General features: G+C 37.0%; 1 long non-coding RNA gene across 1 annotated transcript; it reads left to right on the top strand.

Moving 5' to 3' along the window:
• The first annotated feature begins 40,264 nt into the window (after positions 1 to 40,264).
• On the top strand, positions 40,265 to 41,620 carry LOC103096558 (uncharacterized). Its single transcript, XR_461878.3, has 2 exons — positions 40,265 to 40,668; positions 41,372 to 41,620. It is a non-coding gene; the product is annotated as an uncharacterized LOC103096558 (long non-coding RNA).
• The last annotated feature ends 30,469 nt before the right edge of the window (positions 41,621 to 72,089 follow it).

The following is a 72,089-nucleotide window of genomic DNA, read 5'->3' as shown; positions in this document are numbered from 1 at the left end:
ATGAAGTCCAATCTTCATTTTATAAGAAGAAACTAAAGTTAAGTGACTTCCCCAAGGTCACACTGGTAGTAAGCATCAGAGGTGTACTTGGAATTCAGGTCCTCTGACTTCAGAGCTTGGTCTTTCAGTGCTCATCCCAGATTCTTCCATCTTTTTTCAAAGTTTTCCCCTTTTCTGTCTCCAAGTTCCATTCCATTGCCTTTCCTTTGTAGATAACAAGGGCAGCCCCCCACTCTTCCTTATACCTAAACATTTACTCTTTTTATTCTGCCTCGTCAGAAAACTCTTAGTTCTACATTTTAGTTGTTTTAAAATGGACCCCCATTTCTCTTCCCACACCTCCCTATTTATAGTTTTCAAATGTTAACAGGTTTGCTGCAGTGCTCTCAAAAACTAAAGAGAGAAATATCTAGCCACAGAAACAGAAGTTCATACAGTAACCATGACTGCAATCACATCAGCTGTCCCTTGAAAACTATGATATGGAAGTTGTGGAATCTTAAATCAGCATGTAAATAGCTACTTCCTGTGTTATTATATGATGGAAGGTCTTAATTTTAAAATGAATTGCATGCTGATGGGGAAAGATAAAAGTACAAATTAGGAAAGAGGTAAAGTGAGGTATAAGGACTGATTATTGTAGTCTCAAGTATAACTAGGAAAGTCCTTTAAAAAAAGAAAAGGGGCCATTTGCAAGTTATTTTTTTTTTGCAAGTCCTTAGTATTTCAATATTTACATATATAGGAAGACAACCTGATGAAAAAGTATCCATTCATAACCTTGATTTACCTATCAAGTTATTGCATGAATATTAACAAAACTCAAATATTTTACTATGCATAGTTCAAAAAAACCTCAGATTTTCAAAGTTTTTCTGAGATCCATAAGACTTTCTTGAGACAGACTAGTTATGATAGATATCTCCCTCTCCCCCACCATATACCTTCTTAATATCTGGCATCACTCTAATCACCATATTTCCATTCTCTGACACTTTCTATGCTAAAAACTTCCATTTTGGATGCTGGGGTTGGGTGGGAGACCATTAATCAATCTCTGATATTCACTGGTTGTGACAAGAGAGGTGAGAAATCAACAAGCTGTGTCTGAGCAAGAATACCCTAACCCTAAAACACTGTAGAGGTTCCTAGTAGTAATCCTATGGGTAATGTCTTCTAATCACTGATATCTTATCACTATTTCTGTACTTCCCCTTAATGACCAGCTAGTATTAGCTTTTTAGAAAATGTACTTACATGAATGATATAGCAAAAATTATTTGTTGTTAATCCTTTGAATTTTAATGATACCAATGACATCATGGGATGATGTCTTAAATTGCACATGAATTAGATTTAAGTGAGGTGGAATTGCATAAAATAATCAGCCTTACTCTCTTCCACAGTAATCAAAGTCCAGTGGCAAGATAAAAGTTAGGATGACTGCTGAAGGTCTGAGATGCCATGGATGACCCTGGTTTCTTCAAAGCCAGATCAAGCTCTAAACACTTCACGGTCTCTGCTTTAGTCACCTTCTTGGCCCAATGAAACAAATTGCTCTCATCTGCCCATTCCTTGGTGAGAGGAGGGGACAATCTTTACATGTCTTAGGTAGACATCCCCCTAAATCTACAGGTTTGAGATCTGTTGGTTACCCTCAGTCTAGTTTAGCTTTTCTGCTGAGATCATACCAAGATATATAGGGTATTTCTGGTTGGACTAGGATCTCTGGTGTTTGAAAGAGAATTCTTTATTCTCTTTGTCTATTTTGCATTAATCAATCAAGAAACTCCTACTCATCTTTGTTAGCCATCAAGTAAGAGATTTCACAAGTCACTTACTTAAAGAGCTCCACCCTTTTAACTCAGTCAGAAACTTGTGAATTCAAGTTTCTCTAATAAGTTTCAGATCCAAGGAACTGATTCAAATTTATAAGAGCTGTTCCCCAATGGATAAACCGTTAAAGAATATTTATAGGCAAGTTTTCAAAGGAAGAAATCCAAGTTAACAATAACTATGTGAAAAAATGTAACAAATCTCTAGTAATTAGAGAAATGTAAATAAAAGGCAACTTTAAGGTTCCATCTTACACCCATCAAATTGAATTAGTTTACATTTTTCTAATCCCCCCTGAGGAGGAGAGTGTTGACCAACATCCAGATCAACTCAGGATACCTGGTTGAGTTATGGGGTGTATGAGTCAATTGCCAAAAGAAAAACCAAAAACAACAATAACAACAACAAAATCAAAATCTATGTATATAAAATTCTGAGAAAGTCAGAATAAGCCCATAACAGAGCCCAATTAAAGTGATATATACCCTATGAGTCTGCAGGACAATTGCAATAATATTGCACTTATTCATTGGCAGCCAGGCCTACAGAAAATTACTATACTATAAGAGAGAAAAGGTGACTAGATTTTGATATATTAATTTTTCCCAAAAAATTTAATTTTTTCTCTTTTATTTGGGTTTTTTGTTGTTGTTGTTGTTGTTGTTGTTGCATTCACAGTTTCTGACTGATTTAAAAGGGTAGAACTCTCTAAGTAAGTGACTTGTGAATTCTCTTACTTGATGACTAACAAAGGGTTAAGTAGGGGTTTCTTAATTGACTAACTCAAAATAGACAAAGAGAATAAAGAATTCCCTTTCACAGGTCTGAGGGCTTTCTGATCCCTTTTCTGGACTGCTCATCTATCTTTGGTATCCACCTTCCATGCAGCTCTTGCCTATGGCTCCAAGAAAGTGTAGCATGAATGAATGAAAGAAGCATTTATTAAGTGATTACTATGTGCAAAGCATTGTACTACATGTTGGGAATATCAATAGAAAAGCAATGCAATCCTTGCTCTCAAGGAGCTCCCATTCTAATGTGTGAGAAAACATGCATGGAAGATTTTGGATGCAAATCAGAGGGAAAAGTTCCCCAGAAACCAGATATTAATGTTTCTTCTTTAATGTCATTCCCACTAACAAAATCATATCACTTTCTGAGGTTAAACTGTTTGGTAGTGTCAAGGAGTTTGGTGGTAAGAATTTTCTTTTTCTGGGTCTTCAATAGTTGTGGCTAAGGTACCTGGAGGAGTAGTTGCAAAGCTGTTTCTCCACTGGGATTGGTGACTTCCAAGGATGATGGCCAAGGGCAGTGGGATGGAAGCAATGCTATTCTCAAGGCTTTTTGGTTCAGGGTTCTAGGCTGTCTCAATTAAGATCTATGGGGAGATGGTGCTCAGGGTGGTATTGGTAGTAGTAGTTTGACTTGACTGGCACATGTTGCCCTATCTCTCCCTTAGGGTCCCTTGATTCTTCAGGTGGATTGACTTGTCTGCCCTGTGTATATTGGGCTGGAGATCTAGAGGATGCTGCCAATACTAGGGCTCTTGTATTTGTTGGTGGCAGTTTAACAGTCATTATTAGCAATGATGAGGAAGGTAGATTCTCTATCCACAATAATTTTCTCCCCTCAAAGACTGTAAGAGCTGAGCTAGAAGCATGTCTGGTGATTTTATGTATATGTTTTTCTTTCCAGTTAGATTAATAATCAGATGGATCAATAATAATAGCTAGCATTATTATGGTATCTACTATGTGCCAAGAACTTTACAAACAGAATCTCTTTTGATCTTTATACCAACCCTGAATAGTAGGTGCTATTATTATCTCTATTTTACAGATAAGGAAACCAAGGCAAACAAAGTTTAGGTGATTTGCCCAAGATCTAATAGCTAGTATGGGTCTGAGGCTAGATTTGAATTCAGGTCCTTCCTGACTTCAGACCCAGTGTACTATGTACTATGTCACCTAACCAACAGGACAAGGATTTTTCACCTTAGTTTTTATGCTTCCCTGTACCCAACATAAAAAAAAAATTGTTCTCATATCCCCTGACTTGTATAAATGATGTATAGTAGGTTTCAATATATATGTGTTGATTGAGTAAAGTAGGTGATTAATAAGTATTTGTTTAATTTAATTGAACCAGTGTATCACCATGTGAGAAACTATCATGGTTTAACAAAAATTTAACAGGCTAGTAACTTTCACTTTGTTTATTTTTTGTTTGTTATTATGGAAGCTACCCTGTTTAACATCTCTTGTCAAAAGCCAACTGATTGTCACTGTTAGAGTCTATAATAGAATAATATTTCATGTTCCTATAGTCATTTACAGTTTATAAACAGAACTCACATCCTTTATCTCATTTAGTAGCTCCTTCAAAGCAAGAAGATGAGACCATCACCAGAGTTGTTCAAGGCTACCTAAGGTACCTACAAATTGCAAAGAATCAATCATTCTGCATTCAGAGATTCTCTAAGGAGGTCTGGATACAGAATGACCTTTGCTCACTCATTTTGGGCCATGTCTCTTGTGGGAGATAGCCAGCACCTAGGCAAGAGAGTTTTGGCTAAATTTATCACTTGTTAAATTCCATATATCATTTAAATCACCAATATGAACTCAGTGCTGGAGGGTGTCTGCATAATTTTTTTCATTCATTTGTTAAATGCAATTGTTTTTTTCCCCACCCTCTCTTTTCATCTTCTTGTTCTGCAGCTGGACTCCCAGCTGATGCAATTAGTGTTCCCTGTGGCCTGGCTTAGGAAGGAGCCCCTGTATCATTAAGCTTAAGATGTGTCACAATTTTACATGAAGCTTCTTGATGAACATTCCATTTGAGAACCAGGCTGTAGTTAAAAGGATCTTTCTTTTAGAGTTTTAGCCTGTCTCATTCTGCCTGTCATCATGCTGAAACAGCCAGAGAATAGAGAGGATCATGTTGCTCACAGAACCAAGGGTGGCACTTTTTACTAAATTGCCAGCACTCCCAAAGAAATTCATTCCAACTGTTTAAAGACAGTTCTATCACCAGCTAGAAAAAAGATAAGTCTTTTAGAAATAAAATTGTGATGGATTCTTTGAAAGTATAGCTGTCATACTGATCTCTTATGATTCTTGGACACCATTTTTTTTCAGTGACATCAAAGTTTTTCTTTTTTCTTTTTCTTTTCTTTCTTTTTGAGACTGGTTCTCCCTATATTCCCCTGGGAGTAAGTATAGCAGCCACTCACAAGCTGATCCCATCGTCCATCTGCATAGGAGTTTTGACCTGCCCCTTTTCTTATCTGAATCAGTTCACTTCTCTTTAGGCTTCCAAATGTCACCGAATTCCTGGGGCCTCACCATATTGATGTCAGACAGTGTAGACTTCCAATCAACTTAGCTCAGTGAAGCTCAGAACTCTTGAGCTCAAGCTATCCCTAAACTTCAACTTCTCCATTACCAGTACCAGGGATTATGGGCTTGAGTCATCACACCCTTCTCAAAGTGCCTTTTTGACAAAATCTCATAAATTCTCTCCATAATTTCTGATAATACTTATTCCAGAAACCAAAAGAAAACTGAGTTAATTCAAAATTGTGTGTTCTTTTACCTTTCAAGTGGACTAGTGATAAAATGTGCATATAATTAAAGATCCCTTCAGTTCTTTCTTAAAAATTTATAGCACATCACAGCTGGTATATGCTAGGAATTGTGTTCTTTTACAATGATTCTACACAGTAGCATCAAACAGGGGCACAGGAATGAACAACTTTCTTTCCTTCACCAAAAAGCACATAAAACTGTTCCATGGGTTTACTTGAGTCTGATTTTGCTATTGTATCATACTTCCATCATTTATTTAGTCTTTCTAGAGTTGTGGATGAATGCAGTAGATCATCAAAAGCCAAAATAGTATGTCTGATTTGGATGCTGCCACATGGAGTAGCACCATAGGCTAAAAGCATCATCAACACTTAAGGCCTATAGGTCAAGAGTATTTCAGTGTAATTTTACTATGCCCATCATAGGACAGAGTGGCTCCAGGAAGATTCTATTTCATTTGGACAAAGTTATATCTAGCAATTTTGGTGTCTGTGATCAAGAGACCTGTCTCTAGGCTCTTAAAATGACTTTCGAATTGATTATGTAAAAATACAGTTGTGTCCTTGTATCCATTGATTCAGTTACCTATGATTAACTATGGGGAAAAATGGAAAAATTGGAAAATTTGGAAAATTCAAGAAATTAAAAACAAACGGTTCATAAATTTCAAGTTGCCCACCAAGCAAGTAAAGGCTATATTATGGTGATAGTCCCTTTGTCCCCCTTCCTAAGCTCACATATAACACTTTCTTCTGATTTGCCTCCAGCTGTTTGCTTTCATTATAATTATTTCAGAGACTTTGTTTAAGAAAACTCTTATATACTGTAATGATGGTCCCAAAGCCCAAGAATAGTGGTACTGGTTATGCAGGTGATTTGACTTTGAAGTGTAAATGACTTTGAAGATTCAGTGACCTGCTAAGTATTTCCTTATCTCCTCAATTTTGGCCATCCATAGTAATTTTCTATTATACCACAAGTAGTACCTGAGATAAATTCAAGAGAGTGAGAGGTAGGGCCAATTATTATAGTTGTTCACAAATGGGTGTTGTTAATGATAGTCAGCTACATGCTAAATTCAATTGTTTCTAGACCACTAAAAAAGTATATGTATTAAATATTTGAATCCATTAAATTTCACTGACCTTGGTCACCTACCCTAGTTATTCAAGTAGCCCTGTAATATCTGTCAAAGTTTGAATTCAAGCTCAGCACTCATAGGCCTTTTAATTGGGGCAAATCAAGAACCAAGTTAGATCAAATGATTTCTGTATTGAGGGTTCCCCTCCTATTCTGAATCCATACCTTAGAGCCAGTGCTAGCTTCCTATAATTGACAGCCTTTCAATTCAGAATGCCCCATCACTGAATATGTACCAGACAGATGTGTACAGCAGAAAGTTTTTGTATTCCATGACTTGAATATCCTGGCATGATCCAGAAAGAATCCTCTTAGAATATTCTGCTGAAACCTGATACCTTCTAAGGTCTGTTAGCTTCAAAGCTATGACCTATTAACATAATATTATCAGTCTTTTGTATTTGTAGGGCCAGCCTGTAGAGATAGTTTGTGGCTATTTAGTTGAGGGACACAGAAAACTCCTTTCCAGATATCTTCCTAAAGTCCCTCCCCTGGCATCCAAAAAATCTACATTATTCCCTCCTGATAAAAGTAAATGTCAGTATAATCTGTGGTTCAAAGCCCATTTGTATGACTTTCTTCATTGGTGGAGACTGATTATGTAATGCTCTGGGATTGTATGAAGGATGGAGTTGACAAAAACTTGAGAGAAAAGATTCATGGGTTTTCATCCAGTTTCATATTCACTTCAGGTCCTTGAAAAGAAAGACTCTAGGAAACACTTAACATGTAGAACAGCTGGTACTTTGATTTGGTATTGTACTATTCCCACTTTACTGCACTGAAAATTTTGGGGATTTCCCCCCAGGTGAGATGTGTATTCCCTTTCTTACAATCATACTTTTTCTGATTTCTGTTTGCTATCAGTTTGGATAAGAGCATTTATTTGCTATTCACTACTTATGTACTTTGTGGAGTTGGCATTTGGTGGGAAAGGAATCAAGTATTGGATTAAGCTTAAGATACTCCTTTCTGGTAAGAGATAGTGGTTAGGAGTTCAACTTAAACCTAAAAATGATCTCTGTACACAAAATATTTATGTTGGTCAGATAGATATCATTCTATTTTGATACCCCCTCTAGTCAAGGAAAATGGAGCAACTAGACTTTGGCCCCAACCTCCTGGTTCTCCTCCTGGCAGGAACCAATGTCTCTCTTTCATAAGTATGGGCAGAAAAGACTCTATAAACAATTATCTATTCACTAACTAACTATTCATTCCTTTCAAACCATTATCTAGACACACCCATGTGGACACACATAACCTATGTGGGCAACACATACTATCCATTATATCAAATGGAAGAGTTAATACATTAAGGAAATTACCTAACTACAATTCTAGATTTAAATAAGGTTTTAGGTCACACTCAGGAAAACATCTCTAGTTATAATTTATTATTATTAAGAAAAAGAGAAGATAGGTGGTACTATGGATAGAGTGTTGATGAAGTCAGGAAACTATCTCCCTTAGTACAAAACCATCCTAGGCACATACTAATTGCTTGGCCCTGGGTAAGTCACTTAATCATATTTGCCTCTGTTTTCTCATCTGTAAAATGAGCTGGAGAAGGAGATGGTCAGCCACTCTAGTACCTTTGCCATCAAAACCCCAAATGTCAGACAGAATTAAAATAATTGAGCAACAAAAATAAGAAAAAAAAAAACGAAATAAGAACATATCTGTAACATAGTCAGTTCTCACTTCTTCCTAATTCAGAACATGCTTTAATAGAAGTGATTTGACTCTGTCAGAACTTCAGATTGACTTAAGTGTCTCCTGAATATTGAGGTTACACTTTTTTTTATACTCAAAGGAGCTAAGAGCCTTGCAAGTATAAATCTTGAGTAAGCAGACCTCAAGAGCCTTTAAATATACCCATTCTGAGTAAGGGAGATTAAAAACACATACAAAAGTAGGAAAATTCTTTTGATATACTATAGGTATATCTGGATTCATCAGCCACTCTAGCTGTTTTTGTGTATTTTCCAGCTCTACTCTTTGGAAAAAGGACCTAGCCTAACATGATTACCTTATATTATAATTTAATATCATTATTAGTGTTTCAGACTAGTTTTAGTCACCGAGCAGAACTTGGGGTGGAGTCATTTAGTCCTTTTCACTTGGGGAAGGAGTCACTTAGTTTTTCATCACTTGACAGAACTTGGGATAAGGACTAGAAACAGTACTGATAAATTTGTATGAGAGAAAGAAAGACCTTGAGCATGAAGTGTTGGGGTATTGCTGGAGTGGGGAAGAAAGAGAAACATATTGGTATCCCCTAGGTAAGCAGAGAGCAGAATAATGGCACCATGGACTTGATATAGAGATTGTAAAATATAGAGATGAAAGGAACTTTAAAGCTCATAAGTTTAGGCATCTCATTTTACAAATCACAAGATCATTGATTTATGATAGGAAGGGATGTAGAAGTCATCTAGAAGATGGAATAAAACCATATACTTGCCTGAGTTCTCCCAAATTCCCCTCCAATTTATTTTAAATTTTAAAATAATATCTCAAAATGAAGTATGGTGTGGTAAACCAACAAAAGGTATGAGATGACACATTTTTCCCTTCAAGGAACTTAGAATGGCACCAGGAAAGGTCAGAGTAGGGTTAGAGTGGTCCAGTGCAGGTTTCAGTAGCAGCTGATTTGGCAGCAATGGCTTCTAGAGTTCTGAGTCCATAGATAGTATGGAGTAAGACAACTGGTCAGACAGAGACCACTTAGGTCTTATTTCTGGCTCTGGGTGCAGGACTCTGTTGACAATCTTAGGGTGATGAGCATAACACATTAGGATGTGTTGCTAAAGGGAAGCAGGAACCCTAGTCATAATTCTTGGACAGAAAGGAGTGATTGTAGTTACAGACTAGATCAAAGGCCAGAAAAGCAGTGACCACACCTCTCCTTAGATCATGTCACCTTGGAAGAACCAAAAACCTATATGACACATCAGAACTACCTCCAAAAGCAGCCTCAAGAAAGGTCTGAAGCTTAGGACATTTCCCCCTCTATCTCAGGAACAGAGCTGAACTTTAACATGAAATTAAAAGTAAAGAAATAGGCAGGGAAAATAAGCAAACAACAAAAAAGAACCTGATCATATAAAATTACTATAGTATCTGGAAAAATCAAAACACAAATTGAGAAGAAAAGAAAGTCAAAACTTTTATATTCAAAACCCCTAAAGAAATATGTGCATTGGTCTGAAGTCCAAAAAGAATACCTGCAAGAGCTAAAAGAAAAAAAAAAGATTTTAAAAAATCAAATAAAAGAGGTAGAGTAATAATTGGGAAAAGAAATGAGAGTGATATAACAAAATTATGAAAAAAGAGTCAATAGCTTAATAAAGGAGATACCAAAAAAAAATTAAGAAAATAATATCTTAAAAAGTAGAATTGACCAAATGGGGGGGAAATATACAAAAATTCACTGAAGAGAATTCCTTAAAAAATCAAATTGACCAAATGGAAAAGGAGATAAAAAAGCCCGTTGAAGAAATTAACTTCTTAAAACTTAGAATTGGGCAAGCAGAAGGCAATAACTCCATGAGACATCAAGAAACAAACAAAAAAACCCCAAAAGAATGAAAAAAATAGAAGAAAATATGAAATATTTCATTGGAAAAAACTGACCTGGAAAAAAGATCCAGGAGAGATAATTTTAAAAATTTATGTCCTCCTCTTTCACCCTCATTAAGAGGTTTCTTAATTCCTCTTCATTTTCTGTCATCAGAGTAATAATTTTGCATGTTAGACTTCAGCAATATGCTAACTGAGAATTAACAGGTGAACAGGCTGTTTTTTTAAGAGGCAGGGGAAATTAGAAACTAAATCATCAACATTTGCTAGATTATAAAGAAAGGGCATTCCAAAAAAATATATATCTTTTTGCTTCATTGATTACACTAAAGCCTTTGACTATTGTAAAAATGGAGATTTTTGAACCCTAGCCTTCAATCCCCAGAAGTCCTTGATATTTCCCAGAATTTCCTATAATCTCACCTGAGTCCCCAAGTTGGCAAGATCACAATTGGTATTTAACTGGCAGTAATGCCTCCCAAGCTCTCTTCTCTGCCATTGCAATGATGTAGCAAGTAAGCTAAGCAAAGCTAAGTGTGGGTATTTTGAATGGGCTAATCATCCATGGGCACCTGGTTTTTATTTTGTATCCTTAATCCTTAATAAACCTCTAAAAATATAATATTTTATTAGTAGAAATATAATTTAATTTTTACAGTTTATGGCAACCACAAGATTGGATGAGAACTTCTCAATTTTTTTAAAGATAGCCTAGATAATTTTTTTAAGCCATGTTTCTCCTGCCAAGGCTTTTCAGCCCCCCTCGCAAAGGTGTTTCTGATTCAGTTTGCTCCTCCTGACCTTCTTGATCCAAATTGCTCACCTGGTCCTAGCCTGGCCCCAGCCTCATCCTCAGCTTCAGCCTCAGCCTCAGGCCAACAACTCTACTCCTGATCTCTAGCCTCTGACCCAGATTGCTCACCTGGTTCCAGTCCCAGGCCCAGCCCCAGGACCCAGGCTGCTGGTAGCTGCCCCTGTGTCTTCAGAATCACAAACCAACTGGTAAAACTGTGGGAGTAAAAACACTAAAGAAAAGCTACTACTTAATGACATGGGTCTAAGGGGATATGAATGGAGAAATAGACTCTGAATGAACATCCTATTGCAAATACCAACAACATGGAAAGAGGTTCGGATCAAGAACATATGAGATACCCAGGCAAACTGCTCCTTGGCTATGGGCTGGGTGGGGGATGTAAGGATAATTTTAGTGTTTTGACTTAAAAACTAAGTAAGTGGTCGCCATGGGAAATTCCCAAATATAAAAATACCCAAGTCAGGTGGGATTTATGGAGATTTTAATTAATATAGAGAGAAGGAATTAAGAATTAAGGGAAGGGGAGAGAGAGAGAGAGAGAGAGAGAGAGAGAGAGAGAGAGAGAGAGAGAGAGAGAGAGAGAGAGAGAGAGAGAGAGAGAGAGAGAGAGAGAGAGAATTAACTTAAACTGCTCTGGCTCAGGCTGAGCCAAGCAGTAGAAAAAGGCCTAGGCCATTTTGGCCTAGGCCTGAGCCTAAGGAAGCGGGAGTCAGTCTTTATCACTTACCACAAGACCATCTCCAAGCTAGGTTCTTCCACTCCGAACTGAAATTCCTCTCCAAACTGAATTCAATTGTCTCCTGACTTTTTAGCCCTTCCTTTTAAAGAAATTTTCTCCTATGTCACCTCCCCTAAATTTTCATGTCTACCAATCACAGTAGACACTTTTTTCCAGGACTGCCCATTCTTAGTTTTCACCTTCTCTGGTTAGATTAAATCTTCTGAGTACTTCACACCTCTTTGTTAAGCTTGCCTTTTGTAAGTTACTTGACCTTTTTAGGTCCTAATTTAACCTTTACAGGTACTTAACACCTTTTTGTATTAGATCTAAAAACAGACCTATCTTAAGGTTCTAGCTTCACTATAAGGTATGAGTTAAGTACCCCCATTGTTCAAACAGGAATTTACAACTTTATCTTCCTCTAAGGCACTTACTGAGTATGGTGGAGTAATTTTAAAAGTTCCCAATACATTCTTGATTCTTCTTAGACCAAGTATCTCCATTGTTACAATAAGGTAATAGTTTAAATAAAATCTTCTAAGGTACAGTCTGAGTAGTTTTTAAGATTCAGAGGGAAGGGGAGGGAGGAAAAGAAAATGATTTTTGTAACCAAGGAACAATGTTTGAAATTAAAAATAAAAATTTAAAAAAAGAGAGAGAGGAGGATGAAAGTAGAATGAGAGAGGATGAACTGACTCCCTCCACATCCTCCCTAAAAATAAACAAAAACAAAAACAAAAACAAACAAACAAACAAACCAAAAGGGAAAAACTGGGGTGTTCTTTCCTTAGGCAACAGTTAGCCTCCACGTGGCAGGGGACCTGGGGAGGGGGATGAGGAGAAGGAAGAGACTTTTCGAAACAGAAAGTTACAAGTATGGTGTATTCTATGAGAGAGCAGTGCATTTCCTATTTCAAAGGATGTTTTTTTAGTGCACTTATCCTTTTACTTACCTTATCTGAGATTCAGGGGAGAAATTCATCTCCCTGCAACTCTTTGCCATTTGGACCTGCCCAATTTGAGATCCCTAAAATCCATGTTCTCCACTTCGGAGAATTCCACAGTACTGACAAAAGGCATCTCAATGGATAAACAAAACAAAACAAAAAAATGAACTTTAAAGAGACTGGAGGTTATATTTTTAAGACTTTTCAGACTCCAATGTTTTATAAAAATCTCTATTTTATTGCATTTTGCTGATTGTTTTGTTTAAGCTTTAATTTTGTTGGTTTTAAGTTCATATATCAATGTATTCAATACTATTCTGTTACCCTGAATCATTTTAATGTACTGGGTTTTAACTACTGTTATATTCTGTTGCTTTCCCCCTATAACTACACTGAACAAATATTGTTGAATAAGTTCATATTTTTAAAAAAAACAACCTTTTTTCTATTTTGAATTTGTAAATTGTCACATAGAGGATAGATATACTTCATCAAAACTGGTTACAATTGTGTAACAACCTTTGGAAAATTTAATGAGCTAAATATCTCAAATTGATTTTAAGGTGTCTTTAGACATGATTTTTAGATTTTATCTTCAACAACTGATCATTTTTCCTGCCTCAAACAGGAGATAAGGTCCATTTTAGTAGCTTAAGTGAAATACAATTATAAACCCCACCTCCCACATTTATAAAAATGTGAATGGATGGGACATCGCAGTCTCATACCAAAGGATCTGGGAAGTTAATCCCAGGCCATGGTACCTCTGGATGGCTCCCAAAAAGGGAGCATCTCTCATTTATAACTCTTCAGCTCACTTTACTTCCACCAGAACAATCTAGATTTCTTGATGATGTTCTAGACCCAAATAAGATTTATTTTGTTTTTAAATATCTCAGCCAAGGTTGAAACATTGCTACACCTGAAAAACTTGTGACAAGTATCCATTTTCTTTAAATGTCATATAGCAGACTCATGTAAAATATGATAGTGGGTTTGTTTGCTATTGCTATTGTAATTAACTGGGCTATTGTAAACTTTGGGGATTTTGATAAGTTTTGAATGTGCGTTACCTGCTGTACTACTGTTTTTTATAAAAAAAAAAAAACAACTGTTACTTTGTGAAAATCATTTGCTTTGCACTCATGGTGGATCATGGCCAGGTATGAAGAGGAAATGGATCTCATTTTTTGGTGAGAAACCTTGTATTTTACATTTCCTTAACTGACACAGTGTGTCAATGATTTTAAGCTATATATTTTTTAATTTTTAAAACTCTTTTATTATATTTTTTGCATGTGCAATATACTATTTCAGTTTTTTATTATTTTCTCCTTTTATAATTGAAGCACATGTCACCAGTATTAAGATTTTCTTTAACTTTTTTATTTTGCAGTAATATAAGTTTAAAATATATTTTCTATAATGTCAATGTATACCTAAAAAGCTTGAGACTATAAAAATGATGCCATTAATTGTTTTAAAAAATTATGGGACTTTGCTTAATGATTCTGTCTGATTCCAGGACAAGAGAATACAAAAAAAATACATTGCACAGTGCCAAAGAAGCACAAAACTAAACTGCATAGTGCCTATCAAGCACAAGGTCATAGAGACCAAACAATACTGATGGGGTTGATGAAAATTTTGAGCCATGACAAGAGGACTTTGAACTCGCTTGGGGTTCGAGGTTGCGGCTATTTAACATGTGTTAAAGGCAGGTCTTCCTTGTTCCACATTCTACCAAGTATCTCAAATTTGACTCCTACCTGGCTCCTTTTCTTATCTCATCTAGTCCCTTTTCTGCCTTTCATAGTGTGGCAAACTTTCTGTAGTCCTGGCTACTGACTGGGTAAATGCTTAATTGCTTATATCATTTTAATTGGGCCCTGATTCAAGGACCTGTTATGGTTTTATTTTTCCTATACTTAGAATTTTTACACATAAGATTTTGATAGTCTATATTTTATCCAGAAATCATCTTTATTTAATTTGGATTTTTTTTGTTTTTGATTTCTCTTATCAATTGACTCATATACCTCATAACTCAGCCATGCATCCCTAAGTGATCCCTGTGTTTTTCTATCACCCTCTTCAGGGAGGGTATGTATAAAATATTATTATTTTAAATTGCAAAGTTTAAATTCCTTTTGAGAATAATTTTAGGTTAAGAAACATGTTACTTCTCCAAACCAGAAAGCAAACTGTTTGGAGAAGACACCATGAAGATGCCTCCACAGACCACACGCTGTACCAGAAGATCCAGAGAGAACTTTGGGATGTGGTGATTTGAACTGTGTGAGGTTTGAATGCATTTGTTTTGTATGTATACTCTTATGCCAAAGGGGACTGCCCCCTAATTGGCTTTTTGTCAATGCAACTAGTAATCATTGGTTTTGTTCTCTTTTCCTTTTATCCACAAATTATTGCAATCTTTAAGTTGATTATGTTTCCATGATCCTTTTGGGGAAACTGGTTTCCCAATAGGATCAGAGGGGGTATGTAAAAATGGAGATTTTGAACCCTAGACTTCAATCCCCAGAAGTCCTTGGTATTTCCCAGAATTCCCTATAATCTCACCTGAGTCCCCAAGTTGGCAAGATCACAATTGATATTTAACTGGCAGTAATGCCTCCAAAGCTCTCTTCTCTGCCATTGCAATGATGTAGCAAGTAAGCTAAGCAAAGCTAAGTGTGGGGATTTTGAATGGGTTAATCAGCCATGGGCACCTGGTTTTTATTTTGTATCCTTAATCCTTAATAAACCTCTAAAAATATAATATTTTATTATTTGATATAAATTAAATTTTACACTATGTGGATCACAACAAAATATGTGAAGTCCTCAAAGATGTGGGAGTACCATATTATCTTACTTGTCTCCTGAGGAAATTGTATATGGACCAAAAAGCAATAGTTAGAATCAAACATGAAACCACTGATTTAAGAAAATGCTGTATAGGATTATCTTATTTATTTAATTTATATGCAAGCACATCATGTGAAATACCAGACTGGACAAATCAAAAGCCAGAAGTAAAGTTGGTAGAGGAAATGTAAATAATTTTAGATATGCAGATGATACCAGGCTGATGGCAAAAATGAAAAATTTAAAAATGTATAGGGGTCAACTAGGAAGTACAGTACTCCAGACCTGGAGTTGGGAGGACTTGGGTTAAACTATGGCAACAGACACCTCCTAGCTATGCAACCCTGGGCAAGCCACTTAACTCTGATTGCCTAGCCCTTGCCACATTTCTATCTTGGAATTAACACTAAGACAAAAGATAAAGGGTATTTTTCATTTTACTTTATTTTTTTATGATTTGTGCTTGTTTCTTATTTTCTTTAAAAATTTTTTTTTCTTTTAAAATATTTTCCTATGGTTACATGATCCATTTTCTCTCCCTCCCCTCTTCCACTCCCTTCCAACCTCCACCCCCACCCCCACTCCAGAGCTGAAAACAATTGCACTAGGTTATACATGTGTTATCACTTGATATCTATTTCCATATTATTCATTTTTATAATGGAGTTATCTTTAAAATCAAACCCCCAAATCACATACCCATATAAACAAGTGATAGATCACATGTTTTTTTCAGCATGTGTACTCCCACCGTTCCTTCTCGCAATATGGATAGCATTCTTTCTCATAAGTCCATTGGGATTGACTAAAAGTTATTTTTAAAATGGGGGGACAAGTGTATGACTCAATGGATTGATACCAAGGCCCAGAGATGGCAGGTCCTAGGTTCGAATATGATGTCAGATACCTTCCTAGCTAGTATGACCCTGGGCAGATCACAACCTCCATTGCTTAGCCTTTACCATTCTTCTGCCTTGGGACTAATACACAGTATTCATTCTAAGATGGAAAGTAAAAGTTTTTTTTTTAAGAAAGAAACATATCTATCTAAATATCTATCTATCTATCTATCTATCTATCTATCTATCTATCTCTCAAGCAACCATACCACTAACAATATATCTTATTTAATCAGATCTTAGAAGCAAATTGTGCCAGATTAGTTGCAATATATAGGATAAGAGTCCTAGGAAGATTATATATAATCCAACAGGGCCAGAACTAGCAATTTTGGGGCCAGGAACAAGATTAAGTAGCTTGGCCTGGGTCATGTCCAGTTATCATGGGAAATTAGGTGCTCTAGGTCCTTGCTTTCTATTTTATAAGATCATTGTAAGGAAAGAATCATATAAATATGGGTTATTATTCAAATTGTACAAATGTCCAGTTAGTTGAAAAGCTTTTAATTCATTGCTCATATTACTTTAGCTTGTTCCTAAGACTTTAGCATAGGAGAAAACCATTTTCAGAGGCAGCATGTTGAGAGTTGGGGGGAGAGCTCGGATTAGAAGACAGGAGTTGTTTTAGCTATGTGGCCTTGGACAAGTCTTTGCATCAGTCTGAATTGTAAGGTTTGCATCTGTAAAAGGAGGAGGTTAAGCTAGATGATCCATAACACTCTATGATTGTGACAGGATATATATATATTTTTTTTTGACATGGAAGCTTTTTAGATTTATTTCAGTTTGCCAGAAAATCTGGGCTTAAGTTCCACTTCTTTTTTTTTTTTAATTTTGGTTGTTGTTAATAAAAAAAAGTGTTTTTTCATTTTCTACAGAACATGTATAGTATAACCCTGAACAAGTCACTTAACCTCTCAGTGCTCTAGACTCTGAGATGAAGATTCTTAAATTGGATAGAAGATGCTGACCTACACCAGTAAAGGGAATCATCTCACCTGGGAGTTTCCTAAGCAAATGAAATTCTAAGTCCAGTGCTTATGCCTATTTCTTAATTAGACTACGCACAAATAGTCATTCTATTTTGCTTCAAAACTTAGGTCAATGTTTAGCATCCTTATACTTTTGAATCAGTCAAGGCTATTTTTCAAAGCCACTTCCAGGCTGTAGATATTTCTTCTCGACTCCAGTGCAACACAAAGGAACCTTCTTTCTTTAACTTAAGCACATTTATCTTTCTGGACAGTTACTGCTGATAACCAAACAGAACTTTTCTCCTGCTGCTTCCTGGGTGAATTGAAAAGTGCCTGACCCAGGGATACTGATTTTATTCTAAAAAGGGGAGAGGGTCAGATATAAAGACATTTTTAGTATTTTTCCCCAAAAGATTGAAATCCACTTGTTTCAAAAGGGCCAAAAAGAGCAACCACAAGCAGATGAGCTACTTAGTCAAGAGCCTCATTAAACAATGACCTTTCATTCCCAATCTTGTCTTCAGGTGAAAGACAAAAGGAAACTTTTTTTGTCTGCTGAAGTAGGTCAGACACTTTTTCTTCACACTCTGTAGTTGCAGAGAAGCACATGCCACCTTCCCTTCAAAGGGACAGGGAAATATGTAAAGGCCATCGAGAACAATCCTGCCTGCTTTTGAAGTGGTCAGTCTGCCACAGGTAGAAGCACTTGCAGGGCCTTTGAATGCCTGACTTCTGACATTTCAACATTAGATTTGGGGGTATCATAGAAATCGTCCATTTCCAATGGTGCTGAGCCTGTTAATCAGGTTACTTGAGCAATTTTACCACCATTAACACAGATGTGGAAGGGATAAGTTCTTTATAAAGATTCTGATTTCCAATTCATTAAGTAAGCACCATTATTTATGGGGCCTTAGTCATTTGGATTGGATCTGTGATTTCACTGGAACAGAAACTAAGTCAAGCAGCAAGCATTTATGAAGTGATTATTTCATTAGCTTACTTCACAATATTTCATGAAGGGGCCAGGCACTGTGCTAAGTGCAGGGGATACAAAGAAAGGACAAAAACAAGGTCCCTTGTTTTGTGTACAAGGAGCTCATGTTCAAATAAAGGAATCAATATGCAAGAGCTAGGTAATATAAATAGAAGCTCTCCTCAGTCTCCCTTTCCTAATGTAGATCTGCAGTTCTGTAATATTTAGACTTAGAGGATTACATGGGGGCTCTGATAAATTAAATAACTTTCTTGAAATTTTATAGTCAGTGTACTTCAGAAGCAGGTCTTGAACTCAGGACTTCCTGATGCTGAGGCAAAATCTTGCTATCTAGTATACCAGTGTTAGCAAAGTATTGGCATGTGTGCGGGTGGGGGTGAGTGGGCTCCATTCCCCCTCTTCCCAGCACCCAAGGACATTTTTTGCATGCCCCACTTCCTCTGTCCAACTGCCCAAAGTGAGCACTTCCTCCCTCTACTCTCTGGGGTAATGTGGCAAGGTCTCACTGGCAGCCTGAAGTTGCAGTTTGGGCACGTGAATTTGAAAACCTTCCCCAATGCTGTATTATACAATTCTGCCTTTTATTTAATAAATCAACTACTAGAATAAATGCTTATTCTGTAGAAGGCTTAGGGTAGGAGGTAGCACAAAGAACACTTAGTCAGGAGTCAGGAAGACCCAAGTTCAAATTTGACCTGAGACCTTGGGGAATTCACTTACCCCAATTTTGCCCCAGTTTCCTCATCTATAAAATAAGCACAAGAAGAAATGGAAAATCACTCCAGTATCTTTGTTCATAAAATCCTCAAATAACATCATGAAGAGTCAAACACACCTAAACAACCACAACAACAATCTCAACCTCCCTCTCTCAATGAAGGCAGCAATTTTGTAAATTACAATCTTAGAGAATTGCATGAGAACCCTGAGAAGTATCTTTTCTGGGGTTGTATAGCCAGTAGGCTTCAGAGGCTGAGCTTGAACATACGTCTCCTTGATTTTAAGGCCAACTTTCTATTCCCTACACTTATCTAATGGCCAGTTACTATGTGTAAGGCTTAGTGATAGGTCCTAAAGATAAAGAGATTTTTAAGAAAGACACTTCAGCACATGAAAAAGTGTTCTAAATCTCTGATAATCAGAAAGATGCAAATCAAAACAACTCTGAGGTATCACCTCACACCTAGCAGATTGGCTAACATGACAGCAAAGGAAAGTCATGAATGCTGGAGGGGATGTTGCAAAGTGGGGACATTAATTCATTGCTTGTGGAGTTGTAAATTGATCCAACCATTCTGGAGGGCAATTTGGAACTGTGCCCAAAGTGTGCTAAAAGACTGTCTGCCCTTTGATCCAGCCATAGCACTGCTGGGTTTGTACCCCAAAGAGATAATAAGGAAAGACTTATATAAGAATATTCATAGCTGCGCTCTTTGTGGTGGCCCAAAATTGGAAAATGAGGGGATGCCCGTCAATTGGGGAATGGCTGAACAAATTGTGGTATATGTTGGTAATGGAATACTATTGTGCTCAAAGAAATAATGAACTGGAGGAATTCCATTTGAACTGGAATAACCTACAGGAATTGATGCAGAGTGAAAGGAGCAGAATCAGGAGAACATTGTACACAGAGACTGATACACTGTGGTACAATCGAAGGTGATGGACTTCTCCATAAGTGGCAATGCAATGTCCCTGAACAATCTGCAGGGATCTATGAGAAAGAACACTATCCACATTCAGAGGAAAAACTGGGGGAGTAAAACCCCCCAAGAAAAACAACTGCTAGAATACATGGGTCGAGGGAATATGATTGGGGATGTGGACTCTAAATGATCATCCTAATGCAAATATTAATAACATGGAAATAGGTTTTGACCAAGGACACATGTAAAACCCAGTGGAATTGTGTATTGGCTATGGGAGGGAGTTGGGGAGAGGGGAGGGACAGAATATGATTCTTGTAACCAAGGAATAATGTTCTAAATTGACTAATTAAATAAAAATTTCCAAAAATAAATATATAAAGAATTCCAGCCTCCTCCTTATCCCCCCCAAAAGAGAATGACACACTTCCTTAACTCAAAGGGCTTCAAATAGACATTTACACAGATGAGTATAATGCAAGCTGGAGAGAGATAGGAGCAAAGAAGAGAAAGTACTGACTGTCTTTATGGGAAACTTATGTGCAGAAAGAATATAGTCATTCCTCCCACATCACTCCTTTTTCCATCTCAGTTTTGATATATCAAAGTTCAACTTAAGAAATTAAATAGGGATTTGGGAGGAGTTTTGTGGAAGCTGCAGATGACATACAGAAATGAGGAGGATGGGAGTACCAATCATGGGTGATGGATTTGAGAATCAAGGATGAAGGAGAACAGAGACATGAGAATTTGTAAACCTAGGTGACTAGAAAGATATTGGTATCTTCAACAGAAATGGGGAAGTTTGTATAAGTGGTTTCATGACTTCTATTTTGGATGGGTCGAATTTGAAATACCTTTAGGCATAAGAATGCTAGTAATTTTTTTTAATACTAGTAAATATCTAACAACTGACTCTCTGAAAAGAAATAATTTTTATGTCACACTTTTAAGTTTAATTGGCCTTAGTAACATTTCCATCATTTTCTTATCTCAACTTAACAACAAAGCAATAAACCAAACCCTGATTTGAATCACTTGCTAATTTCTAAGATGTCGATACTCACATTGAAAATTTAACAATTGGCTTCTGCAAGGATCTGACTCCAACACATTCCTGGATAGGCATCGAAAAGGAAGTTGGTCATGTGAGATTGGAGTTGAGAAAAGAAGAATTTTTTTAAAAAATCCTTACCTTGTTTTGGTTCCAAGACAGAAGAGTGATGAGGGCTAGGCAATGGAGGTTAAGTGACTTGCCCAGGGTCACACAGCTAGGAAGGATTTGAGGCCAGATTTGAACCCAAGACCTCCCTTCTCTAAGCCTGCCTCTCCACTGAGCTACCTAGCTGCCCTTGAAAAGAATTATTGATGGGGCAAGCTCCAAGAAGAAAGATATGCCAAACACTCCTCAGTGTAGCTTGAACCCTATTAAAATTTAATTAGGAATATTCAACAAAACATAATTCAACAGACCATAGATACTACTAATATATGGTTTATAAGTCAGCACGTGGCTTTCAGGGACTTTTATGTACCATGTACTAGCCTTTTTCTATTTTAATTTGACTCTAAAAGGACCAGAAAAGAGAAAAAGGAGGGCGAGAAAATTATCATACCAGAATGAAGGGACCTTGAGGCAACTTTCTGCCACGGTCACTGAAGTTATTGTATTTCTATATGCACTGGGGCAGAGAGGTGGTGCAATGGACAGAACATTGGGGCCTGAAGTCAAGGCCTGAGTTCAAATCTAGTCTCAGACACTTATTAAATGTGTAACCCTGGACAACTCTCCCTGTTTGCCTCAATTTCCTCAACTATAAAATGGGGATGGTAACAGTACTTATCTCTCAGTGTTGTTTTGAGGATCAATGAGAAAATATTTGTAAAATGCTTAGCATAGTTCTTGGCACATAATAGGTGCTATGCAAATTTATCTTTTTATCAAGATTATGATGTGTGTTTTGTCTTTCCAGAGTCAATAAACTTTTGAAGAGCAAAGTGCTGTCCCTAGGATACAGCAGTTCCTTAATAAAAGCCTATATATAGATAGTTTGCTCGCTATTCATGAAAATAGGAAAGGACATATATTTCTTTGCTTCCCCCAAACCCTCACATCCTGCAGGTGCCAGAGGTTGGAGGAATGCCCTATCCTCACACTTTGCTAGAGAATATTTCTTTTTGTAAGAGATTGTTTAAAAAACTAGAAGAAAGGACATACCACTAAATGAGCAACACAATGGGCTTTTGACACTTGGTTGCCTGGGAAGCAAGTGCTAGCAACTTTTCAATACCCTTGTTCTCTTGCTGCCTGAGCTGCTAGTCTGCAAATCTCTCCTGAGGATGGAATTCTAACCACAAGCCTAAATTGACTTTTCAAGAGAATAACCTCAAACTTAGGAGAAAGAACGCTATCCACATCCAGACAAAGAACTGTGGGAGCAGAAATGCAGAAGAAAAACATAGTATCGATCATGTAGTTTGATGGGGATATGATTAGGGTTTTGGTGTTAAACCATCCCTCTATTGCAAATATGAATAACCTGGAAATAGGTTTTGAACAACGAAACATATATAACCCAGTGGGATTGCTTGTCAGCTCTGGGAGGGGGGAGGAAAGAGCAACGGGGATGATTGTGAATCATGTAACCATGGAAAAATATTCTAAATAAATAATTTATTTTAAAAAAGAGAGAATAGCCGCAGATGAGACAGGTGGTCAGTTATAACTTTCTTTTTAAGGAGGTGGGAGAAAACTTTCTCAGAAGAAATATGGCTGTGCTCATTGACCATTTAAGAGAAGAGAAGTGATTTCAGGGAAGGGATGTGAGACATCCTCAATCCTCTTGGCTCCTGATACCAAATCTTCCTCAGAGATACCAGACTTGACAGGATGTGTTAGAGGCTAAGCTATTCTCTCAGTTCTTTTGTCTATACCTATTTATGGATGTTGTGGAGGCCACCTGGGCCTTTTCAGGCCCAGAGCTCCCCTGGATACTTCCAAGGACTCCAGGGACATAGTGACTCATCTTTGGACCTTTGGGGGATAACAAATTCCTAGTTGTTTCTGGCTATGTGGTGGAACATAGCTAAAAGACTTGATGTTTTAGAATGATGTGGTAAACCCCAAAGGCTCCTTTGTTCCTTTCTTGCCCTGTGACAGTTTAGGAGAGTAAGGTATTGCATCTATTAAAATTATAAACAGCTTTTTGCTCAGCCCTTTTTGACTATGCCTTTCTAGGTGTCATGATGTAATTCTAGTGAGGGACGGGAAAGGTTGGACCCTACTTTAATTATCTAGAACCCTGAGCTGCTCTGAAATGTTGCCAGGTACCAAGAAATTAACTTTTTAAGGGCAAAAACTTAATTTTTAAAAACATTAGTTATTTAGTCATTTCAGGTGTTTTGTGAGCCCATTTGGGGCTTTCTTGGCAAAGATACTGGAGTAGTTTGTCATTTCCTTCTCCAACTCATTTTATAGATGAGGAACTGAAGCAAACAGGGTTTCCAGGGGCCTTGACTTGACCAGGGACACACAGGTAGAAAGTGTCTGAGGCCAGATTTGAACTCAAGAAGATGAGCCATCCCAACTCCAGGCCCAGCATTCTATCTACTATGCCACCTGCTGCCTCTCTTTGAGAGTAGGGACTACTTTTTTGGGAGGAGGAAGGGTATAGATTTTTGTATATTTAACACTCTGTATACTTATTGACACATTATAGCCATTAAAAAAAATCTGTGTTTCTTTGAATTAAAACAAGTTGCCCAAAACCGAAGAATAGTTTCAATCGTATTTCAACCTTACTCATGACCTACGTACCTTTGATTCTTAGGAACCTTTTCATGCATATCCGTTTGAAATGTTACAGTTTGCATATATTGCTTCAAAAGAGTTCAGATGCCACAAATCAGGATTGGTTAGCTGAGAAGTATTTAAAAAATTAGATGTGCTATTGTAAGAAGTGGTTTATAACAGTTAGAATAACATCAAATAGCCTGCATTTCACACAGACTCTTTTATCCACGGACATGAAGGATCTTAGCAACATTAACCCACTATCATGGGTCATATTTCAAGCGTCTACATCTATGCAAATGTGGTTCTTGAAGCTTTCTGAAATCCTTGGGTGAAAGCAACACTATAAATAAAGTTATTAGATAGGTAAATTGTGCAATTTGCACAAGATTAAAACAGCACAGGTGGGTGGTATTGGAATGAAAAGCACCATTAGGCAGAGCTGTGCTCAAGTGAAGGTAATTAGAGTTGTTAACAGTGTGATCTAGATAGAAGAGAATAGCACATAGACTGATACCTAGGTTCTAATTCTGACCTCTCTGATGCCTTGTTGAGGATTCTGAGAGACTTATGAAATCAGAGAATGGGAGAGCTGCAAAAGACCTTAGGGATCATCTAATCTAATTCCCCACTCTGCCTGTGAATTCCCTTTACAACATCCCAGCAAGAAATCATCCAGTCTCTGCTTGAATATTTCTAGGTGCAGGGAGATCACTGCCTTATAACATAGTCCATCTCATTTTTAGTCATTCAAATCGCTAGGAAGTCCTCCATTACATCAAATAAAAATCAGTCCTGCTCTTATACCTAATGGTCCTAATTGTGCTTCTGGAGTCACAAAATTAACTTAATCCCCTTTTCACATGAAAATACTTCTAATATTTGAAAATTATTCTCATATGATCAATCCAATAGTCCCAATGAACATTTATTAACTGCCTTCTGTGGGCATCTAGATGGCACAGTGGATAGAGTACTGGAACTAGACTAAGAAAGACTCATGTTCTTGAGTTCAATCTAGCTCTGTGACCCTGGGCAAGTCACTTTACTCTGCTTCAATTTCCTCATCTGTAAAATGAGATGGACAAGGAAATGGTAACCACTCCAGTATCTTTTCTGAGAAAATCCCAAATAGGGTCATGAAGAGTCAGATACAACTGAAAAAATAATGAAATAACAACAACAACATGTACCCAAGAGCTGTGGATACAATTAATAAAAAGAAAACAGTCTCTGCTCTCAAAGAGTTTACAATCTAATGGAGGGAAACAACACACAAAAAGAGGCAAGAGGAGAGATGAGGAGGAGAAATACCAGGATGTGCTTGACACTTCTATGGAGTTGAAACCAGGCAGAGAAGCAAGCACAAAATACAAGGAACAAAAAAGTCTAGTTTCTGTTCTCTATAAACAAAGGTATTAGGAGTTAGACATTCCATCTTTTAGCCCTTTAATCAGAGGGGAGAGGAGGCTGAGCAAGGTGATGCCAGTCTGGGCTTGGGTTAGTAGTGTAATGGTGAGATTACAGATGATAATCTGGGATGGACAAATTGTTCAGTGGATTTGAAACCAGGCAGTGATTTCAAGACTCTTAAGCCTCCTTAAATTCAATTTGCCTGCCCTAAAATGACAATAGCTTTTTCTTAATTACTTTCACCAAAATGTGAGAATAAAAGACTGCCTGTTGCCACATTTTTGCTTTAACAACAACAAAATATGTGATCAAAATCAGGAAAATGGAAAAAGTGTTTTGAGCTCTTCCTAAAGAAAATTAAGTGCTATAAGTCCAGGGTAGAATTATTAACCATTTTGGTGGCAATAATTGGGGCCAACATTAATCCCTGCCATATATTTATGAGGTAGCAACCAGAAGTGCTCCCAAATGATCCTCTGAGCATGTGTGAAGCAATTTATAATTCAGGGACAACTGCACCCAAAGGACTTCTAGAGAATTTGAGACTATAAATAGCAACAGAATTAGAATTGAGGTAGGTATGAAGCTGTCTTCCTTTTCTTCTCATGACTAAAAGAAAGAGACTTCATCTGTGATCCTGAAACATTCTCCTTTGATAAGCCCTAGAAAAAAGAAAAAAAGAACTGGGAACAGAGAAAATAGATTCCAGGTCCTGTCTTGAGCCATAACTCTGTTATATGGAAAGATAATTTGAAAGATAGTTTATTTCAATTCAAGGAAGCATGGCTCAAGATTTTAGAGGATCTAGTTTCTGTCTCTGACATTTCAGTCTTAGGCAAGTCACAACCTCACTCATCCTCAGTTTCCCATTTGTAAAAAAAAGGGGATGTTTTCTGAGGTCTTTTTAGCTCCAGAGGCATAATTCTATGGATGAACATTAAGGACCTCCTGGATGCTTGGCCCATGCTAGAAGCTAGGGACACACACACACACACACACACACACACACACACACACACACACACACATGCACACATACACATACACCTGCACTTCAGGAGTTTATATTCTACTTGGAGATGAGAGGTAAATTAATACCTCAAATGTGGGAATGAATTTATGACTTTTTATTATCACTAAAATTTCAGTCATATACAAAACAAAGTTTGTTAATAAAATATTTAGCTAAATGCTCACTTTTAAAAAAGATATACAGAGTTAAAAAAAACCCTTTCCTCTAATTAGTTTTAATAAAGATGTATGAATATAAGCTTCTAGTTTTAGTACATATCTAAAGAGTACATTTTCATTTGGCTTACACAAATGTATTCTTTAATATCTTTAGAGAGAATTCTCACTAGTGAAGAATTAAAAACCAGCTTCTGTTTTTTTCAGAAGCCTACATAAAGAAGTAGGGGAAGCATGCCGTTTTCTTCTAAAAGTTGAAAATAAGTTAACATAGCAGCAGTGTAGAAGCAGTACTCTTCCTTTCCTCAACACCTATCAATATAGACTACCTCAAAAAACTAAGTTCAGTTGAATGAAGGGATTCCACAGAAGGGCTCAGCATTGAAGGTACATGGGATTTGGGCATTTCCACACTATGAGGGGGTGAAATAACTCCCACCAAAATGTGAGCTGATCAACACTCCCCCACCTCACCTATGGAGCCAGGGTCAGAGTAGTGTTCTAGAATCAGTAAGCAAAGTGAGGGGCAACTCTAGGTCCTTGGCAGCTGACTAAAATCACCAGGGACATACCCCAGAGAGCAGCTAGACTTGAGGCCCCAGCTGGCTAAAGAGTGTGGACCTTGGGCATGGAGATAGCACAGAGAGGGGCAGCACATAGTAGAAGAAGTAGAGACCCAAGAGATGCCTTAGGCAAAAATTGTACTCCTTAGCTCCATACACAGAAAGCCTTCCCCCTCTCATTCAGACTTCTGACTGGAAAGGGAAGGAAAAACCAGCATAGTGATGGCAAACAATGCCCAGGAAAAATAATTTCCCAACACCAAGAAGAATAAGAAGAAGGCATTGACTCTGGATAATTTTTATGGAGGAAAAAATCCAGACTACAGAGGAAATAGCAGAAGAGGACATACAAATAAATGCATCCAAATCTTAAAAAAAAAATGGAAATTGGCCATAAGCTCTTGAAGAATTTAAATCAGAGCTCATGAAAAAGATGGAAGAATTTTTGCAAGAAAAGTGGGAAAGAGTTCAAAAAGAAAATAACAATTTAAAGGATAGGAACTCTGAATTGGAGACCAAAATTAAACACCTGGAAGCCATGAAAAGCAGAATAGACCAAACTGGAAAGGAAAATCAAAAGATTATAGTGGAAAACCAGTATTTAAAGACCAGAATTAGACAATTGGAAGCCAATGATCTTGCAAAACAACAAGAATTAATAAAGCAAAGTCAAAAGACTGACAAAATAGAAGAAAACATAAAATATCTCACTGACAAAATGATAGACCATGAAAACTGGTTTCAAAGAGACAATTTGAGAATCATTGGTCTACCTGAAAACCCAGAAATAAACAGAAATCATGACATCATACTACAAGAAATTGTCCAAGAAAACTACCCTCATGTTCTTGAACAAGAGGGCAAAATAGACATTGAAAGAGTTCATAGAACATCCTCTACACTAAATCCTCAAAAGACAACCCCCAGGAATATAATTGCCAAATTTGAGAGCTTCTAAGATAAGGAGAAAATTTTACAAGAAGCCCAAAACAGACAATTCAGATATTAAGGAGCACCAATAAGGATTACACATGATCTGGCAGCTTCCACACTAAAGGACCACAGGGCTTGGAATATGATATTCAGAAAGTCAAGAGAATTTGGTGTTCAACCAAGGATAGCATACCCATCAAAACTGACTATATATTTGCAGGGGAAAGTATGGGAATTCAACCAAATAGAAGATTTTCAAGTATTTCTAAAGACCAGAACTAAGTGGAAAATTTGATATCCAAACACAAAAATCAAAACAAACATAAAAAGGTTAATAAAGAAGAGAGAGGAAAGGAAAAATGGTTTTTTATTTAAATTTTCTTCTTTAAGGGCTTCAATAAGATTAAATTGTTTATATTAATATGTGGACAAATGTTATTTGTAAGTCTCAAAAATTATATTCACTATTATAGTAATCAGAAGAATCATTTATATGCAGAGATTGGGGTAATAAGTGGTCTAAGATGATATGTAAAAAAAAAAGAAAAAGGGAGGGGTATGGAAGATGGCACCAAGAGAAACTTGAAGGAATAATATAAATAGGATAATCTGTCTCACACAAAGAGGCACATGGGGTGCTGAGGGGAAGAATAGTATTATAAGAAGGAGAGGAAGAGAGTGCTAACAGGTAATACTTAAACCTTACTCTCAGTGGAATCAATTCTGAGAGAGAAGAGCATTTAGATCCATTGGGCGATTGAATTTTATCTTACCCTACAGGGAAAGTGAGAAGAGAAAAACCAAGGGAGGGGGGACAGAAGGGCAGAATACAAAAAGGTAGGAAAAGGGGGGGGGAGGAACTTAACAGACCCTAAAAAAAAAGAAGGAAACGAAAAAGGATGGGGCAGAAAGGGAAGTAAAATAAGGGTGGGGATTAAGGGAACTGATTAAAAGCAACCCACTGGTTTAAAAGGACATAGCAGAAAAAGAAGGGCAGAACTAGGAGAGGATATAAAAATGTTGGGGAATACACAAGTGGCAATCATAACTCTGAATGTGAATGGGATGAACTCCATAAAACAAAAGCAAATAGCAGAGTAGATTAGGAAATTAAGGCAATCATTAAAAACTATTTTGCCCAATTATATGGCAAGAAATATGACAATCTAGGTGATATGGATGAATATTTACAAAAATATAAATTGCTTAGATTGACAGAAGAAGAAATAGAATACTTAAATAATCCTGTATCAGAAAAAGAAATTGAACAAGCCATCAAAGAACTCCCTAATAAAAAATCCCCAGGGTGTGATGGATTCAGAAATGAATTCTATCAAACTTTCAAAGAACAATTTGTCCCAATATTCTTCAGACTATTTGACAGAATAAGCAAAGAAGGAGTTCTACCATAATTCCTTTTATGACACAAATATGGTACTGATTCCAAAGCCAGGCTGATAAAAAACAGAAAGAAAACTATAGGCCAATCTCCTTAATGAACAAAAATGCAAAAATCTTAAAAAGAATACTAGCAAAAAGACTCCAGCAAGTGATCACAAGGGTTATTCATTATGATCAGGTGGAATTTATACCAGAAATGCAAGGATCATTCAATATTAGGAAAACCATTCACATAACTAACCATATCAACAAGCAAACCAGCAAAAATCACATGATTATCTCAATAGATGCAGTAAAAGCCTTTGACAAAATACTACACTCACTCCTACTGAAAACACTAGAAAGCCTAGGAATAGAAGGGCCTTTCCTAAAAATAATAAACAGTATATATCTAAAACCACCAGCAAATATCATCTGCAATGGGGATAAACTAGATGCATTCCCAACAAGATCAGGAGTGAAACAAAGATGCCCATTATTATCTCTATCACTTAACATCGTACTAGAAACATTAGCAGTAGCGATTAGAGAAGAAAAAGAAATTGAAGTTATTAAAATTGGCAATGAGGAGACCAAGTTATGATATGATTATCTACTTAAAGAATCCTAGAAAATCAACTAAAAAGCTAGTGGAAATAATCAACAACTTTAGCAAAGTTGCACTATACAAAATAAACCCACATAAGTCATCAGCATTTTATCAACATATATATTTCTAATGCATCTAAACAGCAAGAGTTAGAAAGAGAAATTCCATTTAAAACCACCCTAGACAATATAAAATACTTAGGAATATATCTGCTAAGGCAAACACAGGAACTATATGAACACAACTACAAAACACTTCCCACACAACTAAAACTAGATCTGAGCAATTGGAAAAACATTAATTGCTCATGGGTAGGATGAGCCAATATAATAAAAATGAAGATCCTACCCAAACTTATTTATCTATTTAGTGCTATACCCATCGAACTTCCAAAAAACTTTTTTACTGAGCTAGAAAACAACCATAACGAAGTTCATTTGGAAGAACAAAAGATCAAGGATATCCAGGGAAATCATGAAAAAATGCAAAGGAAGGAGGCCTTGCAGTCCCAGATCTCAAACTATACTATAAAGCAGTGGTCATCAAAACAATTTGGTATTGACTAAGAGACAGAAAGGAGGATCAGTGGAATAGACTTGGTGTAAGTGACCTCAGCAAGACCGTCTATGATAAGCACAAAGATCCCAGCTTTTGGTACAAAAACCCACTATTTGACAAAAACTGCTGGGAAAAAAATGGAAAACAGTATGGGAAAGATTAGGTTTAAATCAACATCTAACACCCTACAGCAAATTAAACTCAGAATGGGTGAATGACTTGAATATAAAGAAGGAAACTATAAGTAAATTAGGAGTACACAGAATAGTATACTTGTCAGATCTTTGGGAAAGGAAAGATTTTAAGACCAAGCAAGAGTTAGAAAAAAATTACAAAATGTAAAATAAATAGTTTTGATTACATTAAATTAAAAAACTTTGTACAAGTAAAGCCAATGCCATCAAAATTAAAATGGAAGCAATAAATTGGGGAGAAATCTTCATAACAATAACCTCTGACAAAGGTCTAATTACTCAAACTTAAAAAGAGCTAAATCAATTGTACAAAAAATCAAGCCATTCTCCAATTGATAAATGGGCAAGGGATATGAATAGGCTATTTTCAGATAAAGAAATCAAAACTATTAATAAGCACATGAAAAAGTGTTCTAAATCTCTTATAATCAGAGAGATGCAAACCAAAACAACTCTGAGGCACCACCTCACACCTAGAAGACTGATTAAAATGACAGCAAAGGAAAGTAATAAATGTTAGAGGAGATGTAGTAAAGTTGGTACATTAATGCATTGCTGGTGGAGTTATGAATTGAGCAAGTCATTCTGGAAGGCAATCTGGAAGTATACCCAAAGGGTGCTAAAAGACTGTCTGCCCTTTGATCCAGCCATAGCACTGATAGGTTTGTACCTCAAAGAGATAATAACGTAAAATACTTGTACAAGAATATTCATTCATAGCTTCGCTCTTTGTGGTGGCAAAAAATTGGAAAATGAGGGGTTGCCCTTCAATTGGGGAATGGCTGAACAAAGTGTGGTATATGTTGGTAATGGAATACTATTGTGCTCAAAGAAATAATGAACTGGAGGAATTCCATGTGAATTGGAATAACCTACGGGAATTGATGCAGAGTGAAAGGAACAGAACCAGGAAAACATTGTACACAGAGACTGATACACTGTGGTACAATCAAATGTAATGGACTTCTCCATTAGTGGCAATGCAATGATCCTGAACAACTCAGAGGGATCTATGAGAAAGAACACTATCCACATTCACAGGAAGAACTGTGGTAGTAGAAACACAGAATTAAAATAACTGCTTGATCACATGGGTCAAGGGGGATATGACTGAGGATATAGACTCTAAATGATCACCCTGGTGCAAACATCAATAATATGGAAATAGGTCTTGATCAATGACACATGTAAAACCCAATGGAATTGTGTGTCAGCCATGGGAGGTGTTTGGGGGGAAGGGAGGGAAAGAACATCAATCTTGTAACCATGGGAAAATATTCTAAATTAACTAATTAAATAAAATTTTCTTGAGATAAAAAAAATAAAAGTTGAAAATAATTTTTCAAAAGCACAGATGAATATAATGTTATGTTAGGATCTAAAGGAGCTCAGATCACTCACAAATATCTGAGAAAACCATAAAAATCCAGTAGTAGGAACAACAAGAAAAACCCAAAGAAAAGCAGAAATCTACTCCTCTATCCGATGCAAGACTATACCAAAAAAAAAAAAAATCCTGCCAATTCTAAAGAACATTGGAATTGAGACAAACCCAGGCAAGGAGTGGTCAAAGCATGAACCCAGACTAGAAGGAAAGGCAAAACCAGTGCAGGAAGGGCAGCACACAGTGTCCAGTAGCTCAGTGCCTAGGCAACTCGCTAGCAGCCAAGTAGGATATAGGGCTAGACCCAGCACCAAGGCATCTAGATGCCAGGCAGTTTAACACACAGCGAATAGGCAGCCCCACTTCAGACACAGCAGAGGATAAACCAAACATCACAATGTCCAGGCCCAGGCAGCTAGTACCAGGGCAATCTAGTGTTCAAGAAACCCAAGCCTAAGGCAGAACAGGAGAAAAGACCAGGTCTGCACCTAGAAAACAAAATATTTAGAATATTTCAGGTAGTCTGCTACTAGGACCATTATCTCCACAGATGGGTGAGACCTGTCAGGCTCACAGAAAAGGATAAAACCAACTGTGGATTTAGAACTGAGCAAGATAAAGCAAACAAACAAACAAAAAAAAACACAACAAAAAAAAAACAAACAAAAAACTAGGAGAAAGAGAGTCAAGTTAAGCCATGAGGAGACTGAGTCAAAAATTAGTAACTCCTAGAGAAGATAAGTAAGATGTGGTCTTAGTCTCCACATTGAGGACCAAGCAGTATCTACCTACACCAAAAAGAGAGTCTGATCCCACCTTGATGTGGAGGGTGAAATTAGGGTTTTGTTCAAAGAATTGACAGTTTAGGCAATCTCCATGGTAAGGGAACAAGCATTATTAAGAGGGGGAGGAAGACAGTGATGGAGTGGCCATGGGGATGGAAAAGCTTGATGATGAAATGGCTCTGGGAGGTTTTGAGGACTGCTCTTTATCTTGACTAGTTTCTAAGGAGGGGGTCATTTTGGGGTGTGGTTGTTGCCCTGTGTTTCCCAAGGAATTGATATCATTTTACCCATAATTTACCCACTGAGGGGAGCAAACCAGAATGCAAACAGGATAATAAAGACATGCTAAACACCCTGGAGTAAATTCAGGTTACTTTTGCCTCATCCTCATCAGTCTCTAAAGGAGGGAACGTCCGTAGTTTGGTGTGCTCATGCTGATTTGACAGTTACAGAGCTCCAGCCTGTATCCTTTTAGAAACCTGTTAACATCCACACACCAACCTGCCTTCCTGGGAACCCATATCAAATTAAAAGTCATAATCTAAGACACAAGGCTAAAGTAAAGATGAAGAAACAGAAGAAAACACCAAAATGAGTAAAGAAATTCTATGAACTCAGAGCAGTCCAAGAGTTAAATGCAGACATATAGAGTAATGCTGCAACAAGTGCAAATAATAGGGTTCTATGAGATGAATGTGAAAGAACAAGTGTGGAAAGGAACAAACTTCTCATGGAGCTCACTTTCATCTGAATTGGACAAAGGGATATTAAATATAATCACCAGGGGCACCTAGATGGTTCATTAGATTGAGAGCCAGTTCTAAAGACAGGAGGTCCTGGGTTCAAATCTGGCCTCATACATTTCCTAGCTATATGACCCTGGATAAGTCACTTGAACCCCATAGCCTAGCCCTTACCACTCCTTTGCCTTGGAAACAATATACAATATTGATTCCAAGATAGAAGGTAAGGGTTTACATATATAAAAATATATTCACCAATATACATTTATGCATGGAAAAAATAGTAGTGTAAAAATTGATTAATCTCAACAGGGAAATTAGAAGGATAAGGAAGACAGGAAAGAAGAATTTAAAAGGGAGGGCAGTATAATATAAGAGGGAGAAGGGGGCAGCTGAGTAGTCCTGTTGATTGAGAGCCAGGCTTAGAGATGGGAGGTCTTAGGTTCAAACCTGGCCTCAGATACTTCCTAGCTGTGTGACCCTGGGCAAGTCACTTAACCTTCATTTCCTAGCCCTTACCACTCTTCTGCCTTGGAACCAATATCAAGTATTGATTCTAAGGTAGCAAGTAATGGTTTATATATATATATATATATATATATATATATATATATATATATATATATATAAAATTTAAATTATATTATTAATTTAATTAATCATTAATTTAATTTAAGTTAATTAAATGTTAAATCATATACATATATGTGAGAATTAAAATAGTTGTCTGCCATAAACTGCCTTAAACTGTGGCAGTTAAAAGAGTTGGGGTCTTTAACTGTTATAATTAAAATGGTTGATGTTGTAAATTGTAGTGAGTTAAAATGGTGGAAGATATAAATTATAATAGATATAAGAGAGGGTGAGTAAATTTGACCGCTGAAAATATGTTTCACTACAGTGTCTTGGTTTTAAATCAAATATAAGGTGGTCGCCAGGGAATATATTCCCAAATTATGAATATGCCCAAGTCAACTGGGTTTTATAGAGAATTTAATTAATAATACAATGAGTAATTAAAGGAAAGAGAGAAAAAGGAAATAAGTATGAAGGGCCTTAAGCCAACATGGCCTAGACCTGAGTCTTAAGAGAGAGAGAGATCAGTCAGTCCTTTATCACTCACCACAAGATTTGTCTTAAGCAAGGATGTCTGGGGAACAGAGTCTCTCCAGAGGGAGTTCCAGCCAGAGTCAGCCTCCCAAGGGACTTCTTCTCAAGAGATCTTCAAAGGGCCTCTTCCAAAAGGATCTATCTCCAATGATCTAAGGATCTATCTCCAAGGATCTCCAAGCCTCTTTTGCTCAAGAGATACCTTTTCTTATATAGGGTTTTTTTTTCCTATGTCACCTCCCCTAAGTTCTTCCATCTACCAATCACAGTAGATGTTTCCTAAAGGACAGCCCATCTGAATCCTGCTAAGTCCACTAATCCCCTCAGTAAGTCTGAACCAGAGAAAACACAGCTGAGTCAACTAATCTCATTAAAAGAAAACTTGCCCGACCCTTTTAGGTACCTAGCATCCCATTGTATCAATTCTAAAAAACAGGCATGGCTCAAAGAACTCCTTGCCTTATTATAAGCATGGGTCCAAGTACTTTCATTGTTTAGCAAGGAGTTTTCTCCCCTAAAGCAGTCTTAAGTATGGGTGGAGTAGAGGTCCTCCCATTTCTAATCCTGGTGAGTTCTTACATCAAAATGGGGAATGTTTCCAGTAGGGAATTTGTTCCAATGGAGGATTCCTCAATGTGGAAATTTTTAACATTCACAAGTCTGAGAAATTTCAAGATTTACATATATGGGAGGAGACATAAATAAAACAAAGTAAAACTCCATAGAGTAGAACATGAAGGGGGATTAAAAGGAAAGAAAGTAAAAACCTTTGATCAGGGGCAGGGCAAGTGGAAGAGAAGACAGGAAAGAAAAGAGAACTAGATTGCTTCAATTATAGGTTACCACTGTTAGGATCTTGGGGCTTTAGTTGGATCATAATCCCAATAGGAGTCAGTGGTGTGACCTGTCAGCCAAAAAAGCTAATTTGATCTTGAGGCGGCTTTGAGGGGCATGGCTTCCAGGAACATGGAAGTAAGAGTTCACAGTATTCTGCTCTTGTCAGACCTCCCCTGGAGTCTTGGGTTCAGTTCTGAGTGGTTTGGTTTAAAAAAAGACATTATTAAGCTAAAGAGCAGCCAGTAGAATCAGGATGGTGATGAGCTTTGAATCCATACTATATGGGGACTGTTTGAAGGAACTGGAAATGTTTAGCTTAGAGAAGACTGATCAATTAAAGGAGGAACTAGACTTATTCTGTTTGGTCCTTAAGGGCACAACCAGGTGCATGGATAGAGGTTGAAAGGAGGCAAATTTAGGCTGGATTTCAGAAGCAACTTCCGAATAATGTGAGCTGCTCTACAGTGGAATGGGTTGCCTAAAGAGGTGTTTGTCCTCCTTGGAGGTCTTCAAGCAGAGGCTAGACCACCACTATACCACTGGGTATGGTATAGTGAATGTTCCTTTTGCATGAGCTGAATCAGATGGCCAGTAAGGTTCCTTCTGACTCTCAAATTTAGGGATTTTGTGATTTTGTAATCCTACTGTTTTTAATTGATACTTTATCTAACAAACTTGGCTTTTTTAATATTTAAAGGATGGTGACCTGGAATGTTGCCTGAAAGGGCAAAAGATTATTTGTTTTTTTTTTGTTTTTTTTTTTTTAGAAATTAGAGGTTATACATTTGAAACTAATGAATTTATAACTTTGCCTCTTCTTCAGAGGTAGTTGTTGAATGGAATTTAAGGGATTTCTCCTTTCACTGGTCATTTAACTTTATAAAGAATCACGGAGAAGTTTTTTTCCACTACCAGTGGGAAAGGGAAAAGTTCTGAACCACAGGGAAAATTTAAAAACCTTTTCCTGGTCCATTACCCAAGGGCATATTTATTGTTGAAGGATTCCCTTTCTCTCATAGGTCTTCCTACAGTCACAAGGACTTTTTGTGCAATTTTTTAAAAAGTCTATACTTCTTCATAATGATCAGGAGATTATAAATGACCAGTTCATATTTTGGAAGGTGAATGCTCCTGTTTGCTTATTTAAATCAATTTCAACTTTCCTTTCCTTGCAGCATTTCTTGACTCTTTTGAATGGTCTCAGATCAAAGGAAGGAATGAAAATAAGAAGGGAGGGAAGTCAGGATGGAAGAAAAGAAGGAAATAAATATTAATTAAGTGTCTACTATGTGCCCAGGAACTGTGCTAAGAGCTTTAAAAATATCTCATTTGATCTTCATAACAATTCTCTGAGATAGGAGCTTTTATTATCCCCATTTTAGAGTTGAGGAAACTAAGGTAAACAGAGTTTAAGTGATTTGTCTAGGGTCACATGGCTAACAAGTGTCAGTAAACTCAGGTTTTTCTGACAATAAACATACTCATATTTTGCAGTTATTTTTTTGTTTTTGCTTTGTTTTGCCTCCTCATTTCAAACAGAATTGCCCATAGCTATCTTCATCATAGCTAGCAGCAGATGGAATGATGTAAGCAATATCTATTGCATTTGGAGTTGCTTCTAGTCTCCTTTTTTGTCTGCCTTAACCCCTCATCACTTCTCTATTTTAGTAAGGGCTAGAACATCTTTAATTTTCACTGAAAGTTTTTCTTATTAGAGGGATCTACCTTCCAAGTGGCCTGAGGAAAGGAAGTTATCAGAATTCTCGGTGCCAGGACTCCAATGCTGGAGGATGACCTGAACACCAATCAATGGATCAATGCTCTGATGGCAAAGAAGTCAGGCTCTTCTGTTAGAGCAAGGCTTTTCACCCAAAGGTCTGATCTCAGGGAGTTTGTAGGACACCCAAATTGTAGGGCCCAAACTCTTAACTCACCTTGTTGATATGCCTGTATTTTTGGCATAAATGCTAACAAGTGACTGACCCAGGATCTCTCATACACATAAGGTTGATTTTGCTCTAATCCATTAAAGAACTATAAGGCCTTATAGGAACAAGGCCAACCTGGTAACTCTGACCTGTCAGAGACAAAAGTTTCAACCAGCCAGCAGGAGAACTCAGTGGGAGCAATAAGTCACTTGAAGGTTTCTGTGGAGCTGCAGCTGGCATCTGTGGAAGCCTCTATTCAATACAGATCATCGAAGTTGAAAAGAACTAGGGGGAAAATGGAAGATCAAACAGACTACTGTTGTCATGGGTACATTCAGAGAGGTTGTGATGGGATGTGGCAGCCGAATGGGACTAGGCCAGCCCAGTCTCACATCAGCAAGAGAATAAGTAAGCTAGATTGTACCTCAGAAGCATTTCTCAGTTGGGTCTGGGTCTGAAAGCTTCTCTAAGGACTTGGTGTTTGCAAAGGTTTTCTGGGTGTGCAATAAATAACTTGGACTTCTAACTTCACCTGCATCAAATTGGTTCTAGATCTAAATGCATTGGATCCATTTTTGTGAGAGAAAACCCATAAATACAGCAGTGTGGATCCTGGACAGTATCCTTGGGAATCATTTGCCTAGGATTAGAAGATGGTGGCAGAAAAAAACCTAGGCTTTATGCCTTGAACCTTCTCCAAATGCCAAATATCTTCCAGCTGTATTTATTGGCCCTTCAATTTTTTGTGTTCTTTGATTTAACATCGACATTGATTCCCTAAGGTTTTATGTTCTAACCAGACCAAAAGGAATTTAAAATCACAAGAGATACTCAAGGAAGAAACAACCAAAGGGCTCATCTCAAATCATGAAAATTATGGCTATAAATCATACCCACCTAGGCTGGCAGAAGACTGCTCAATTCTTGATAAGCTGACTACCAACATTTCTATTAAAATTTATCACAGGGGATGCATCTACATTTTAAGTGGGTGAAATAATGAAAACAGTGTTCTAAATTAATCATTGTGCTTCTTAGTCATTTGCAAATGTGGTTTTGCAAGCCAACATGCTCCCAGATTTTAAAAATTAGGTAAACTGGAAGCTGTTATTCAGTTTAAGAGTTTTGCTATTTTCAAATTTGTTCTTCAATATAGGCACAATTAGAGATGTAGCTACTGTGATAGGCTGTCCTGTAAGAACAGAAGGCACAAGACTAGAGAGAGGAAGGTCTTAAATTTTATCCAGATTTCTCTTTCTAAGACAAATTATTTCCTGTCCTTGACATTCCATTTTTCTTCTCTCAGTAAAGGCTAGTACTTAGTACAGTGCCTGGGATATTTGTCATTCAGTCATTTGAGTCATGTCTGACTCTTTGTGACCTCATTTGGGATTTTCTTGAAAAAGACACTGGAGTGCTTTGCCATTTCCTTCTCTGGTTCATTTTGCAGATGAAGAACTGAGCAACTAGGATAAAGCAACTTCTCTAGGATTACATAGCTGAGGTCAGATTTGGACTCAGGAAGATGAATTTACTTGACTTTAGGCCTGTCACTATTCATTGTGCTGCCTAACTTCTCTACCTACTGCATAGTAGGCACTTAAGAAACATTGATTGATTGATTAACTGAAGGAGGTAGAGGTAGTGACCATTTAAATAATATAACTTAAGGAAATTTTACTGTTTTATATCCTGCTTTCTTTAAGAAGGAATGGTGTTGTCAAGAATGATTCAATTTCTAGTTAATTCTATTTTCTTTTCCTCATAACTCACTAGGTTTTATTGTTTTATTCAGCTATTCCAGTACTACTGCCACCACCCACATGGTCTGCAAGGATAAAAGAAACTCACTACCTCTCCTGCAGAAGGAATGGGAAAAAATATTTGTTTCCTCCTTAGATCAGCAAAAACAAGGCTGGAAGTTTGCTGAAGGAGCTTTCATTAGGAAACTAAGGAAGAACTAAACAAGCTAATGAAGGGTTAAGGGCCTTTTCTCTTTGGTATAGACTGGGAAGAAAAGAGATAAGTAAGCAGAAGATTTCCAGGCTTAGTCTTTCTCAATATGACAGATAATCACTGACACAATCTTATCACTTTTGGTAATATTGTATGGGGTAGCGAGGTAGCCCAATTGATAAGAGTACTGGATCTGGAGTCAGGGAAGACAAGAGTTTATATCTGAGACATTTATTTGTTGTGATCTTGGGCAGGTCACTTAACCTGTTTGTCTCAGTTTCCTCATCTATAAAATGGGAATGAAAATAACACCTACCTCACAGGGTTTTTGATCAGATGAGATAATTATTACAAAATGCTTAGTACAGTTCCTGGCAAATAGAGAACACTATATAAATGTCATCTATTATTATTATTATTATTATGAATGTCCTGATATCTAGGAACCCCTCCCTTCTCCTTGCCCATTCTCTGAAAACATCCTCTCTAACCACTCCTACCTCATCCAATATTCTTCTATGCTTATAACCTTCAAGACTAAACATCTCCAGTTAATCAGTGGTTCCCTTCCTATTACAATCAGTCCTACCAGAAACCAGAATCCCTAAAAAACACTTGGCTCTCTTTAGCTTCCTTGATTTCCACTGGTACATAAAATAAAGATGGACCCAAGAATCCAAATTAATTAAGTGGCAAAATTTTGGTACCAAAATGTGGCAAGTCCTGGGAGCATCTTCTCTACTGATCATTGTAGTATTGAAATTCTCAAGGGGCAGTATTTTTAAAAAATTAATTTATTAATAGGCTGCTCAAGAAAATCTAAACTATTTAATAGATTCCCTCCACAAATCAAACAGTCATCAAGAAGGGCAAAACAGGGAAAAAGAAAGTGTTGCAAAGAGAGTTCCTGTCATGTAGCCCCATATTTACCCCATTGTGATGTCACCAATCTGTCCCTCCCCAGAATGTTTCTGATTGGAAAATCATCACTGAGAAAGTGGAGCTAGAGACCTGAACTCCTCCTTTGTTACTTTATTACAGGAAGAGGTTAGTCTTAAGGACACCAAGAAGCCCTTTCCTCCTCACCATAAAGCTGGGTAACTATGGTCCAAAATGGTGGCTAGAGTGTGCTGACTTCATTACACACTTGTCTACAACTAAACAAGGAGCAGGTTTCCAATTTGCCTGTAACAAAAGTCAGCTTAATGAGATGCCCTGAGCTCTAGGAGTAAATTGCTTTAAGTTGGAAGGCGATTGACCTTCTAAACCAGAGGTATAAGAAAGGTTTCATATAAACATTATTTCACTATTTCATATAAAAATTAGTTCACTATTAATTTCCTATATAGACCCTTTGTTTATGCTATGTATTGAAGACCATTGTGCCCTAAGCTCTCTGAAATCTCCAGTTACATCCTCTCCCTACTTTTGTTTGTCATGTTTTAGATTTATCAATTCAGACCCAGAAAGGGGAGTATGAATGTGCTGTCCTAGTTTGTGGGATAGATGCTATCTAATTACTCTTCTCCAGTTTGTCCCTATTTCCTTTTTGGGGCTCTCCAATTAAGATTCACCACCTTCTGTTAAACTTCCCAGATACAAACATCTATACAAACATTTTCACAATTTCCTCTGCCTCTGGTTAGCCCCAATAAATCCCAGCATCACATCCCTCTACCTTCCCCCTTGATATAAAATATATAAGGTATACTACATATGTATGTGTATGTATAGATCCTATATATGTGTAGAGATATTATGGAGATCCTATGTCCCATTCTACATGGCCATGTCCATACCAGTCAGTAAGATTTTGATCAGATACTTTGGTCTCCCTTACTGTGGTAATCTTCTCTTATATAAAGTATTGGTGGACAGAACATTGGCTGATCCTGAAATTAGCAAGGCCAAAGTTCAAATGCAGATTAAAATGAGGTAGAACTATACAAAATCATCATCTTCACTTTCTCTTCCAGAGTCATCAAAGTCCAATGGCAAGATAAAAATCAGGAAGACTCTGATGGGCTGAGATGCAGTGGGTGATCTTGGTGTCTTCAATATCTGGTCAAGCTCTATGTGCTCCATACTTTGGCTGCCTTCATAACTGTTGGAACAAATTGTTCTCATCTGTCCATTCCACTGGGGGCAGTCTTCACATGCTTGGGGTAGACATTCCACTAAATCAATGAAGAGTTTGAGGCATGATAATTACATTCAACCTGGTTAGGCAATCGTTTTTACATCATTTATTTAAATACTCGTTATGGTTTACATATCATTTTAAGGCATACAAAAGGTTTATAAGAAATGTGAGAAATATTATGAAGCCTTGGACCAGTGCCATCTTAGCTCTCAAGTGATCTTGTTAGAACTATTGTCCTATGATCTGCCCTCCAAACTCCTCTAACATTCTGTCACTCATTTTATACTTAACAAAAATTATTATCATTTTGTAATTCATATCTTCATATATATATATGTAAATATATATGTACACACTGTATAATTATTCTAAAACCCAAGATTTAAGATCTTTTAAAGCAATTTTAGGAAAAGAAAATCACCAATACCCTGAATCAAGAAAAGAAATTCATAAGGATGCCTACAGAAATCACACACTACATTAAGAGATCCAGAGCTATAATGAACTGAACTGGAGGGGGTTGAACCTATCATTTATTCTGAATGTAAAATCTTATGCCAAAGGGGAATGGCTTCTAACTGGCTTTTTGTCAATGCACCTATCAATCATATTTTGTTTTCTTTCTCCTTTTTTTCCCCCTTTCTTTCTCTCTTATTCTCCAAATTGTTACATACCTCTAGTAAGAGAATCTTTAGATGATTCATTGGGGAGACCTGATGTGTTCATCTAAAAACCCCAAGTGAGGAGATTTAACATGCTGATCACCCAAAGAATCAAAGGGTCATTGTGTGGAGGAAAGTTACTTTTCTGGGGTCACATACTTGACCTCATCTCCTGCCAAACATGTGACCCGAAAGCCAGGATAGTATGAGAGAAATCATTGGATAAGTTGAGTCAGTTGAGTCTACATGAATGTGCATGAGTTTGTGTGGGTCACGGGACCTACACACTTGATCCAGACATGATTCTGAATTTGATCTGGATGTAAAGAGAAGGAATAAAAGATCCAGGATCCAGGAAGTACCAGACTCTCTGTCTCAGGCATCCTGCCAAGGAACTGGTGTGTGTGGGTACTGCTATAGAAGCCACAGGGCTAGCTAGAATAGGCTTTTCTCTTTATCTCTCTGCCTTTACTTATCCAAGTAATTCTAATAAACTTTATAAAAATTCTAAGGACCTGAGTCCTAATTTTAATTCTTAAAATACACATATAGGTGTCTGTGCCCTTTTGTTTAGTCATTTCAGGCCTGTCCTGTCCAATTCTTCAAGTCCCCATTTTGGGGTTTTCTTGACAAAGATTCTGGAGTGTTTGGTCATTTCCTTCACCAGCTCAATTTACAGATGAGGAACTGAGTTAAACAGGTATAAGTGACTTGCTCAAGGTCATACAACTAGGAAGTGCTTGAGGCCATATTTGAATTGATGAATATGAGTCTTTCTGATTCCAAGCCTAGTGTTTTATTCACTCTACCACATAGCTTCTGCAAAATATATTTACATATATATGTATATATATATATATATTCTATTTCCATCATAAGTCCATTAAAGGAAGGGTCCAAACATTTATTTTTATCAAGTACCTACTATGTCAGAGGTATTGTACTGGATGCTAAAATAGACACTTGATAAAAATTTGATAATGATTTTTAAAAAACATATATACAAATTGCACTGAGGATATTATCTCATAGGGATTCTGGGAAAGCTAACCTAACCAAATTAATTCAATTCAACAAATACTAAGTACCTACCATCTCTCTCTTTTCTCTTCATTTAAACTTTTAAATTACAAGCTAATTAGCTTTCATATCATAGATTTCTAAGAAATGTTTGTTGGATTGAATTGAACCATAAATAAAAACAATCAAAAAAGCCTATAAAATAAGGAACAAAATCTTACCAAGGATCCTTGGTGTTCTTTTCCCCTTTTTAGTTCTATCTGAAATTCAACCTTTGACTTTATTTTTCTTTTTATATGAACACACATATTTATGGCCAATATATATGTGGTTTTGGTTCTGTTAATTTTGCTTTGCTTCATTTTATATAGGATTTATCATATTATTCATATTTATTTTTATGGATTATACGAGGATTCTATAAATTCTCTTTAGTCATATTCCAATCCTTAGAATGGTTGTTTCTAGGTGTAAATAAAAGTTATAAATATTTTTGTAGAGCTGGGAACTTCTTTGTTTTAAAAATTTATTAGGATAAAGTCCTAGTAATAGAATCCCCTGTTCAAAAGCTATGACTAATTTTGTACCTTTGAACTTTTGTTGTTTGTATTAGAGACTTCAGTCCATCTGCTCTAGAAAACAGTAATCAAACCATATCTTTATTACAAATATGTTGCCATTATTAGGGAATTTAGTTCACCTGCCTAATCTCTGCCTAATACTCCTTCCTCCTCTCCACCCTTCCTTTTACCTCTTCTTCAGGATACAAAAATCAAATTAATATAACAATTGATTCTGGAAAAGGTATATATGAACTAACTCTCCTATAGCTCCACTCACCACCCTTATGAATTGCCAGACCCCTGTCTACCATTGCCTTCTATGTTTTATCTCCCTTAATAGATTGTAAGCTTCTTGAGATCAGGGATTATTCTCCTTTTCTATTTGTATCTGCTCAAGGGAAACTTCCTCAACTTGCATTTAGATTTGCAGGTGGGTCCCCAGAGGAAAATGCCTACTTCTTCCCTCATATATATAGGGGGTAATCCTAAGGGGCTACAATTTTGAGTACTGTCACTCATGAGCCCTCACTTATATGCATCCCATTATCAACTAGTACCTTCAATTAACTTTTTCTTTGCAAATCCTTGCCTTCTGTCATAGAATCAATACTGTGTGTGTTAGTTCCAAGACAGAAGAACAATAAGGGCTAGGACTGAGGGTTAAATGACTTGCCCAGGATCACATCTAGGTAGTATCTAAGGCCAGATTTGAATCCAGGACTTCCCATCCCTAAGCCTAACTGTCAATCCACCAAGTCACCTAGCTGCACCCCCTCTGTCACCAATTAGTTTTCATATAAGCATTTATGCAAAGGTGGTATGATAAGAAGAGTTGCCACAAAATATTTCCCCTCAAAAGCTTAGAACATACTCTCTAACAAATACATATGGAGTCCAGGGAAAGACTGGGCTTAGATTCAGACGATGATGACAGTGAGGGAAGGTGTTTGGCCCAAAGATAAACCCCCACTTCCTTGGCATTGGAAGACTTTTCCTGAATTTCCAGCTGGAATTCTTTTCTAGTTCAAGATGTCACATGTCTGAAGCTGCATCCAACCCGCAGGTAACTATCTGCATCTACATCTGTGTCTTTGCTCATTCATTCTTGATGTTTCTCTCTCTACTCCAGGTTGAATGCATTGTTTCCTTTTATTCCAGACTCTCTCCAATAGCATGTCACTGGCGTGTGTGGAGGTGGGAGTGGGATTGAAACACTTCTGGGATCACTGGGCTCTCTTTCCCACCTTACTGCTCCCTGTACTGAGCCCATTTTGCTGCCAGGCTTTGTGCTTCTGTACGGGCTTCCATATTACACATAAACCCAGAGAGACAGCTGATTCTTTTATTCAGGCACAAAATATTGGCTTTGAGACTTTCATCCAATGACCCAAGTATTTCACTACTCCCAAACTGAACAAGGACCTGTTCATGCCTAGGTTACATTTTTGATTGACTGATTCAGTTTAAAAGCCTGAGATGCCTGGATTTACTTTAGTACAATGCTTTTGCCCATTATATGGGCTTAATAGATTACTTTTTAATAATAAAATTCATTCATTTATATTTAGCTCTACCATGGTTAGTTTTATCTTTTCTTAAATAATTTTGTCAAAAAAGAAGAAATCTCTTATCATTTTATTAAGACAGAGTTTGTTCACCTTATATGAACAAATACTAGCATTTCTATAACTTGGACTTCACTTTGATAACTATAAGAGCTTTATCAGGACCTGAGCTCTCTCCATCCCTTTTTTTCTTTCCAGTTTATTCTGCCATATATATTCACCCCTACTAACACATTTCTGTTTTTCTGAAACATTTAGTTAGTTATTAACCAGTTCAATATTTTGAATATTCTCGTGTTTTCTTAGCAACTGGTTAATTTTGATTTGAGAAGTGTTAAATGAAAAAAAAATTATCTGTTTAGTTTCTAGCCTTGGCTGTTTTTCAAAGACTTCATTGAAGTTCATATGCTTCTTTGTAAGCTTTTAAATGTCAAAATGTTTCTTAAATTTCCTTATCTTCTTTTTTTAATTGAAAATTTTTATTTAATTAATTAATTTAGCATATTTTCCCATGGTTTCATGATTCATGTTCTTTTCCTCCTCTCTTCCCTTCCCTTAGCTAATACGCAATCCCACTGGGTTTTACATGTATCATTGATCAGGATCTAGTTCCATATTATTGATAATCGCTCTAGAATATCCATATCTTCTTGCTTTCATGTGATATCTAAGGCATTTGGGCTTTCTTTTTCTGGACAATTAAGTTTGGATTTATAACTGATATTTTCAATTTGTAATTCAGTTTCTCTGACCATTCTTTATCTTTCTTTGGAAGCACATATGATTTTAATGATTCTCAGTACAGAATTTTTTTTCTTCTAGCACCTAGGACTGCTTTTTCCTTACTGCAACTTTAGAGTATAACTTTACTTGGTTTGGGGCCATGTTTGTCACTTGAATGTGCATATTTTCCATATCTGGGGAGAACTCAATAGTTTTTTTCTGAGAGTCCATTTCCAGTTAATTTACATTGTGTGAGATTTCTGTTTTCTGCTATAGTAAGTCTGTTGTTAGTTTATTCTATTCCAGTTTATTCTATATTCCAATGTTCTATTAAATCTTGCATATTGGTCATTTAAAAATTATTTCCTTCTGTTCTATTAAGTATCCTTTAACTCTAGCTTTAGTTCCTTGTGTGATTAAAAAAAAATAAGCTTTTCTTTTATAAACTTCTTTTCTTTTGCTTGTGATTTTTCTTAATAATGTTAATTTGGGCTTCATTTCTTTAAATGTATCTTTTTTGCACATATCTCTTGGGAAATCTTTGTTTCTATTTCCATTTAAAATTATTTTTTATAATTTGTTATATTTGCTATGTAGTACTTTAAAATTTTTATTGGAAATGCCCACACTTAGCAAGCCACTGTATTACAGTAGGTACTAGGAATACAATGATGAAAAAGAATACCATCTCTGATTTTAAGGAGCTTAATGTCTTCTGTGGTGGGGCTGAAAAGTGTAGGACATACATGTCATATACACAAAAAAGGGCTGCTAGGTGGTGCAGTGATAGGCATGGAGTAAGGAAGACTCATTTTCCTTAGTTCAAATTTGGTCTCAGATAGTTACTAGCTGTGTGATCCTGGGCAAGTCACTTAACTTTGTTTGCTTCAGTTTCCTTAATAGTAAAATGAACTCCAGAAGGAAAAGGTAAACCACTCCAAGTAGACTTGGATATGACTGTAACAACAACACAAAAAAGCAGCCATAAAGTCAGAAGAGCTTTGGTATTCTGTGGTATCCTTTGAGGAAGTTCTCATTTTTATGTTTCAAACAATAGAAAATAACCTTAGTAGATTCTGACATAGCCATCCAATATTAATATAGATATAGGATATCCCTGGCTTAGGATACAGCCACCAACTCCCCATACAACATAGGATTACAAGGCTCAAAGCATAAACTTATATTTAGGGGTTAATGGAATCTAGGAGAAGTCCTGTGAGATCACATAGAAAACACCAATACCTTCAAGTGAGAAACCCTATTCCTAGGGGTCTGGGCAGTCTCAGTTATTTCTAGTCCTAGAGAGGTTCAGGCAGAAGACATTCAGGAGTGCGGTCCCTTTTGGTTCTCCCCCTAAGTTTTTCCAGAGGTTAATCTGCTACGGAGAGACCCAAGATTGATAGATCAAGGTTTCAGAAGAAATGGGATAGAAGAGGATCAAACACACAGGGTTAACCTTGGTCCAGAGATTGGTCATCATATCTTCTAAGATGAAAGGAAGGTGAACAAAGAATGGGTTTAAAGTATTTAAGAGGCAAGATGAGGGATCTCATAATGAATGAGTTCAGACTTCTCAGAAAGTAGCAAGTAAAATCATCTACTGAGTAGGGAAAGGGGGAGATAGTTTAGGGCAGTGATGGTGAACAGTTTAGAGATGGAGTGCTGGGTGCTGTCCCCAACCCACCCCCCAGAGACTGAGTGCCACTCCCCACCATCTCCAGAGACCAAGTGCCTTGTCCCCCCCACCTTGTCCCCCATACACCCCCTTACCCCAGACAGGGGAGGGAGAAAGCACTCCCATTGGGCTGCTAGGCAGAGGGGCAGATGATGAGAGAAATATCTTTAGAGCTGGTAAAGAAGGGAAGGGGAGTGGCCCAAATGCTCCACTCCCCTCCAGTTCTGCCACCTGTGAGCTGCCCACTTTACCCTGGGTACTTCCACTGGGCTGCTGGGAGGAAGGATGGGCTATGTGAAAAAATGTTATCAGGTGTGGTGGAGAGAGGAAGGGGAGCAACCCTACTCAAGTCCCTCTGCCTTTCTTGTAATGAACTGGGGGGGACAGCATCCATGCCCACGGAGAGCACTCTGCGTGCCATTTTTGGTACCTATGCCATAGGTTTGCCATCACCGGTTTAGTGCTAGATCTGGGTTCTTTAAAGTAAAGGAAAATCAGAAAAAAAAAACTCCATGTGAGAAATGTGATGGGTTGTCAGTAAGAGATAACTAAAAGGACTGCCATGTAGCAAGGAAAGCCTAGTTGTGATTAGGTAACAAATTCTTACTGGAACCAGTCAGCACAGTCATGATTTTCTTACTTTTTAAAATGTACTTTCACATTTAGAGCTTAAGAAGCATCCAACAAAATGATAATTTCTACATAAAAATAGAACAGAAAAAGATAATTTTATGTGAAACTGCACATCTCTAATATATACAGCTTGCTATTCTTTTTACTAGGTCCAACATGAAATTTTCAAGGTTGGTCTGCATATCTTTGTTTCCTTCTGATTTCCTTCTGTTATTTTCTGTATATTTAAACATGCCTCCATCTCTTAACTTTCTTTTTTTTTTTAATTTTGGTAACTATAGGAACTTTCCTCTCCTATCATGGCTGTTGTTGTTGTTGTTGTTGTTGTTGTTGTTGTTGATGGTGGTGGTGGTGGTGGTGGTGGTGGTGTGTGTGTGTGTGTGTGTGTGTGTGTGTGTGTGTGTGTGTGTGTGTGTGTGTGTGTGTGTGAAAGCTAGGTGTCTGGGCAAAGGAAGAAACCAAAATATGAACAGAGAAAGTAGATGGTGGGGATTACCTAGGAATGAGTATTAGCAGAGTAGGAATTGGATAGAAAGCCAATATGGCAGCTAGGTGATTCAATGGATAGAGTCAGGAAGATCTGAGTTCAAATCTAGTCTCAGATACTTACAAGTTATATAGGTTTTAACCTCTGTTTGTCTCAGTTTCAGTTTCCTCATCTGTAAAATGAGTTAGAGAAGTAAATGGCAAACCATTTTAGTATCTTTGCCAAGAAAATCCCAAATGGGGTCATAAAGAGTCAGACATGACTGAAACAACTGAACAACAACAGAAAGGTAATGGGGCCAGGGATCTGAGGATGATAAGCAATGTTTCATTGAAATATTTGAGTGTTAAGGAAGGAAAACAAAGTTATAGCAGGTGTGCTGAACCAGGAAATTAGAGCACAGAGTCTTGACAAAATAAAAAAATAGTTTTAGGAGGAAGAAGGTACTAGCTTTTAGACTTTGAATTGGAGAGTATGAGAAGAGTGGCCAGTATTGGAGAAAATAAAGGTTTCAGTACCCCAAAGTAGGAGTTTATTAGTTGTGTAAAGGTTCTAGAAAATCCAGTAGAAGGTATGTAAACATAGAAATATGGGAAGTGGGCAAAGGGTAAAACCAAGGTGAATAGGGAAGAGAATGTTAGAAGTAAAAGATTTTTGTCGCTTCTCAGTCATTTCAGTCATATCCAATTTTTTGTGACCTTATTTAGGATTTTCTTGGCAAAGATACTGGAGTGGTTGGCCATTTACTTCTCCAGCTCATTTACCTGATGAGGAAATTGAGACAAACTGGGTTAAATGACCTGTTCAAGGTTGCATAGCTCGTAATTGTCTGAAGGCAGATTTGAACTCAGGCCTTTCTGATTCAAAGTCTTCTGCTTTATCTATAGCAGGCACCTAACAGATTAGAAGCAACAGAAGAAAGGTTTGTTTTTATTGTTGTTTTTTAAAATTTCTTTAGTTTTTAACAAAAGTGTAAAGTGTAAATCTGAATTACTAGGATTAGGGGCATGAGAACAAGAAACAACATGACATACTGAATAGAATGCTGAACTGGGTGTTAGAAATCTGCATTTGAAACCCTTCTCAGGTACTTAATAGCTGTGAGAAATAAGGAAGTCTCTTAACCTGTGTAAACCTCAATTTCCTTATCTATAAAATGGAGATAATGATATTTGTACTACCTATCTTATATAGCTGTTGTGAGGCAAGACAGGTTCAGTTTAAGGCAGTATGTAAATATTATTGTAAAATGTTTTATTAATATTTGTCTTATATCTCCTAGATTTCCCCATGAATTATTATTAAGCACTAGAAAACCATTTTAGTTTCCTATGAAGATTTCAGTTACATGTTATTCTCTCCACCATTTTCTGACCACAGCTTGTGTGTAATGAATTCATTCGCTACAGTGCTAGAAGCAAAAGAAAAAAGGAAATGGCTAAATCTGTCAATGGGCTCAGGGCTCCATTGTCTCTATTATATAGAAAGATTCAGTCTGGGGAAAGGTCTCAGGATCAGATTAGTGCAAATGGAATGAGGTATAGCAAGGATTGCAAACCTTTTCCTTCTAAGTGTGGGAGTTTAATGGCAGGGGAGTTTATGCCCTTGGTCTCTTCCCTTGCATGTGATAAAAACCAGAAAGAGGATTTAAAATGTAAAAATCATTAGCATAAACTCATAAATTGACCAAAATTGGCCCATACCTTATATCCCATTAAGATTTGTATCTTCCCAACTTCTCAAGACCTAAAGGAAAGCACATTTACATATAGAGTAATTTCAATGAATGAAATCAGTTCAAAAGATATCTTATCAAAATTTCTGGATGCCGACTGACCCAATAACAATTTGAAAGAAAAAACTCCACTTTTCCTTTCCAGTCTCTCTTTTTAGTCAGATATTCTTGCCACACCTAAGTGATCTTTGAAAGTAAATATTCCTGGGTCAGCCAGGTAGCACACTGGATAGAGACCCCTGGAGTTGGGAGGATCTGGGTTCAAATTTGACCTTCCAACACTCTAGCAATGTGATCCTGGGCACTGAACCCCAGTTGACTAGTCCTTACTGCTCTTTTACTTTGTAACTGATACATGTGTAATGGGGAACTGTCCTAGAGGGATGTGAGATGATACAACTCACCTAGGAACTTCCCAGGGCCAGTTAAGCGCAAATCCTTTGGCTTATAAAAAACAAAGTTTATTTTATAAAGGGAATAAGGGAAATTGGTAGGTAAGACCCTAACACTTTTAAAAACGAACTCCACCCAACTTAAACTGAGGGAGGCTTGAGCAGGAAACTGCCTGGCCTTGGAAATTCAGAACCATAAATATGTCAAGATCCCAGCAGCAGTAGGTACCAGATAAGAACTTAGAGACCAAGCAGACCCTAGTAACATAAAAATGTTGAAGTTCCAAGAATAGTATGTAACAGATAAGGGCTGAGGGAAGCCATACATGCTGGCAACATTCCAACAATGGTATGTAACAGATAGGGACTGGGGGGCCATACATGCTGGAGAGTATATAAGTCCCAGCATTCAGGAGGAAAATCGGAACTCTCTTGGCTGAGCTCCCCTGGTGCGTGCCAGAATCAATAAACGACCCTCTTGCTTAATTGCATTGTCTATTGGTCTTCAGTGGTGGTGGGTGAAAACCCAGACCCTAACAAAACATCTCCTGCTTAATGAGAGCCTTCTTTATCTTCTCTGGGCTCTTCTTACTTCCCTGGTCTACCTAAAAACCCCGACATGCTATCTGATTCTACCCTGATCTGCCCACTAGTGATTAACAAAAAGAAAGGGAAAAGCCTGCATTTGGCTACACTAAGTAACCCAAAGTCACAGATGAAGATCTTTGGATTACCTTAGCCCAAGAGGATTTCTGACAGGTGGACCAATGGCAGATGATCTCTGGACTCAGGGAAAATGGTTTCCTCCAAATAAATTCCCTACCAAGAAGTCAAAAATTTCTCCATGAAATTTTGCCTATCTTGGGAGAATCTCTCAGAGCAAAACCTCCTTCAGCTTGGTGGAAATTCAGGCAGTGAGTCAAACCTCCTTCAAGTTCAGTGGAAATCCCAGAAAGGAATAAGAGCAGTTATTGTCAGTTCAAACTCCCACAATTCCTCTCTCCTTCCCAGAATCCTCCCCCAGAGCTTACTTATATCAAAATTTCCTTCTTTTAGCTAATCCCTGAAACCAGTCTATCCCTAACTTGTATGATACTAACAAGGTAAGCAATTTAATTTTTTTAAACTTTAAAAATTTTTATTTTCCCAATTACATGCAATAACAATTTTCTACATATATTTTCTGAAGTTATGAGATCAAAATTTTGTCCCTCCTTCCCTTCCTCTCTCCTCCCAGAGATGGATTATGGATTATGCATGTATTATTATGCAAAACATGTTTCCGTATTATTTATTATTGTAAAGGAATACACAGATAAAACCAAAACCTCAGAATAAAACCACATATAAAGTAAAAAAACTGTATGGTTTGATCTGCATCTGACTCCTACCCTTCTTTCTCTGGAGATGGATAACATTCTTTGCCATAAATCCTTCAGAATTGTCCTGGATTATTGAATTGTATTTGCATTTCTTACAGCACAATAGTATTCCATTATAATCATATGCCACAATTTGTACAACCATTCCCCACTTGATGGATATCTCCTCAATTTCCAATTTTTTGACACAACAAATGGGCTGCTATAAAATTTTTTGCACATGTAAGTATTTTCCCAGAAGGTAAATTAAAAAACAAACAAACACCCAAACAAACAAATAAAACAACAAAGTATAAAGGCAGATGTCTTTTGAGTTTTCTGTCTGATTCTAGGTGCATCTTCACATAAGTGAAGAGGAATAGTTCAGGATATGCACTCAAGTGGGAAAAAGAATTCTCACTTTCATAACCTGGGATATCAGGTCAATGGACCAAACAAAAGTGACATATTGAACCCCAAGTTTATGCTAGAGTCACTTCCTCATAACATCTGTATAATTGTTTAAGACAAAGCAAGAGTTAGAAAAAATCACAAAATATAAAATAAATAGTTTTGATTACATTAAATTAAAACGTTTTTGTACAAACAAAACCAATGCAATCAAAATTAAAAGGGAAATGACAAATTAGAAAAAAAATTTCATAACAAAAACCTCTAACAAAGGTCTAACTACTCAAGTTTTTAAAGAGCTAAACCAATTGTACAAAAAATCAAGCCATTCTCCAATTGATAAATGGGCAAGGGATAGGAATAGGCAATTTTCAGATAAAGAAATCAAAACTAAACATGAAAAAGTTTATAAATCTCTTATAATCAGAGAGATGCAAACCAAAACAACTCTGAGGTATAATCTCACACCTAGCAGATTGGCCAACATGACAGCAAAGGAAAGTAATGAATGCTGGAGGGGATGTGGCAAAGTTGGGACATTAATGTATTGCTAGTGGAGTTGTGAATTGATCCAATCACTCTGGAGGGCAATCTGGAACTATGTCCAAAGGGCACTAAAAGACTGTCTGCCCTTTGATCCAGCCATAGCACTGCTGGGTCTGTACCCCAAAGAGATAATGGACAAAAAGACTTGTACAAAAATATTCATAGCTGCGCTCTTTGTGGTGGCCAAAAACTGGAAAATGAGGGGATGCCCTTCAATTGGGGAATGGCTGAACAAATTGTGGTATATGTTGGTGATGGAATATATTGTGCTGAAAGGAATAATGAACTGGAGGGATTCCATGTGAACTGGAACGACCTCCAGGAATTGATGCAGAGCAAAAGGAGCAGAACCAGGAGAACATTGTACACAGAGACTGATATACTGTGGTACAATCAAATGTAATGGACTTCTCCATTAGTGGCAATGCAATGATTCAGGAAAATTCTGTGGGAGTAGAAACAGAAGAAAAATAACTGTTTGATTATATGGGTCAAGGGGGATATGATTGGGGATGTAGACTCTAAATGATCATCCTAGTGCAAACTTCTGTAAAATTAGAGATTTGAACCCCAGACTTCAATCCCCAGAAGTCCTTGCTCTAGTTCCCAAGATGCCCTCTAATCTCACTGAGATCCCCACCTGGGCGAGATCAAAATTTCTATTTAAATTGGCTGTAAAGCCTACTAAGTCTCTCTCGGCTTCTGCTTCTAGGGACATGTGTCTATCAAGATGTAGTATAAGTGAAATTGAATAGGCCTTTTGGCCCTCCTAGGCACGTGCTTTCTATATTCGTATTTTCTTTATTTCTTAATCTTTAATAAACCTCATAAAAATATAATACTTTTTAGCAGAGAAACTAATTTTAATAGCTACACATCAACAACATGGAAATAGGTTCTGATCAAGGACACATGTAAAACCCAGTGGAATTGCATGTCAGCTCTGGGAAGGTGTGGGGGAGGGGAGGGAAAGAATCTGATTCTTGTAACCAAGGAATAATGTTCTAAATTGACTAATGAAATAAAATTTTCAAAAATAAATAAATAAATGGAAAACAAACAAACAAAAACCATCTGTATAACTGAAAATCTGTTACCCTAAAAAAACACTATATTTCCCAGGACCCCATTGGCTTCCTATCATTATGTAATTCCTGTAGACAGTGGATAAATTCAGTGGGTGGTCCTCTTTGGACCTCTTTGGCTTCCTGTCTCAAGCATGGTGGTTGTAAATGCAGGGGTTTTAACAGACTGATTAGCCATGGGCATGTGGTTTTATTTGTAACTTTATTATTCCTTTACTTCTAATGATCTTTAATAAATCTCTTAAAATATAATATTTTTATTATTGAGATTAATTTTAGTTTTTACAATTTGGCAACCATAAGTTGGAGAAAAGAATTCTCAATGTTTTAAAATAGCCTATATAAATTTTTTTTAGCCACGTTTCTCTTGCCACAGCTTTTTGCCCCCTCTCCCACTCTTGAGCTCTCAATACTGCCTCTGGCATTGCTTTTGCAAATCTAGCCTCCTCTTGCTCCTGGTCCTACTCCTGCTCAGGCCCCAGCCTGGATCCCAATTGCTGTTGCTGATTCTGCTGAGCTGCTGATTGCTACCACCAAGAAGCTAGGAGTCCTTGGAGCCACTCTATGGGCAGCTGGTAAAAGTCAGGGTGTAACTCCCTATCCATGAGGCAAGGGAAGCAAACTGCTCTCTAGAGTTTTACCCCATAGGGGAAGGGGAAAGAAGGTTACTCTTCCAAACAGGAAGTAAAATTGCAAGCATGGTGCACTCTATGAAAGAGCAGTACCTTGCCCATTTCAAATAGCTTCCAGTTTTAGTATGTTTTTTTCTTCCTATCATTCCTCAGTGCACTTGTCCTTTCAATTATCTTGACTGAGATTCAGGGAAGAAATTCATCTCCCTACAACCCCTTTCCAATTGGGCCTGCTCAGGCTCTAAGATTCATCCCATTTGGGATTCCTCCATGATATACTCAATAAGGGGGATCCCAGGGAAGGAATTTTAAAGATACTGGAGGTGAAATTTTTAAGCCTTTTTAGATTCCATTGTTTTATGAAAGTCTATGTATCTTATTGTGTTTTGCTGATTGTCTTCTTTAAGATTTAATTTTGTTGTTTTAAGTTCATTTGTTCATCTGATCAATGCTATTCTGTTACACTGAATCATTTTAATCTATTGTGTTTTAACTAATAGATATATTCTGTTACCTTTCCCCTATGACTATTGTAAAAGATTGTAAAAGCCCATAAACAACCTTTGGAGAATTTAATGAGCTAAATATCTTAAATTGATTTTAAGGGGACTTCAGACATGATTTATATGTATTTTTTCAATAGTTCTGACTGATCATCTTTCCTGCCTCTGAGTTATTTGTAACAAGAAGTAAAGGATCCATTTTAGTAGCTGAAGTGAAGTGCAATTACATCCCCCCCTTTCAGATTTGTAAAAATGTAAATTGATGGGACATATCATTCTCATACCTGAGGAGCTAGGAAGTTGTTCCTAGGGCATGGAACCCCTTGATGGCTCCCAAGAGAGAGCATCTACCATTTGTAACTCTTCATCTTACTCTACCCTTCCACCAGAATTTTCTAGATTCTTGGTGATGTTTTTAGACCCAACATCAATAGCACAGAGGTTTTTTTTTCCCCCTAGATTCATCTGCCACATTTTTGTAATGATGGCAGTAATAAATAAAAAAAAATCTCAGTCGAAGTTGAAAGATTACTACACCTGAAAAACTTTTGACAAGTATCCATTAGCTTCTAAGGTGTTTTTTTTTTTAATGTCATTCAGCAGACTCATGTGAATCCTAATGATAGTGGGCCTATTTACTATTGTCATTAAATGGGATATTATAACTTTGGGGATTTTGATACTTTTGAATGTGCATTACCTGTTGTACTACTGTTCTTTATAAAAACTCTTACTTTGTAAAAATGATTTGCACTCACACAGTGATCATGACCAAGTTAAAAAGGAAATGGATCTCATTTTTTGATGAGGAAACTTTGTATTCTACCTTTTCTTAGCTTACACAGTGTGTCATTGATTGTAAGTTATATATTTTTGATTTTTAAAACTTTTTATTTTTTCCTTGCATGTGCAATGCAGTATTTGAGTTTTTATTTTTCTCTTCTTTTTGTATTTGAAGCACATGTCAACAGTACTGAGAAGATTTTTCTTTAACTTTTTTGATCTTGCAGTAATATGTTTAAAATACATTTGCTATAATATTAAGGCACACCCAAAAAACTTTAGACTATAAAATTGATGCCATTGATAGATTAAAAAAATATGGAACTTTGCTTAATAATTCTGTCTGATTCCAGGAGAAGAGAATACAAAAAGATCCACTGCACAGTGCCAAAGAAGCACAAAGCTAAATTGCATAGTGCCTATTGAGCACAAAGTCAAAGAGACTGATCCCAGTGGGATTGATGTAATTTTGGGCCAAGACAAGAGGATTTGAACCTGTTTGGGGTTCGAGGTTGCAGCTGTTTTGACATATATCAAAGGCAGGTCTTCCTTGTCCCACATTCTACCAACTATCTCAATTCTAGTTCCATCATGGTTCCCATTTGTTGCTAAAATCTAGTCCCTTTTCTGTCTTTCATAGTGTGGTAAATTTTCTGTAGTCTTGACTACTGATTGGGTAAATGCATAATTGCTCAAGTCACTTAAATTGGGCCCTAATTCAAGGACCTGCTATAGGTTTATTTTTCCTTTACTTATAATTTTTTACACATAAAATTTTGATCATTTATATTTAATCCAGAAGTTATTTTTCTCTTTTATTTGAATTTTTCATGTTTTTTTATTTCTTTTGTCAATTGTTTCATATACCTCATAACTCAGCCATGCATCCCTAAGTGATCTCTGTGTTTTTCAACATCTTCCTCAGGGAGGAATGTTTTATTGTTCTAAAATGCAAAGTTTTAATTCTTTTGAGAGTAATTTTAGGATAAGAAACATGCTAGCTCTCTGAATCCAGAAAGCAAACTGTTTGGAGAAGGCTCCATGAAGATGCCTGCACAGACCACATGCTGCACCAAAATATACTGAGTGAACTTTGGGATGTGATGATTTGAACTATGTGGGGTTTAATGCATTTGTTTTTATAGGTATACTCTTATCCCAAAGGGGACTTCCCCTAATTGGCTTTTTGTCAATGCGCTTAGCAATCACTGGTTTTGTTCTTTTCTCTTTTATCCCCAAATTATTGTAATTTAAAAGTTGATTATATTAAATGACCAATTTGGGAGAAGAGTCTTCCAATGATCAAAAGGGGGGAATGTATAATTGAAAATCTGTTACCCTAAAAAATGTCCCAGGAGTCTACCAACTCCCTGTCATTATGTAGTTCCTGTAAGTGGGGGTGGAGGTGGGGTGGGGAAGGGGAGGTAAATTCAGTGGGTGGTCCTGCTCAGGCCTCTTTGGCTTCTTGTCTCCAACATGGTGGTGGTAAATAAGGAGATTTTAACAGGCTGATTAGCCATGGGCATGCGGTTTTATTTGTTACTTTCTTATTCCTTTACTTCTAATCTTTAATAAATCTCTTAAAATATAATATTTTTACTATTGAGATTAATTTTAATTTTTACAATTTTTTAAGATAGCCTAGATAATTTTTTTAAGCCACGTTTCTCCTCTCATAGCTTTTTATGCCCCCTGCCCCAGGCTTTTGATATTGCCTAGGATCACACAGTTAGTAAATATCTGAGGCCAAATTTAAATTCAAATTTAAAATCAGTTTTTCTTGACTCCAGACCCAGTGCTCTAGCTACTGAGCTTCCTAGCTACATCATGCTGTTTTTATTGTTTCATTTCTCAGTCTCTAAAACAACAATAGTTCATATATATACTATGACGATCAATCCTGTGCAACATCCACCTTTTCATTATCTTTTTTTGTTAAAAGGAATATACTAGGGGGCAGCTGGGTAGCACAGTGAGAGTCAGGCCTAGAGATGAGAGCTCCTAGGTTCAAATCTGGCCTCAGACACTTCCCAGTTGTGTGACCCTGGGCAAGTCACTTGACCCCCATTGCCTCACCCTTATCACTCTTCTGCCTTGGAGCCAATACACAGTGAGGGTTAAAAAAAAAAAAGGAATGCTAGCTACAGGCTATAGTGGAGAACATTCCATTCATAAGCTGATGAAAATAGCAGTTGTTAGCTACAGACCCCTTCCCTTATCTCTCTTAAGTTCAAAGTGAAGTTGGTAGATTGCTTTTGTAAATATTTTTAAATTTTGATTGAAATATGTACCTTGGTATTTGATAAGTTGTCTTTTCTTTATTGGGAAATCAGTAGAAAGATTTGGGATTCAGCCTTGGTCTAACTGCCTTAGAAATACTGTATCCTCATCTCCTTCCCTACCTCCAGCTGGGCTGAGGTACCTTGGAGAGTGAGAGAAATAGGCAAGAGGCAATGAGGAGCATACACAGAGCCAGTGTTGTAGAAACTATGGAATGGTGGTACATAAACTGTAACTTAGCTTGAAATTACTAGAGGGAAACATATACCTGGAGGTATTGAGTCTGTAGGAGGGGATGGTAAAATGCTTAAATTATATAAATAAATATATGATTAATATATTTAATTGCCAGTTTACAAACCTTCAGCTCTGACTCATGTTAACAGACATTTATTTTTTCTGCTCCATATTAAAGATACTTAAAAAAGTTTGTTAGTTTGAAAGAATTGCATTGGGGACAGCTAGATTGTTCAGTGGATTGAGAGGCAGGCCTAAAGACAGGGGTTCCTAGGTTAAAAATCTGGCCTCAGAAACTTCCTAGCTGTGTGACCCTGGTCTAGTCACTTAATCTCCATTGCCTAGCCTTTACTGCACTTTTGTCTTGGAACCAACACACAATATTAATACCAAGACAGAAGGTGAGGGTTATATTAAAAAAAAAAAGAACTGAACAGTTCACTTGTTGGTTTCTTTTTTATTGGATAAATCGTGTAGATTTATAGTTTGAGATAAGCCTGAAACAGCATCCTGACAAATAGAAGTGACATCTGGTGAGCAATGAGGCACAATGTTTATTTTTTAGCATGTGCTGGGTTGAAATTCAATACCACTCTAGAATCACAAGGAAATGCTATTTAGGATTTTGCTAATTGGCAGAGATTCCTATTTTTTTCCTCTGTCACCTGGTAAGCCGGTTCCCACATTAAAGCATTTGTGGTATTGATTGACATCACTATGTCTTCCCTTCCCTCTTCCCTTTGGACCAAAAAACTAGCCCAATAGGCAGGCATCACTATTTCTACCCAGAAGCAAGGTGACTTCCCCAAACCCTTGCCAGAGCTCAGCCATTCAAAACCAGCAGTAGGTTTTCTCTGGGAAAGGTAGTGAACTATATGGTAATGAGCAGGTGACTGCCTAAATACCCTAGAGTGGGCCTTAGGCAAAATTTCAAAATAGATGATGACTCAGAGCTCTCATCTTGTTTTCCTGTTTGTGTCTCTCCCTGATGGTCAATCACTTTCCACTTTCTAGACCTTCAAAACTACCCTGAGAAAAAAAGGCTACTGGAGATATTATCCCCACCCTCACCACCAACATCATTCAGTTCCTAAGTGAATGTGTCTCTGGGTATTTACATTTCAAATAATGTTGTTGTATGTCCTTCATTTTCAAAGAGGGTCAATAGGTAATGTCTTGATCAGTGTGTGAATTGGTCAGTGAGGCAGAGTTGCACAAAGCTATTACTTTACAATCTCTTCCAGAGTCATCAAAATCCAGTGGCAAGGCAAAAGTCAGGACAACAAGTGATGGCTTGGGATACAATGGATGAACTTGGCATCTTTGATGTCTGACCAAGCTCTAAGTGCTCCACAGCACCTGTTTCTGTCATCTGCATGACTGTTGGAACAAATTGTTCTCATCTGAACTTTCTGATATGGGAAAGCTTCACATGCCTGGAGTAGACATCCCCCTAGTTCACCTAGGGGTTGGAAGCCTGCTAGTTACCCTCAGCCTCTCTATTGTGATGAAGGAAAGCTTTAAGCCTATAAAAGATATTTCAAGCTTCTTCTGAGGCTGGTAGGATTGGAATCAAGGAAGCTCTCTTGGTACCCCAGAAATTCTAGAACAGGAAGTCTAGAGGTTATGATGTTTTAAAATTCTTAAAGGTAACAGTTTCAACAATTAAGAGACATGGACAAGCTTCAAGTTTCAAGTTCTGAGTCTGACACTGGTGATATAAACCTAGGGAAATTGTATAACCTTTTGTCTTCTTCAGAAAACCTCTTAAGATTATTCATTTGCAGAGTAGAGGCAGAGGGGGCCTCATTATAGGGAGCTCCAGTAATCCAAAGAAGAAATCACTTATCCACAACCCACAAAAATCATAAAAGTAACCTCAGACAGGATAAACCATATCAGTAAAGAGAGTAGAGGGAGCTAGGGAACAGAGCAAGTTGATTGCTAAATACCCATCAGAAGGACTAAAAAATAGTTTCAGATTATAATAATAGTTATCTTATTATTATTTATTAATTATTATTAACATTATATTATAAAATGATAATACTTGGTATTTGTATTATACTTTCAAGTTTGTGAAGTGCTTCATAAATCTTATCTCTTTTGGCCCCAATCCTGGGAAGTAGGTACTATTATTATCCCCATTTGACAGATGAGGAAACTGAGACAGAAAAAAGTTATACTAAAATGGTTTATCATTGTCTTCTCTAGTTTATTTTACAGATCAGGAAATTGAGGCAAATAGGGTTAAGTCACTTGCCCACGTTTCAATCTGATCCAAACGTTCTGGAGAGTAATCTGAAACTATGCTCTAAAGTCATGTACCCTTTGCCCAATCAATAATAACTACTAGATCTGTATTCCAAAGAGACTTTTTTTAAAAGGGAAAAGGACCTATTTGTACAAAAATATTTATTGCAGCTTTTTGTGGTAGTAAAGAATTGGAAATCAACCAGTTGTCCATCAATTGGAGAATGAATGAATAAGTTGTGGTATATCATAGTTATGAAATACTCTTATGCATTAAGAAATGACTAGCAGGATAATTTCAGAAAAATCTGGAGAGATTTACATGAACTGATACAAAGGGAAATAAGCAGAACCAGAAGAACATTGTACACAATGACAGCAATATTTCTTGATGAACAATTATGAATGACCTTATTATTTTCAGCAATACTTTAATTCAAGACAATTCGAGATTCATAATGAAAAATGGCATCTACCCTCTGAGAAATAATTTGTCTGAATGCAAACTGAAATATACTATATTTTCTTTTCTTTTTTCTTTTTTCTTTCCATTTGAGAACTCTTCCACAAAATGACTTATATGGAGATATGTTTTATATAATTGCATATGTAAAATCTGTTATCAGATTTCTTGATGTCTCAAGGAGAGGAGAGGGAGAGAAACTCAGAAGGGAGAGAATTTGGATTTCAAAACTTTAAAACATGAATATTGAAATTTGTTTTTACATGTAATGGGAGGAAATATTTTTTTAAATAAAAGTAGGATGTAAAAAAGTGATGAGTAAAATTTTATTCCTTGTGTTGGGAAATAAAAGAATATTGTGATTTCCCCTGCATGATTTAACCATGGTTCTCTTTCTGTTTAATTCTGTACTTTGCAGTTTTCAGGATGCTTATGCATAGATTATTTCATTGACTTCTCTCAGTTCATGGGATCAGAGAGTAAAAGCTGGAAGGGGGACTGAGAAGCCCTCTGGTCTAGTTCTCTTATTTTAAAAATAAGGAAACTGAGGTCCAGGAAAGTTGCCCAAGTTTAAAGGAGTAAGAAGCAAAGCTCAAATTTGAAATAAGGACTTAATTCTAGAGGCCATGGTGGTCTTTCCACTACAACACAATGTGTTCTTATTCAGGTAATTTCAATCTGATTTAATTCAATTCAGTGTTGTTCAGTTGTTTTTTTTAGTCGTGTTGACTCTATGTGGCCATGTTTGGGGTTATCTAGGCAAGATATTGGAGTGTTTTGAAATTTCCTTCTCTGGCTCATTTTATTGATGAGAAAACTGAGGCAAAAAAAAAAAGGTTAAATGACTTATCCAGGAACACACAGCTAGTAAGCCTCTGAGGCCAGATTTGAATTCAGGATGATGTCTCCTTGACTTCAGGTCTGGCATTTTATCCTTTGGGTCACCTTAGCTGCCATATTCAATTCAATATAATGTAAGATAGGAGGAGAGATAATCCACTTTGAGCAAGAGAGCAGTCTCTGACAGAGATCAGCTGCAGAGAGAGTAGGGGAGAAGCAAGAAGAAAAACTAAAAACTCCAGGAGAGAACCAGAAAGCTAGGAGAACTCCAACTGATCACTCACACACTTCCAGCTGGGAGCCTGACGGAAGAAGTAGATCTCCTAGGCTGGGAGAAAGCCTGCATCTCCTCCTGAGCCCCTGGATACCTCTCACTCAACTCTAAATAACTGTAATCAAAAGCCATCAGTGATTTGTGGACTGGGACTTTGAAGAGAGCCATCCACAGAGATCCCTTTTCAAAGATCTCACTCTCCATCTCTCTCCCTTACCTGTCTCTGGACTCCTGTATTCAAGATAGTTAGCTTAGGAGCAGGGAGCAACTGGCAACTGGCAAGAAGAAGGATCAAGTCTGAGAAACCTTGAAACCCAAGAGGGCCAGTTTGCCAGAAGGGGCAAGTTGTAGGGCTTCCTGTTCACCCTTTTTCTCTGCTTGATACCTTTACCACTCCTTCCCTGTTTGAGCTCAAATAAATTATCTGTTACTTTAGATTTAGGTCTGGGCCAGTTTCTAACAATAGTAAAAAAGACTAAAGATTTGGGGAGGTTCATACCTCTCCCCCAAAAGGTGAGTTAACCTCAAGATCCCAGTGATCCCAAACTGTCAGAACAAGGAATAAACATCTCTCCTTGGCTGTGGGGTAGCCCCAAAGTCCTAAAAGGAACTGGCAGTTGGTGTCCCTGAGGAAACCAGAGACAGAAGAATTCATCCTGCCTATCAAGAATAACTTGGACCTCAAGGGGGGCATTGTATCATCTTACTAAGCCTTTCCCCTCTAAGTCTTGTCCTCCATCTCCCAGAACCATTTCTTGAGGAGACATACTCCCTCTTTCAAGGAGACAGGACTTGGCTATCTCCCCCCAAAAGAAAGAGAGGGGAAGAACAATCTCTTAACCCTCTCTCCCCATTTTCCTCTCTCCCTCCATCCTCCTTGTTCCCCTTTTAGTCCCTATATTACAATAACAAACATTTTAAAGGGTATACTTTATGTATGGCACTATTTAGTCTCTGGGGATTCAAGAGAAAAACCGAAGTATTTCTACCTTCAAGAAGTTTATGAAAAGGATGTAGAAACTCAGGAAAGACTTACTATAGGAGATAGTGCCTGAATTGAGTCTGGAAAGAGGTTAAAAATTCTAAGAGGGAAAGAGAGTATGTTTCAGGAGTCCAGGACATTCTAGGTGGAAGACAGAATCCTGAGTTTGGAGAACAGTTGGAATGAAGGTACTGGGTCATCAGGACATTGATGGCTGCTCTCCAGCTTCCTTCAGTATTCCTTAGATACAGTGGATTACCAATAATGGTAATGATGGAATTTTCTTCAGGGAGTTTTTCATACTACAGACTGACATGGGCATTGTACCCCCAGAAACTCAGGCAAACTATTATCAGGGAAAATCCTTTGCTCCCTTACATCCTTATGAATCCTAGCCTAAAACATCCAATGACCCCTATAGGACCCTGACATGATTGTCCTTCTTTGATCCTCCTTTAGATTTAAGATGGACAGAGAGATGCACCTCCAGGCGACACCTCAATTCTATCAGGCTGTATCTCAGACATCTGTCTGTTTCCTAAAACCAAAGAATCTTTTATAAGGGTCATTCCCTATATCTCCAGGCAGACCCCAGTCAGATAACCAAACCCCTGACTGAATGCCCAAGGATTTGCCACTCTAGAATCATATCCACACCATGACACAGCATCTGTTGTAAAGAGTATAAAATCCCCAGAATTGATGTTGTGGTGGGGGCACCTTTTCCATCCATGCTGTCCTCCCAAGGAGCAGCCTTCCATCTTGCTGTACTACCTGTACTATCCTCCTGGCCATTCTCAACATTACTCTCTAAATTAATGAATTTCTCTTTTTATTTTTAAGTTAGTTTTAGAGTCTTGCCTTCTTGAAAAAGGTATCCTTACTATGCCCAAAGGGCAATAAAAGAATGTCTACCCTTTGATCCAGCCATAGCACTGCTGGGTCTGTACCCCAAAGAGATAATGGACAAAAAGACTTGTACAAAAATATTCATAGCTGCGCTCTTTGTGGTGGCCAAAAATTGGAAAACGAGGGGATGCCCATCAATTGGGGAATGGCTGAGCAAATTGTGGTATATGTTGGTGATGGAATACTATTGTGCTCAAAGGAATAATAAAGTGGAGGAGTTCCATGGAGACTGGAACAACCTCCAGGAACTGATGCAGAGCGAGAGGAGCAGAACCAGGAAAACATTATACACAGAGACTGATACATTGTGGTACAATCGAAGGTGATGGACTTCTCCATTAGTATCAATGCAATTTCCCTGAACAATCTGCAGGGATCTAAAAAAAAATACTACCCACAAGCAGAGGATAAACTGTGGGAGTAAAAACACCGATGAAAAGCAACTGCTTGACTACAAGGTTGGAGGGGATAAGACTGAGGAGAGACTCTAAATGAACACTCTAATGCAAATTCCAACAACAGGGAAATGGGTTCGAGTCAAGAACACATGTGATAACCAGTGGAATCATGCGTCGGCTATGGGAGAGGGAAAGGCGGGGGGGGGGGGAGGGGGAGAGGGGAGGAAAAGAAAATGATCTTTGTTTCCAGTGAATAATGTATGAAAATGACCAAATAAAATAATGTTAAAAAAAAAGAAAAAGGTATCCTTCCTGAACCCCAGGGGTGCACCTCTTCACCACCCCCCAACACAGACCACATGTAGGTTTTGGCTTCTCAACTTGGGTAGCTTCCATTCAGGCAAAGATATTCAACTCATCCAAGACCTCCAAGTTTCTCATTTCATTTTGGGTCTCCTACAGGGACAAAAAGGTATTGTAGAGAATGTGACTGGGAATGTTGCCGAGTCTTATCTCTTTAGGAACACATCAGGGTCTGCTTACTTCATTCCTAGTATCTTATTCAAGTAGCCAGTCAGTCTGTACCCTCTTCCGTTCTCAATCCAATTGTTGACAGTTGCTCCCTTTTCTCAGAACATACAACCTTCCCTCACGTTCATGGGCCTACATTATTTATTTAGAGTGCCTTGGCATATTTATAGCTCATCAGAAAGGCAGCAGCCGCTCATTTCCCAGGAAAGTAGAACACTTGGACATTTAAAAGTATTTTCAAAAGAAAAAAAGAAACATCCTCTCAGAGAACTCACAGGCCTGCTGTTCCAATGTGGCTTCCCAAAATAGGTCTCATTGGCTTAAACACACTGCCAGATTTCTTCTGTGATGTTTAGCTGCTACCTGCTGGGTTTGAGGTCAGAGAGCTGCATGCCATTTTTCTGTTTCAGAATTCTATACCTATGTCCTCCTCCCCTTCTCCCAAAGATACCCAATGTCCTTCCTCTGTTACCCTTAGGAATAGGATAATTGACCATATATGGTTAAAATAGATAAGGAACAGTGTGACTGTAGTTAGTGTCAAAAGCACTGATTGGGTTCAAAGACCCTAGGTTCAAATTTAGGCTCTCCTGCTTCCTAGCTATGTGACTATGGGCAAATTATTTTATTTCTTGGCATCTCAGTTTCTTTATGTATAAATCAAAAACTTGAATAAGATGATTTCAGTGTCTCTTGCAGCTCTGACTCACTGACTGTGACTTTGGGCATACAGCTGAACCTTTCTGAATTTTACTTTTGTTCAACTGTAAATTGTAAATGACAATTGAAATTTAAGTTTTTTCAATTACAAATTATGCTTACTGAAACTACCTCAAAATGAAGGAAAAGTACTTTGCAAAGCCTAAAAGACAAAATAGAAGTGTGAGTCATAGTTTTTTTTTTAAATGAAAGAAACAAAAGTTCCTGCCTTTTGGCAAAGTATGTATTAAGTAATTTTTCTTCCTTTTCTCCTTTGTTCCTTCTTTTTCTCCTTCATCCCTTCCTCACTCCCTGCTTTCTTTCTTTCTTTCTTTCTTTCTTTCTTTCTTTCTTTCTTTCTTTCTTTCTTTCTTTCTTTCTTTCTTTCTTTCTTTCTTTCTTTCTTTCTTTCTTTCTTTCTTTCTTTCTTTCTTTCTTTCTTTCTTTCTTTCTTTCTTTCTTTCTTTCTTTCTTTCTTTCTTTCTTTCTTTCTTTCTTTCTTTCCGTCTTCTCTCCCTCCTTTCTTTCTTCCTCCTTCCTTCTCTCCCTCTCTCCCTCCTTCCTTCTTCCTGCTCTCCCTTTATCCATTCATTCATTCATTTGTTCCTTCCTTCCTAAATAATTTTATTGATTTGATTGTTCTTTTTTTACATCACCAGAAATGTTAAAGTTAATCAATAAATTTAAAGGTGTGAAAATATAGGCAATGTAGCAAATCAATGTTATCTCCCACCTCTAACAAGGAGTGAGATAGATCTTCTTGTACCTCTTCTTTGTAATCATGTTTGTTCTTTGTAATATTCACTTTAAATTATTTGTGGTTGTATTTTCCATTTACATTGTTGTAGTAATTATATATATATATATATGTATATATATATATATATACACATATATATTGTTTTCTTGGTCTCTGATTACTGAATTCTGTATCAGTTCATGTAAATCTATGCTTCTCTATATTTGTCACATTCATGTTTTCTTATAACAAAGTAATATTCCACTATACTCATGAACCACAATTTGTTGAGTCATTGCCAGAAAAGGAGGGCTTTTTCTTATTAATGATCTCATTGAGATATCAGACCAATAGAAAAAGATAAGTTATCTGCATAATTACAAGTTGTTTTCCAATATGGTTGTGCTGATTAATAATTCCACCAACGATCCATTAGGTTTTTTTTTTTGACCTGTTTTCCCAGGTCATTCTTTCATGAAGGGATTATAGATGAGGTTTGTATGGGAACATGCACTTCCATCCATTTTAAGAGATTTATTTAATCCAACTATCATCAGTAAACTTAAATGAAGAGAAAATCCTATAGTTTTTTTTGTTTGCTTTGATGAATTGAGCAATAGTTCAGATTCTGTGAATGAGATTTTTCTTCCTTAAGTTTTTTGATCCCTTTTACTCCTACTCTATTCTCATCTGAGATTTGAGGGAGATGTATTTTGATCTTGCTTATTACTGTTTTGTGTCCCAGGAGTGAGGTTGCCTCGCCTCATTTTCTTTTAAAGCTACTTCTCAATTTGGCAGAGTTTGTAAGGAATAGGTTTGGAAGCCTTGTATCAAATGAAAGAAAAAGGAAAAGGAGAAGTCATAATGGAAAGGACTGTAACACAAGACTATGGGAAAGAAGGGCTTGGGAATGAGAGTGGGTGAAGTTCAAACTGGGCCTCCTTATATTTGGCTATATTGTTCAGTCATTTCTATTGTGTTTGATCCTTTGTAATCCAATTTGGGGTTTTCTTCATAAAGATACTAGAGTGGGATTTCCATTTCATTCTCCAGCTCAATTTACAGAGGAAGAAATTCAGGCAAAAAAGGGTTAAGTGATTTGCCCATAGTCACACATCTAATAAATGCTTGAGGCTGAATTTTAACTCAGATCTCCCCAAATCCAGGTCAGGCACTCTTTCTATGGCCTAGCTGCTATATTTGGCATAGTACTGATAGCATCAAACTTGAATTTCTAAGCACCTATCTTTCTATCTGTGGCATTGTTTTAGAGGGAGTAAGGTTGGGGGAAGAATGAGGGAATATGCTATACTATCCCTGACTTCTCTTATATGAAAACAAAGGTTGCCCGACTTTCTTCATGGTGTGCTTTTCCTTGAGCTTTATAATTTTTGATGGAAGGAGGTATGTGAAATGGAAGGTTATGGGGACTTTGAAATATTAAGGTGTACCCTCTTTAAACACTATTCAAAAAGACCAAGGAAAACCATCTTTAAAATGGAATATATTTATTGAGAGAGAAATGTGTCTCATACCATGGACTGAAGACAATGTTCCACAGATTTACAGAGAGAGAGAGAGAGAGAGAGAGAGAGAGAGAGAGAGAGAGAGAGAGAGAGAGAGAGAGAGAGAGAGAGAGAGATGTTTGGCCATGTCTCGCATCATTGACCTCAGACAAAATAACCCTTGATATGATGTTCCTGATATAATACTCAAAGGTTTATAGAGATACCTTAACTGAATCATTTGATAATGTGAATGTAATTGAACTAAATTAAGAAATAATATTGTATATTGGTGTTTTTCAAAAGTTTATAGAGATAACCGTGGTAAGCACAGAAAAATACATCTTGGATTTCTGCTGGAAGATTAATTTTTCTCTGATTCTCCTTCTTTGTAAGTCTCAAATATTCTGGTCTTCATGTAATTTGAGGGGGGAAAAGTAAGCTACTATAAATTACATGGCCTAGTCATGCAGGTATATATGTAGGCAAATAGCTCTTCAAAAAGGTATGGTGACATTGGGAAAAATCCCAAGCTCCTCATGCCAGATGGTACAACTTGTATTACTGAAGAACAATAACATCCACCTGCTGGCCAAAGAATTACTGACCTGGCACAAATGAGTCCTCCTTTTTCAAACTGACTGCAAATGCAATAGAGATCCTTGGATCATAGATTTAAAATTTGAAGGAAACTTAGAGTTCATTTAGTTCAACCTCTATATTTTATAGATTTGGAAACTGAGGCCCAGAATAATTGAATGACTTGCCCAAGATCATATATGTAGTAAGTGATAGAGTTGACAATCAAATCTAGTTCTCTGACTCCAAATCTAGAGGATTTTTTTCTTTAAGTTGCATATGTTTCTCCTAATGATGACTCCTTTAGTAGTCATTTGAGTTGAGGCCAAATGGGGATTTGTTTCAGTCTACCTGTCTCATGTAACCCATTTTATTTCCCTACCACCAGGTCCAAGTTTCCTTTTCAGGAGTCCTTTTAAAAAATAATTTGTTACATTAAAATTCCCAGGTATCATCTCCTTTCGTCCTTCTCCTTTTCACATTAGAGAAGACATCATTGGACGCACAAAAAATATACATACTTTTTTCTGGAAGTGAATATACACAATCCATTCTTCAAATACTATTTCTATTACTGTTTATAATGCTCTCTTGGGTTCTGCTCTTTTTACTCTTCATAATTTCATGGAGATCTTTCCATTTAAAAAAATTAATCTATTCATCATTTTTATAGTGCAGTAGTAGTCCATCACAGTCATGTGCATGGATTCATCAACAGGAATGACACCAAGAAGAATGTCTTTGTCCACCAGACATCCATTAAAAGAAATTAGCATTTATTATTATTATATTTATATATAATATTATAATATGTATTATTAAAATTAGCATTAGTCATGCTAAAAAAGTGCACAACTTTTTTTAACCATTTCCCAATTGATGGGGTTACTGACCATACCTTGCTTTGCTTCCCTTCTGTAACACTAGCTTTGACAGCTTCCACAGAGAATACTATTATTAGATCATTATGAGGAACAAAACCTTGGGAAGAGAGTTTAACTCTCATATGAAAACTGCTAATGGTCATGGCTAGAGATAGATTGTAAGAGGAACAGAAGTAAAAGACTACAATAACTTTCCTGAGAGACAGAGTGAGCTAATTATCCAGGAGAAAGAATCTGAAGAGACATTTTGAAAGAACTGAGTTTGGTTCATTCTGTACATAAGATACTCTGAAGAGAATTCTTGGGAGAGTGATTGCCAACCTGAGGAGCATGAATCCTTGAACTATGGTTTCAGTAACTGTGGAAGAGTCAGTAGTTACTGACTCTAGCTGCATTCTTTTTCACATCTGATAGGTTGTTGACATTTTTGAATGTCTTTGTACCTTTGTTATATTGTTAATAAATTGTATATTCCGCAATAAAGATGCTGGTTAAGCATAAAGGGGATGGGGGTTGAGAGAGAAGAGTAAAAGTTCATGAGAAAAAAGAAGGTTTTCCAATTTATTCATAAATTGGGATATTGCCTCAGAATTAATTAATAAGAGAAATGTACATTTCTATTAATTTAGGCAGAATCAGAACAAATCCCTTAATTTCCTTAGGACATAGGACAAAAATTAAGAAAGGAATAAGCCAATAACAGAAAAGTGTGTAGTTTGACATGACTACTGGACATACATAATCAGTCGGACCCTATGTGAAGGAGGGTCTGAGAGTTTCTTGCATTGTGTTTCTTAGTCTTTCAATAGAAGCATACCTGCTTCTCAAGTATGTGTGAGGAAATTACTACAAATCATTATAGTCCCTAACATAGCTTTTTGGACTTTTTTGGTCCATACCTGCTATTGCATCTATGTAGTGAATGCCTGTGGAGAAATTTCTTCAACTAACACAGATCAACAACTTGCCATTAATTTATAGTGTTGGAACCTGGAGGCTGAGAGGGTAAGTGACTTACTTGCTCATAATCACACATTCCAGGAGGTGTCAGAAGCAGAACTGAGACCTAGGTTTTCTTGACTTTCTGATCAGAGATTTGGAATCAGCAACCTGGGTTTTGAATGCCAGCTCTTCTGCTTTGTACCTATGTGACTTCAGGTAAGCCATTTAATGTTTCTGGACCTCAATTCCTATGTGGAAAATGAAAGGATTGGCTAGCAGACTACAGAAAGTGATCACAAGGGCTGTTCACTATGACCAGGTGAGATTTATACCAGGAATGCAAGGCTGGTTTAACATTAGTAAAACCATCCACATAATTGATCATACCAATCACCAAACTAACAGAAATCACATGTTTATCTCAATAGATGCAGAAAAAGCTTTCAACAAAATACAACACCCATTTCTATTAAAAGCACTAGAAAGTATAGGAATAGGAGGGACTTTCCTCAAAATAATAAACAATATTTATCTCAAACCATCAGCAAGTATCATCTGCAATGTGGATAAGTTAGAGACCTTCCAAATAAGATCAGGAGTAAAGCAAGGATACCCATTATCACAACTATTATTTAATATTGTACTAGAAATGCTAGTGGTAACAATTAGAGAAGAAAAAGAAATTGAAGGATTAAAGTAGGCAATGAGGAGACTAAACATCTTTGCAGATGATATGATGATATTCTAAGAGAATCCTAGAAAATCAACTAAAAAGCTAGTAGAAATAATAGTTTTAACAAAGTTGCAGGATACAAAACAAACCCACATAAATCATCAGCATTTCTATATATTTCCAACAAAACTTAGTAGCAAAAGTTAGAAAGAGAAGCTCTATTTAAAATCATTCTAGATAATATAAAATATTTGGGAATCTATATGTCAAGACTAACTCAGAAATTATATGAACCTAACTACAAAACACTTTTCATACAAATAAAAGTAGATATTAATAATTGAACAAATATTTCTTGTTCATGGGTGGGGTAACTAATATAATAAAAATGACAATCCTACCTAAACTAATTTACTTATTCAGTGTCATACATATCAAACTACCAAGAAACTTTTTTTTTTATAAAATTAGAAAAAATTATTACAAAGTTCATCTGGAAGAACAAAAGATCAAGAATATCAAGGGAACTAATGGAAAAAATGGGAAGGATGGAGGCCTAGAGGTACCAGATCTTAAATTGTACT

Source organism: Monodelphis domestica, chromosome 2 (assembly GCF_027887165.1).
Source record: "Monodelphis domestica isolate mMonDom1 chromosome 2, mMonDom1.pri, whole genome shotgun sequence".
Classification (NCBI taxonomy): Eukaryota; Metazoa; Chordata; class Mammalia; order Didelphimorphia; family Didelphidae; genus Monodelphis; species Monodelphis domestica.
This window is presented reverse-complemented; position numbering and strand designations above follow the sequence as displayed.